The sequence below is a fragment of the Pollicipes pollicipes genome, unplaced genomic scaffold (assembly GCF_011947565.3).
Source record: "Pollicipes pollicipes isolate AB1234 unplaced genomic scaffold, Ppol_2.1 Scaffold_2555;HRSCAF=2994_pilon_pilon_pilon, whole genome shotgun sequence".
NCBI classification, from domain to species: domain Eukaryota; kingdom Metazoa; phylum Arthropoda; class Thecostraca; order Pollicipedomorpha; family Pollicipedidae; genus Pollicipes; species Pollicipes pollicipes.
The window spans coordinates 45,330,689-45,388,444 of NW_023596136.1; the positions used below are offsets into that span (position 1 = coordinate 45,330,689).

The 57,756-nt window shown below is 52.5% G+C and overlaps 2 protein-coding genes and 1 long non-coding RNA gene across 3 annotated transcripts; 1 reads left to right on the forward strand and 2 right to left on the reverse strand.

The window, feature by feature from the left end:
- The first annotated feature begins 17,896 nt into the window (after positions 1-17,896).
- Positions 17,897-33,798, forward strand: LOC119105492 (DNA-directed RNA polymerase III subunit RPC6). Its single transcript, XM_037228961.1, has 8 exons — positions 17,897-18,035; positions 18,629-18,710; positions 21,064-21,181; positions 21,474-21,599; positions 22,055-22,168; positions 24,181-24,432; positions 33,197-33,373; positions 33,711-33,798. Exons 1-8 carry the CDS (start codon positions 17,918-17,920, stop codon positions 33,783-33,785), a joined length of 1,062 nt encoding a protein of 353 aa, XP_037084856.1. The 5' UTR covers positions 17,897-17,917; the 3' UTR covers positions 33,786-33,798.
- On the reverse strand, positions 28,880-30,937 carry LOC119105503 (uncharacterized). The gene is made up of 3 exons (XR_005095051.1): positions 30,609-30,937; positions 29,354-29,517; positions 28,880-28,905 (listed from the first exon to the last, which is right to left on the reverse strand). It is a non-coding gene; the product is annotated as an uncharacterized LOC119105503 (long non-coding RNA).
- A 141-nt stretch (positions 33,799-33,939) lies between the features above and the next one.
- On the reverse strand, positions 33,940-40,823 carry LOC119112802 (uncharacterized). Its single transcript, XM_037237090.1, has 5 exons — positions 40,657-40,823; positions 37,859-37,945; positions 37,230-37,383; positions 36,401-36,565; positions 33,940-35,225 (listed from the first exon to the last, which is right to left on the reverse strand). Exons 4-5 carry the CDS (start codon positions 36,557-36,559, stop codon positions 34,992-34,994), a joined length of 393 nt encoding a protein of 130 aa, XP_037092985.1. The 5' UTR covers positions 36,560-36,565; positions 37,230-37,383; positions 37,859-37,945; positions 40,657-40,823; the 3' UTR covers positions 33,940-34,991.
- Positions 40,824-57,756: the final 16,933 nt, after the last annotated feature.

The window sequence follows — 57,756 nt, forward strand, 5'->3', positions numbered from 1 at the left end:
GGGTCGTTGAGACCAGATAGAGATACGCGGATGAGACGATTTTTCGGACTACCGGCCCCGTCTTGTGCGTTATAACGCACACCATTACTCCACGCGGGATAAGACGGATTGGGAAGCGGGCTGGCGGCGACGGGGGACCCCGAAGTGGACCAGGTGGGCACCCGGCGACGGGGGACCCCGAAGTGGACCAGGTGGGCACCCGGCGACAGGGGACCCCGAAGTGGACCAGGTGGGCACCCGGCGACAGGGGACCCCGAAGTGGACCAGGTGGGCACCCGACGACAGGAGACCCCGAAGTGGACCAGGTGGGCACCCGGCGACGGGGGACCCCGAAGTGGACCAGGTGGGCACCCGGCGACAGGAGACCCCGAAGTGGACCAGGTGGGCACCACGACCGACAGAGGACCCCACGAAGTGGACCAGGGGGCACCGGCGACGAGGGGACCCCGAAGTGGACCAGGTGGGCACCCGACGACAGGAGACCCCGAAGTGGACCAGGTGGGCACCCGACGACAGGAGACCCCGAAGTGGACCAGGTGGGCACCCGACGACAGGGGACCCCGAAGTGGACCAGGTGGGCACCCCGACGACGGGGACCCCGAAGTGGACCAGGGGCACCCGACGACAGGAGACCCCCGAAGGTGGGACCAGGTGGGCACCGGCGACGGGGGACCCCGAAGTGGACCAGGTGGGCACCCGGCGACAGGGGACCCCGAAGTGGACCAGGTGGGCACCCGACGACAGGAGACCCCGAAGTGGACCAGGTGGGCACCCGACGACAGGAGACCCCCGAAGTGGACCAGGTGGGCACCCCGACCGACAGGAGACCCGAGTGGACCAGGTGGGCACCCGGCGAACGGGGACCGAAGTGGACCAGGTGGGCACCCGGCGACAGGGAGACCCCGAAGTGGACCAGGTGGGCACCCGACGACAGGAGACCCCGAAGTGGACCAGGTGGGCACCCGGCGACAGGGGACCCCGAAGTGGACCAGGTGGGCACCCGGCGACAGGAGTCCCAAAAGTGCATGCGCGTCCGCAGAAGGCAGCGTAGCGAGACGAGAAGGGCAACGGGGCTGTTCCTGCCGAACACCTCCCCCGGCGGTGTGCATCATTGCGGGCTGCGCGCATCACGGACACGCCCCGATTCGATGCACCGTCTGTTTATCAGACTCGCGGCTTCCGCGCGCGCGCGCGCGCGCGCGCCGCCGCCGCCGCCGCCGCCGCCGCCGCCGCCGCCGGCCGGCGATGTCAGTGCACGAGCGCCGCGTCTGTAAATACCAACCGGCACACGTAAACACGGCCACCAGCCGCGCCAACACGCCTCCTGCGCCATGGCGTCGCAAGGGTGGCACCGACCCCGAGACGCAGTTACGAAATAGCATCGCTGATGCGAACTGATACACACGATAGCTGATCCTGACTGCTGACTACGCTGAGTGCTGGTACAACACAACATGGGCGAGGCGTCTTCGCCTCCTCCGACGCCGACCACTGCGCCCGGCCTAGGCGTCTCCGCACAGGCGACGCCCGGTGCCGCCGCATCAGCACGCCCGTTCCGTGACCTCCGACCTCAGCGAATCAGCGCGGCGGCCTCGCGTGTCGGGTCGCCCCCTCCCTCCGCCGTTCCGGGGCGCCAGATGACCTGCGTTCGCGCCGCCGACACCGCTTTTTACCGCGCCGTTGAACGCTCATCGCCACGCGCGCGCACGCCCACGGCGACCGGCCAAGACGGCGGAGAACGCAAGCGACCTGATGAGGCCCGCAGTCCGGCCGGCCGTTCCGTGCGTGACCGCCGGCGACCCGTGCGGCGACTCGGTGAGCGCGGCGTCCTTGCGGCGGCCTCGGCGGCGGCGGCGGCGGCGGCGGCGGCGCCCGCCCGCTGCCGGCAGCGCGCGGCGGTACCCCGGGCCGTGAGCAGCTGGAGAGAGCCGGCCGCCGCTCGTCAGCCGACGCCGCGCCGCCGGCGCATCCATCAACGGCCGGCTTTCGCGGCCGGAATGCCGGCAGCGCGCGGCACCACGCACGGCGCGGGACAGCCGGCGGCCGGTGCTCACGCTGAGCGCCCGGCGCCGACAGAGAGAGGCACTCGGGGCGTGTTCAGTCGGTGAAGGACGCTCGGTCGGCCCCGAGGAGGGCTGACGGCCCCGCCGGCTCCAGCCCTGCTGACGGCCGGAAGGCGCCAGAGCTGGCCAGCGGCAAGACAGAGCCCAGCACGCGCGCCGGTAATCCTGAGGAGAATGGAAGCGGGGATGGAGAAGAACGGGGAGTCGGGACGGTCTCTCACTTCCCTATCCGGAAGCGAGTCAGTGTTTCGTGGCATGACTCGCGACATATTGCCACACTCCGGCACCCAAATCGGTACTAGATCGCGAGAACAGTTTTAACATCAAGTGATTTGCTTGGTCTCAACTACTGGTCGCTCCACAAATTTGGCACCCGGCTTCATTCGGCCATCAGGAGCGATGGGACCAGCGCCTCCCGCCAACCCATGCGAGACGTCAGTCCTGTCACCACGGCCTACAGAACCGCTCTCATCCTGTCCGCAGATACACTGACATAGATGTGTAAACGGTATTGAGGCTGAGGGTTAAGGTAACAACCTAACACGTACCCGATCTTCAATTTGCCACCTGATTCCGGCCCTCCGGCTTACGAGTTCTTAAAAATGGGCGGCTTTGTACGCGTTGCCTTTAGATCTATTCATCAAACAGCATACAAGTTCGGGCATGGGCGTAGTTTCCTATTCAGTTCGGGAGGCGGGGGCAGCCCCCAACCTTGAGAAGAAGGGGGCACAATTTCGAAGAAACAAATTGGTTGGCGTACTTTCGGGTGCAGGTTACTTCGTTTTTCATTGTTCAGCCCCCAACTCATTTTGCAAATCTACATCATGCTTCAAGTCCGACCCGTCCGCACTTGAGCTCCAACTGGTGCATCCAGCATCCAGTGTTGGGATGTAGCGATGGGATTAACGAAGCCTGGAGTCATTTGTGCTGCCCCGCACCACCGAACACGAATCTGTTACCCTGTCCAAAACGTTGCGGGGGTAGGGCGGGCTAAGCCGCCGCCCGGTACGCCAGTAGCGGCTCGTGTTCCGTCCGCGCCCCTGCACCGGCCCTGTCCGCCGCTCCTCCCCCGCCCGAACCGCCGCCCTCCGTACGGCTCGTGCTCCGTCCGCGCCCCTGCACCGGTCCTGTCCGCCGCTCCTCCCACGCGCGAGTCCACCCACCCGCGATGGGCCGGCCGATTATGTGGGATGTGGGCCGACCGAACCCCGCCGTCAACACATCGACAGGCGCTTCCGGGCCGGCGGCGGGCAGCGGCGTGGCCCGCCACCCCACACACGCCGCAGAACGGCGCGCCACAATGCACGCCGCGTCGCTACTATTTGCGGGGCGAAATCGCGTCGCGATGCGTTACACAGAGCTAATGACCGGACGCCACGGCACGGGGCAAAACACAAAGGCGGCGGCGGAAAAACAGCCGAGCGCGTGCGGCACAGAATAGGGACGAACGCACAGGCGCAACGCACAGGCGCAGATTGAGAAATACCGGGTAATTACCACGTGAAAGAGCAGCACGGCGAACTTTCACAAACGGCCGGCAGAACGGACAGAAACACACGCCGCTGTGCATCACCCAGCGACGCGCACAGGCATGCCAGAACAAAAACGGCCGGTGCGCTCCGCCTCCCACAGGCATCGTGCAAAAGCACACAAACAGGCCTAATAAGATGTCATCATGCATGGGGGGGGGGGGGCGGGGGGCTGGACGCGGCGCGCCCCTCCGCCGGCCAGCTCGGACCTCCTCGCCACTGGCCACGCGTTGCTCAACGGCCGGGCACGGAGCTCGGTCCGGCCGGGCGCCGGCGCCGGCCGCGCGCGGGTCAACGCCCCCCGTCGGCGCCGCACAAAGATGTGCGTCGGCTGCCGGGGCGGGCGGGTGGAGTGGGGCTGGGCGGGCCGCCGCTCGCCCGCCCGGCGCGCCGCCAAGGTCAGGCTGGGCCGAGCGCGGCGTATTGATTCGGCCGCACGCACCGGCGGCGTCCCCGGCCGGCGGCGTCACCGCACGCATGTGCGTGCATCCGGTCGGCCGGCCGGGGTCGGCGGCGGCGATGGCGGCAGCGGCGGTGGCGGGCGCGCCGGCGGCGCGGGTCGACGACCCGCAGTGGAATGGTGCCAGTGGCGACGGTGGCGCCGCGCGGCGGCCGGCCGGCGAGGCACGGGTCGGCCGGGGCCGCCGCGCGCGTCGCGGTAGCCTGTTTACGGGAGTGGCGGCGCGGCCGGCGGCTGCGAGCGGCGACGCGTGGCGGCGACACCCTGCAGCCGCCGCACACCAGGCCGCCCCTTCCCCGTCCTCCCGTCCTGCCCAGCTGCAGTGGTCGCCGTCAGCCCTCCGGCGCGCGCACAACGGCGGGCGGCGGCAACCGACCCCACTTCACGCACGATCGCCGCGCGGGGGGCGACACGGGTGCGTGCGTGGCGGCCAGGCGGCGGTGACGCGGCGCTTGGTGGTGCGACAATCGATATCCCGAGCTGAGCCGCGGCCGGCCAACGCCAGCGACGCCCCAGCGCGCGGAGAAACAAACGTCAATGTTGCAGGTCGCGTCGGCCCTGCTCGCGTGATGCATATGACGCGAAACACCTGACACACACGGCGGGAAAGAGGCTGGCGTGGTTCGGACCGGCTTGCCGGAGCTCCGGCGTTGGCCGCACTCTGCAGTGCTCGGACCAAAGCCGTTCAGCATTCCTTAGAGGCGATACGGTCGGGCGTTCAAGCGCTGGAACGGCCATGGTGATTCTGCAGATTCTTCCATGGCATGAACTCGACGGCGAAGTTAGCCGACGCAAGCTGATGGCCTTACCCACGTTTCTCACGTGCAGCCACCACACACATGCCGGTTTACTGAAACTAAGCTCCCTTCCCCGACCCGCTTTCTGCACGCTCAGGGCCTTTTAGATGCCAGTCCTCCCAGCGTGGACAGCGTCAAGATTAGCCAGCACGCAGTGCTCACCGGGGCGCATCTTCTATCGCGCCGCATGATATGGTTGTCCACTGTATCCTATACTATGGCTACGGCCTGATCAAGCATCAAATACGCGTCGGCGGGTGCCGCCGTTGGCAGCATTCGCAGTACAGCGGCGCCATATTCGCCGCAGAACCGAGAGAGCGCGCGTCTGAACCCCCGCGCCAGCTGCGTTCCGGCTCCCCCCTCCCCCCGCAATCAGCGTCAAAGATCGCCCGGCTAATGGCCATTGCAGTGAAATGGGTTGTAAAATAATATAAGTGCCCGCAACCATCTGCTCCGGCGCCGGGCACCGCCACGGCACGCCGGCTTCATCGCTGCCTGGAAACGGAAACCTTGGTTCCCGATAACCGAAGAGCAGGGGCTTCTGGGCCAGTGTACACGGCCGGATCAGGTAAGACGGCCAGTCCGGCTATGGGGCCCAGAAAAGTGGATAAATGCGCGTGAGGGCCGCCAAGACGCCGCGACGATGCAGTGAAGCCCGCGACGAAAGCGCTCCGGCCCCTGCGTTCGAGAAAGCGACACACACGCGGCACCCGTCCGGCTCCCGAATCTAGCGCGCGATGACAATGCATCTGTCAAATACTGCGAACAAAATGATGCAGAGACTGTCCCCAATCCACCTACGAGTACAGCCGGCCGGTTCAGCCGGCAGATGAGGGCGTCACGTGTAGTGGTGGCGGCGGCCGCTGGAGGGGCGCGCAGCCGCCGCCGCCTGACCTACCTCACGGTCGGCGCGGCCTGGGCGCCGTCTCGCCATCCTCGGGAGGCGGCGCACGCTCCTGCCGCCGCCGGCGGCGGCTCGGTGGGCGAGGGCAGGGACGGGGACGGGGACGGGGACGGGGACGGGGATGGGGACGGGGACGGGGAGGGGGGGATGGGGCGAGAGGCGCCGGGCGGGTGCGGCCCCGGGCCCGGCGGGGCGGCGGCGGAGCACGCCCGGTCGGTCCGCCACGGCCGTGTGGGCACGCCCCTCCCCTCCGTCCGCGCCCAGCGACAGGGCCCGGGCCAGGTGCGGCACGGCCGCCGCGGCCGTGGCCGGTGCCCGCCACGCGGCACGAGCACGGCCGCAGCGGGGCACCGGCACGGGGCCGTCGCGTCGCCCCGGCATCCAGATCTGCGCGTGCACGCACAACATTAGGACAAGCTGAGACGTGTGAAGGCGGCGTCGCGTACACGCCATTTAGTGTTCACGATACTGTGAAAATGTGTGTGTGTCTTACAGGGCTGACGCTTGCAGCTAACGCCCCTCTCCACCTGCGTACTAGTACCTCACTCCACGAAAGCTAGAACCCAGCGTACCATCCACTGCTGGGCAGATCACCGGCACCCACCAATCCTGTGTTAGTGGCCGGACGTGATTCACCGCCAAAGGTGATCCCGTGCCGGAGGTGAGCCCCTGGCCGACCCCGGTTCCCACGCACACGCAGCTGCGACCCCGGCCTCGCGGCAGGTGCCGGGCCAGAAGCCGCCGCCGCCGCCGCCGCCGCCGCCGCCGCCGGCACGCCGCTGCGGATCGACGCCCGCGCTCCACGCAAAAACCGCGCCGCCAGCCGCGCCATGCAGGCCTTGAAGGGCATGTGCATTGTGTTCCCGGCCGTGATCGGCGCGCAAAAAGCGCGCGATTGAAATTAGCGCGCGTTTTTCCGCGGCCGCGCGAAGGGCGCGCCGGCGGGAGTTGCCGAGTCAGCGCGCGCGGGCCCGCAGGCGCCGCGCCAGGGTCGGGTCACCAGCAAAAAGCGCGAGCGCGCCCGACAGCCGGATCGATCATGGAGCGGAGCCTTTTTCAGCGGGGTTCGATCGCCGGCCGCGCCTCCAGGGCGCCGTCAGGGCCGCGGCCCACAGGTAAAAAGGCGCCTGCCGCCGCTGACGCCTCTGCCGGTGGCGTACGGTGCAACCGCATCCTGTCCCTGCGCCGCTGCAGCTCACCGGTCTGAGGGCATGCAGAGCGTGCAGGCGACGCCCGGGCGTTCCTCTTAAGTCTACCGCGGTCCCCTGGTGTTCCCCTGACCCCTCAGGGTCCTGATCTCGGGGCGTCCCTCTAGTCCTGCCCGAAGCTCTCCCCCTGCAGGTTGTGCTCCAGGACAGACCGGGAGCCCTACCACCCTACCGGACTCGGGCGGGGGTCCCGGGGTGTGCAACCCCATCAGCTACGGACGGGTCACAGCTGGCTGGCACTTGAACTTGGCACTCCACAGCTCAGCACTTGAACAAATCCGTGCGGGGCAAACGCCGCCCCCCTCGGATCTGGCCTGTAGCATAGGGACAGTAATGACCCCGGTGCTTGAGCAATTAGAAGCTTTAGCGGGGCTGGTATCAGCGAACCTGGCGTAATGAGCACTGTAACATTTGAACGCACAGATCGAGCCAGGGTGCGAAAGGAAGTGATTCGTCCACATACGTCGATAGCGCAAGGTCGTTATTTAGGTGTCCGAATTATGGTCCGTGCAGCCCTGGAATATAAACCGTCCAATGGGAGTGATTACGTTCGTAAAACCGGGTTCGATCTATCAAAAGCGTGATCGATGTGCGCCGCAGATCGGTTCTGCCAGCGATATGGCAGCCAGACACCCACTTACTCCTCCTCCTTCGCGACTCGATACCGACGCACGTAACAATCACAACTGAAACCGATGACCAATCGTCCAGCCTTCCAGTTCTGGTCGTCAGGGCGTCGGGAAGCTTCGAATACGCATCATTACACCTCATGGGCTGATTTCGCTTCTAATAGGCATTCCCCGCGACTGGGATCATCATCTGTCACCTATCCCCGCACTAATAAGCGGGTCCAGCGCACACGCCCCACACGAATAGCACACATTCCTCGCCGAAAACGCTAACGATGTCCGACTAAACTGCGGATCCGCGGCATCGATCGACTTGGCAGGTAACCATTACGCAAAGCTATCACAACAGTCAAATTGCCAGAATTTCAGGGTCAGCGAGCCGGTGAGGCCAGGCAGGAAAATCTGAATGAAAAACGTGCTTTTATGTTACGACAAGCGTCGCGTGACAGCTGCAGTCGCTTAGCGGTTACAAAGCGCATGATTCCCGCAACCGAGCGCACGTCGGTGTGTACCGTGCTATCGGTTCGAAACACACGTGCATCTGACATACGATCACATCAAATGGAAGTTGCGGCAGATCTCAAATCGGGCGCATCGAAAATAACTGCAGGGCGCCACGGGAACAGGACCACTTCAATCGCTACATCTGTGTACAAACTGGTGCCACGGGGAAGGCCGTGGCTGAGCGCACACCGAGCGGTTGTTGCCAAGTCACGTTTCCCGAGTTCCATGCATGACGCCCGCAACGTCCAGCAGCCGTGTTTTAGAGACAAAAAAGAACACAAACTGGTTGTGAGCGAGGGCCGGATTAGACACCTTGCAGCTATAAATGTCACCCGGAATGATGATGTAACGGATCAGCCTCGCCCGCCGCTGATTGATGCACGTATTCCTCGAGCCGAAGCCAACCGGGTAGGCAGAATTGCAAACGCAGAATGGCAGCGGCGGACGTATAGTTACTGGTAGCAAACAGGCCCAGGTTAAAATGCAGGATCGCTTTATGTAACGGAAAACGGCATTCTGGCTGATCACAGGAATGTTGCACCGATGGCCCAGATCTAAGGCAGCCGAAGTCCGTGAATTTAAATTTACTTTCATATGCGTTTGGAGGTGAAAACCGGGGCAGTGAGACAGAGGCTGGTTATGCAAATCCGTGACTTGCAGTGGACATGCTATTCCGAATATTCCGGGGCCTTCTATCACGCGTAGCAAAACAGTTGCAAACCTGTCTGTTTTGGTTGAAAGTAATTCAACTACGAAAACGTATAAGTTGTGGACTACCTCCGGCGGAAAAGAACCAGAGTTTTCACCGCAACCCATTCCCGACCTCGTCGTGAAACTTCACCGGTACTCTAAACACAATACCTTCAGAAGTACTTCCCACATGCAAACATCCATCGGCGTTCTGTTGTTGAAATATTCTCTGTATCTCAGTTTTTAGAGCCTTGTCAAAAACTGCGCTGCTAACCAGACATCCGTCCAGTCAGCACCCACGCATCACTCCACCAACCATTAATGGAAATGTTCCACAATTAAAGGTATAGAAGCAAACATCAGATATGATGAAACAAGCTCACTTATAACTTCCAAGTGGAAAAGACTACCCCTGGAGGCCAACACGATTTTATATGTCGTAAATATGTCCCTCAATGCGTCATTGTTTGATTGTGTCATCGTACCTCACTTAACATCGATATCTTATTGACGGCGGTTATATCCGAACGTCGTGCTCACGAACGCCAGACATGAACCACTCGACGATTCTATTTTTTGGCCTCGATCGACACATGACAAACGAATGGCGGGATTTAAATTGACTTTATTATGGCATCTGGATACCTGAGTGACCTTGAAACAGTCCGCACGAAATGGTCTCAACGTCTTCGCAAGCGTGTAACTCAGAAACTAGAGGAGTTTCTGGCTTGAGAGGAGAAGGACTGTGAGCTGCACCGATTGATCTTCAGGAAAGCTATTTCAGTTCAAAACCCAATGCAAATGTGGAGCACTCCCTTCAATGAGCCATCATCAGACGAAAGTCAACTCGTGACTGAACACTTTGGAATGGCTGTTCTGTACAGCGGCGAAATAAAGCACGGCTGAATAAGAGCCGGAAGATGACATGTGACCTTCGCGGAGATAAGCTAGACTGAAATTCAAGGAACTGCAAGGCTGTACAAGCGAGTGTGATAGGAATCGCACATGGAACAGCACGACATACAGCATGCGTCAGAAGGCACTTGCTTTCAAGGCTGTTGCCCAGCAAAACAGCACGGGGCAAGAAGTGAAACGCAGGATAAAAATGCGCACAAACGCACAATGCCTGCTACGGAAATCAAGTACACCTCTTCGCCAGGATCAATGAGCACTTCACGCCAAGCCAACCCCCCAAACCGTGTTATCATGGTGTCGCAGAAGCACTTCATCGCACAACATATTTTTAAGCCCCGCCAGCACGGCCACAGGCGCATTAAATGCCATTCAATGATCTACATCCGTCAGAATCGGCCTCAGACAAGCGTGCGGCCCGGCAGCCACGATCGTTTTGGGGCAGCACGAACATCCGCTTCCGCCGCACACTACACCACTCGCACCGACAACAATGGAGGTACAGACCCAGCCCGCGGCAGGGCCACCCGACCTCAGACCATACCAACACGACCCTGCGGCTAGCGTGACATCATTGTCGATCCCCTGCAGCGCCGGGCGCCCGGCCTTGCGGTAGGCGCCTCCGTGTCCCTCACGCGGGCCGACGGCCGCCTCCTACCCCACTGACGGCGGCGGGAGGACGCCGCCAGTCGCCAGCCGACGCGAGCGAGCGTCAACCCAGCCGCCTGGCATGGACACAGCACGACGGACTCACCCGTGGAGAGCGCGGCTCCCCGACGACCGCTCGCTGTTTACAGCGCTGCGGGGGGTGCGATCTCGGTGCATCGCGCGCGGACGTCACCCGTCCGCCGGCTCGATAAGTGGGCATGGCGCTCGCGAGACGACCAGCCACCACCGGGGCTCAGAGACAAGCGGGATGTTGCCGATTGGGATGTGTTAGAAACAATGGCCAACGATGTTACCGTCTCGTGTCTTTCCATGCCACGCCATACGAATTAAGACGGTTTGTCCCGAGGTGGGCGCGAAGGGCGGGGGGGGGGGGGGGCATCGTTTCTTTCTGCGTCGTTTCCACCATCCCAGCACACATTCCCCGATCCATACGCGCTCCGTTCCAGAGCCCTCGCCGCTCCCGGCTGCCGATCCCGCAACCGACCAGTGCGAGCGCGCGAGCGCCCATCCCCTCGCCGGCGTCGCCAGCGTCACCGGCGCGCCCGGCCTGCCCCGGTGACCGGGCGACCGGGGCCGGCCGGGCCGCCGCAGTATCGATCGGCAGCGTCCTTGAACCCGGCGCCGTTGCAGCCGGGCCGGGCCATCCGCCGGCCGGCCGGCGGCCCGGGCGGCGCCGGCTCCGGCTCCGGCTCCGGCTCCGGCCGCGCCTCGCCACAGCCGCCGCCCGGCCGGGAAGAAGCGGAGGGTGACGGCGGCACAGCGCCGAATGGGACGACGGGCGTTGGGGGGTGCTGGTGGGGCGGGGATATGGCGCAGGGATGTGGTCATGTGGCACTGGTGCACCGTCGGGATGCGGCGCTGCCTTGGGGTGGAGGTCACGGTCCAGGGTGCAGCGCTGGAGTGGTAATCGCGAGGCTGTCAGGTTCAGGCCGCACCGACGGCTGCGCTCCAATTCCCCACTGCATTCAACCCCGATGCCCATGATCATAGAAGTAACCGGGCGTCGGGCGCTGCTGAAGGGGAGCTCGCGACCACACCGACGGCCCGCGTACGACCGCCGAGCGCAGCGGCTCCACACCGCTGACCGCAGCTGACAGATGACCCTGTGGACGGATGGCCCTTGGCACGCGACTCGACCGAAGCCGCTCAGCGGACCGACGGCCGGACAGAACCAGAGCAGGTCCCGTGGCCCCATGAACAGGAAGAACAACACCGCAACAGCCTCGCCCGACCGCTAAACCACGCTTCGGCCTCGAACACAACTACATCCGGTTTGCGAGCACCCCGGAACGGAGGGCGGCTGGGTAGTGTATGGGTCTACTACAGCGCTCCAGTACATATTTTGAAATGTGAGTAACCGTACCACAAATGTCAAAAACATGTCATTCCCTGCTGACGTGGATCACCGTGCACATATACCATGACACCAGAGTCAATTACACATCACCGCTATTGACATCGAGTCAGTGTATTAGCAATCGTGAACTGTCGGTGCACTTTGGACTGCTAGAAGCAAAAGAAAAAAGACGAGCACTATGCTAAAACCTTAATAACGCTTGATACTACCACAAAGTTGTATATTTCTTAGTCCAGGTAATAGCAGAAGCGGCTGTTAATTTATCCCACCGTGCTAGCCTTCAACACCTACTCTCCCCAGTAGCGTGACCACAGGGTAGCGGTGGGAAGAGGGACACGGTGACTTGAAGGCAGGGGGAGGATGGCCCCGGCGACCCCGCGAGGATGGCCCCGGCGACCCCGTGAGGATGGCCTCGGTGACTCGACGGGAGGGGGGGGGGGGGCTCAGCGACTCAACGGGAGGGGTGGTTTCGGCGACTCGATGGGAAGGGTAGCCTCGGCGACTCAACGGGAGGGGTGGTCTCGGCGACTCGATGGGAAGGGGAGCTTCGGCGACTCGACGGGAGGGGTGGTCTCGGCGACTCGACGGGAAGGGTGGCCTCGGCGACTCGGGAACCGGTCGCCTGGACGCGAGCCAAGGTTAGCGGTGTCGATGTCGGCTCGCTGGGCCGATGGAGCCGACGGCAGCCCCGCCCAGCGGTGTGGCACTGACTTTGTGGCGACGCTGAGATCGCTGAGCGTTGTTCCAAAACCACTGCCATTGGATGGATGGTGACACATTTACCATCTGAAAGGCAATGCTTCCAAAACTAGATGTCATATCGTATCGTTTCTTTTCCTGCGGAGAGGAAATTCATTTACCTGCCTGGCGTAACCATGCTCTGAATCCGAGCAATTTTGGAGCGTAGTCGCGAGAGCGAACAGCCTGCCGGTCCTGAGACCACCTTCCCAGGAAACCACGGACCGGGGCCGGCCAACACTACGCTGGCCGGGAGACCACTCCCCGGACAGCTCCGGACCGGGACCGGGGCCGGCCGCCTCTACAGTCAACAGAACAGCTTACTGGCCCGGCCGTCGGGTTGACCTCTCGCACGCCCACGCGTCCCATTGTGGGCCGCCACCTGCGCCGAGGGTCGCTTCCGGCGGCCTCCAGCGGTCCGGGCCACCATGAATAGGCGAGCGCGGGGCGGTGGCGTCCGCGCCGCACACCGAGACGTCAAGTTCACCAAATAACTAATGACGCCTCCGGTGTGCCGATTGTGATCCGACGGGACAATCCGCCCCGGCCGTCTCCAGCTGCCGCTCGGGGTGCCGGGGCGGAGGAAACAGGTGCGCGTCGGCGGCGAATGACACGTCGTCACAGGTGCAGCGAAGGAATCGTCCAGCATAATTTGTCACAGCAAGGTATCTTAAGAGAAGTCGATGCCGTCAGCACAGCGCATTCATGGCTGCAGCGGCTCAGATTTCGCACTGCATCCGAAGAAAACCGGCAAACAGCTGTGCACCTCGGTCACATGGACAGTGCAACGTCAAACCTAGCGGGCCTTCCTGTTTTTAGCGGCGCGTGACGTCAACAACGCACCGGACCATGTGATGCGGCGCGTGCAAGCAAGCCTGCTTGCAGCCTAGTGCTTCCAATCACACGTTTCAGGCCGCCTGTGCAGCAGTAACGCCAACGGAGTGGCAGTCGTCACCTTCATAGGACGCTGCGTGCCACCGCCTTACGCGGCGGCGTGGCGTGACTTGCATTTGACCGGAGGGCCGAGTTCCCTGCGCTTGCCTAACATGACCACCTGACACCCATGGACACGCGTACAGTGATAAACAGGCACCTGCAGCCGTGACGTGTAACGATTGAACATGCCAGCATAAGCGCGAAAAAAATGGCACTTCCTCAGCAAGGAGTGCGCGGCCGGAATTGAAACCAACGGCCGCAATTTTCATTAGCGAAGCTGCGACCTGCGCCGTACATCAGCACATATCGGCCGAAGACAGGCCACATTTACGCCACTTTCTGGTGCTAAATTACTGATCAACGCGAACAGACGGTGAAATTAAGTAGCTGATGGACACCTGATCGGTATCAAGCACCTGACAAGCGGCGCGGACCGCAGCATCGTTCCGTATAACCGATTAACCACAGATGTCAGCCACCCAGCGAAGCGACCATCCACCACGTGCTCCGTCCGCTCCTGCCCCCGTCGGCGCTGGTCAGCTATTCGCGGCGCCCGACCGCGGCGGGGACCTGGCCAGCCGGCCGTCGGGGTAGGCGGCCGCATGAGACACCTCCTGCTGCGAGCAGTCGGCATCGGCCCTGGTCTGGCCGCGGTCAGCTGGCCGGGTCTGGTCGCGGTCAGCTGACCAGGTCTGGCCACGGTCAGCTGACCAGGTCTGGCCACGGTCAGCTGGCCAGGTCTGGCCACGGTCAGCTGGCCAGGTCTGACCCCACTCACGAGGCTGGCACTCCGCCGAACGGCCAGCTGCAGCGCGGCGCGCCACGCGACGCCGTCCAGCCGCGCCGCGCCGCCGGCGCCTTCGACGAACGCGGCGCCACCTGCGAAGTGGCGCGGCCGTTCCGCGAAGGGGCGCGCGGAGGACGCGCGAGCTATGCAGCGGCGTTTCCGGAGCCGGCCACCTCCGCGGCCGGATCGGGGAATTCCCGGCGGGCGCAAAGTCATGGTCATGGCCGGGTGGCAGCAGCAGGAGTGGCGGCGGGACCGAGCGGAGTACACACGCCGGGCGGACTTTCCGCCCGGTGCTTTAGGCGCGTACCCGCTGACGGAGGGCGTGCGTCATCAGATGGCGCCTTCCCCTGAAGACGAAGCGAGCGAAGCGGTGCGTCATCGCAATAAGACGCCATCCTGACGGTGCGTCATCCTCTGTTCGCACGCCCGGGGCACGCGGTAGTAGTGCGTGGCCGTGACGTCACCCCAAGCGGCGTCATGCTCATGAGAATGCCATGGGGGACGGCAGGGCACATGCGCTTGTAAAATGTGAACTTCGGGCGAAAACTACAGAGAGTGGCCTTTACGGTCCCGAAACGATAGCGGGAAGGCAGGGGGATGTGTAGGCGCGCCCTCAATCCCACTTAGTGTGACCGAACGCTCAACGGCCAAATAGAGTAACACCATCCAGCGTGGGCAGGGGCGTAACGGCAAAATGAAGAGCGGTCCACCTTTCCCTACAGGCAGCACGTCTATCGTCACCAGCTAGGCAGCTATTCCCAATATTCGGTGTGAGCTTTGAGCGCCAGTTCTTTGGATCAATAAGTCAATACGTGCTAGGGTTCATTACGATTGCAGTTTTAAGCCTCCGAGCATCCAAAACGTTATGGAAGGGACAAGCGTGTCTGTTTGTTGTTCTATGCGATAGGTATTCACAATCTGATAGTAATTTAGTAGTAACCGTCATTTAATAGTAACCATAATTTGACCAAGTAACCAGAATTTGATGTGTTGGAGGGGAGGCAGGCACGCATTTTCATTCGTGTTTACCCTTCAACGTCAAAGGGGAGCAGCACCGATCCTGCACTTGGTTTACGCTATTGTATACCGTTCCCCACGGCCAAGTGGACAGTCTGCGCCCAGTCCCTCTTCCCCCCCCCCCCCGCATCCCAGAAAACGCGTTCCAGCCTCACGGATGGACTCACGCAAGCCAATGGGGCATTATAGTCATTCCCGTCTACCGCTCAGACGGAAAGGCAGCGTGCCTTTTACATTTGGTATCCTCCAAAACTTTCCGAAAGTTGTAATTTAAGGGTTGCTCTGTTTAAACTGAAATTGGCCAACACTATAATCAATTACAATGGAACAGAGAAATCAAACGCTCTTTGCATTTTTTAAGAGCATGGTTACAACTCCACCTGGAAGGACTTAATTCTTCTTTCTTAATCTGAGGCTTATTATAAGCACCAACATATCCTTTAAAACATGCAGGCAATGCTACCCTACACTGATACGTCTTGATGTCCTGAAGAACAAACCGCAACAATGTTCAGGCATACACATTTTTACAACGGGTCCGAGCTTTAGCCCACATCGTGAGCACTGCTATTTCCTATCTTTTTCTTTAGCCTTTTTCGCTTTAACGCGAAATAAATAACTCGCATTAAGAAAGCTTATACTCTAGTCATGTTCGATACCACATTTGCCGTGACGGCCTGCCCTATCCCCAGCCCAGATGGCCGTATCCACAGACGGCAATCCTCGGTCCTGGATCGCCTTCCTTACGTCGATCACGTCCTACGAGGAATGTGACAAATTATATGCTTCGAGCCGGGACGCCCGTCACACGCTACAACTGCTAACTTTTGAAATCAATTACCTGAAGTACTCTCTCATTTTGCCTTAAACAGATCTCCGAGAGCGACATAAAGTGTCGAAAATCCATGGGTAAATACGTATTTGAGAAAAAACAGACGCTCCCGGTAAACGATTTTCCCTTCCACCTACCTCCCTACCTCAAACCAAGGGACCATACCATCGGTGGCCGCCCAACACTAACTCAGTGCCAAAAGCAGGCCTAGCAAAAACATTTCCTTGGCCGAACGTCAATGGCACACGGCCGACGATGTTCAAACTAACCCCGCTCCCCCCCCCCCCCCCAAAGGAAGGAAGCAGGCCGTCATATTCCCTCGCATCTCACTCCCTTTTGTTTCTGTACCCAGCACTGGGCTGGAAATTTCACGGAAAGACATGACGCACTGAACACTAGTGCCAAGTCGAGGAGCTCCAACTTATAAAACCAACGCCTTGGTTTCTGGCTGGCTGTTGTCCAGGTGACTGTCCATGACGCATTTCTAAATCGGTTAGCGAATGGGGGAGGGGGCATAAATGACATAAAACGCAGGGTCAGTTTAGTCAGCGTGCTCCCATGCAGCACCCTAGTAACGACGCATTTGGTTTATTTAAAGACAATTTGAGCCAAGAGTACAACAGTGCATGTGTCAAAAAATTTAGATGATGGCTTTCAAGCTTCAGCTGTCATAATTTTCTAGGTTGGAATAATTACTTTCATGATTAAGGGATTTGACAAGTCAGATCTTTTCGAATCCGTCCGAATCCCCAATCCTGCTTCTACCAATCTTCTGAGGGCTAAGAGATTGGGGGGGGGGGGGGGGCTTGGCAATCGTCACCTTGATCGAAACAAATTTGAGCGATGAGAAATCACTGGAAACTAAGGGCGGTGGATTAGGCGAGAGGAATGGCAAAGAGGGTAGATGACAACCCCCCCCCCCCTCTCAACATTTTTATGACTAACCATATGGCGTCGTCATATGACACATAACCCAAAAACTGCCCCCTGACCCTCTAACGAAGTTCTACCTCTATAACGAAGTTCTACCGCCCCTGCTAGAAACCAAACCAAACCAGGCAGTGACAAGCTCTGGATGGCCAGCGTGATCCAACGAAGGCGAAAATTCGAAACATTGCACCCGGTTGCTCAATGCACCGTCCCTTATTGACGAACAGCACGAAACTTCGCTTGGGTCGTGCCTGGACAAGGCGACTTTCGAGCAGCGGCGGTCCAAAACAGGCTGCTCCGTTTACACGCGAGTGCACGGGTTTAAAACGCATTATAGTCTGAAAGCCCCTGCCTGAAGCAGTCCTAACCAGGCTCATCCTCCATCCTGCTGAAATACAAGACCCGCGACGTCAAGTGGAACAGCTGATGGCTTTCATCGGCCATCCGGACAGAAGGACGTCAGTACAGCTTGCTTACTTATTACAAGCCCAAAACTTCGACTTACCTGATGACGTTGAGATGCGTTTGGTTGATTTACCCGGGCTCACTCCATTATTACTAATTCTGACACCGACTTTGCAAAACAGCCGGCCGACCGCCTACAACACTCCACGACTAATAGTAACAGCTTCAGTTGTCTGACGCTAGGTGCCACTACTAGTCAACAAACGATAGAAAACTAAGGTGAGATTCGCGAGGCGCCTGCGACTTTAACAAGGACTGGTTGAACCATTTGGTTGAAGGTGTTATGAAAAAGAAAAACATAAATTCCTAAGGCAGATCAATTCTCAAAAAACTAATTTGATTAAAGCCTCTTGTTTGCGCTGAACAGCAATAAGTGTTGATCAGCAGCTGTTGTCTAATTCAAAATGTAGACAAACATACCGCACAAGAGTCGTTCTAGTGCCGGACACTACAGGGAAGCCCGGAATCAGACCAGGGCCTTATACGTATGCGGATACAGATACAGTTAAGGATACAGTCTTTGGAACAGGGTGTCTGTGCTTGGGCGTATGTAGGACATTGGTCTGCGCGTTGCTGTCATCCAGGGTGGTGTAGCCTGCGTGCAGGTAAACCCCATTTACCTCTGGTGGGTAGGTACCAAATTACAATGGTGCTTAGGCATTGGTCATGAATCATTTAGTGATACTTCGTAGTTTCTGCAGTGAAGTGTTTCCTCAGCGTGTCTTTTCACTCATATTGCATTACTTTTAGGTTAAGGTTGAGTGGGCTGTGATTATGCTTAGGTCTATTTTGTACTCCTGACCATATTTAGATGGGCCAGGAGGAGGGATTGCACCTAGGTATGGCCTGTTTGCCTAGCTTAGTTAGAAAAAAATTGCTAGTGACCTGACTTTTATCTAACAGATCTTGAGTAGTCTGAGCCTTGCTTTATATGAGGGATGCTGATCTTCCATGACAAGAGGATTGCTATTCTGCGAGAAGCATCAAAACACAGTCATGCTGCATGAAAGGTTCTGCTGCCTGGAGGAAGTAATTAAGATGAGACCTCACAAGGTTGCATGGAATATTGTGCAGATAGTCATATGTTTAGTTTTCTTCTGACATGTAAAATGGTTATTTTGGTGGTCAAATTTGTTTTCATTAGAACAGTCTATGTTCTTGTTGATGTTATGTCCATGCTCACTGCTTGGCTTTTCAGATTCAGGATTAATCATGGCATCAACAAGCAGTGGCAACAAGGCTCAGGATCCTGAACCAGGCCTGGGACCTATTGAAGAGAGGTAAGTTCCATATTATCAGCATGGTTCTATTTTATTATAAATTTGGATCTTCAAGCTTGTGCTCCTATGAGTGGATATTCTCAAAGCATATTTCATTGGTCAGATCAAATATAGCATGAGATGTTTGTGATGTGCAGGAGCAGGTCAGTGGGGGGGAGGGGGGGGCATAGATGGGGTAAAGGGGGCAATTGCCTATTTGCCTGATGGTAGGGACAAAAATGTTTTCCCAAAAAATGTTGTGAGAGGCCTGTTTCTCTCAAACCAAATGTTTTCCAACTTTCCATAGATTACAAACAAGCAGGTCAAGTGAGCCTTCATGGCTGAGCTAGGCAGTGAATTGGGCCCAGAAGACCTTTCTCTACATCAAGAGGTCCATTTTTTATTAGAGGTCACTTTTGCCAACACAGTAGCCCATGCCTTGGATCATAAGGCCCCTTTTTGGTACAAGAGGCCCACATTGTAACTAGGGGGCCGCATTCTGGGCAGTTAGGAGGCACACTCTTTTTCAGGATGCCCAATTTTTGGAACAGGATGCATTTTTTATGCATCATATGCCATGTTTCCAGATCATGATGCCCTGCTTTGCAAAAATGTGGCTCTTTGGCTGAATTTGGAGGCCTCCTTCATGAATTGGATAACATTCTGTTCCAGATTTTGGGCCCCTCTGTGCATCAGATGGCCCTATTTTCAGTTGCTAGTTTCCTTTGCTGAATGATAAGAAAGCCCTCATTCTTGGGTTTTATGTCAACATTTGTTTACTTTGATAAAATGCATGCAGCAGTTTGATAAAGGGGCACATGCTCTCAGTACCCCTCCCCTTGAAATATGGCAGAGCACAGGAGGAATCCCTGTTAGGAAGTCCCATTTTGTCCAGGATGCCCCCTTGAAAATCCCACCACCACACCCAGCTCAAAATCATGGTGCCATGCTAGGTACAGGGTAAGGAGCAAAACCAGGGGTTGCTTTGTTTTTTTCCATGAATAATCAACATTGTAATCAAGCCCAGTCTCTCAACAACACTGTTGTTGGGAGACTGGGCTTGACCAGGTCATTGTGCCCTTTTCATCAAGGTCTGCCTGAGTGCTGGTTTAACTTAATACAGTTTTCAGAAATAAGTGGGAATTATGTAAGATTTGTAGCACAGGATTCACTAGGCATGTATATGCAAGCTGTAAATGGGTAATATTGCAACATTGCAGCATGACATTCACATGTTGTTACAGTGAAAAGTTCAGCGCTCAGGTTTGGCAGAAATTTAGTGTGACAAGGGCAGTTATCATTGTCATTGTTTATTTGTGTTGCAGGGTGCATTGGCTACCATGAGCATTTTGTGCCCATTATGCTGAAGGGCACAATTGAAATGTCTATTTATAGTATTACTTGTAAAAAGACTACCTGTGAAAAAATGTTTCATCACTTATCAATAAACTTTTCTTGTCTGCTAACATTTCACAAACATCAGATATGATCAACAATGTACTTTGTGTGTGCCCCCTGTCTGTAGGGAACTCTATCTGCCCATATTATGCATGATGCTTATCCAAATTGTACACAATCATATCCTCTAAGAACATAAGTATGATTCCAAGTCTGTACATCTTGTGTCAAGTCCAGGTCACCAATCCACCCTCGTCACACTGCATGAGCCCAGTGGCAAGTCTGAGATCAGCCATTTTCGTGATTCATGAGTCAGTCTGGTTCTGAGTCCTTGGACATTGGATTTGAATCCAAGTCCATATCCAAGTCATTTGCTCTAGAGTGCGAGTTCTTCATTCACTTGCAGGATTGCAGTGGACAAAAGTAGTTTTGTGTTCATTATCAGTGATAGAGGTCAAATAAAACAATTATAACTGAGTAAGCATACAGATTGCCAAGCTTGACCTAACCTTAAGGTACCTGTTGCCCTGCGTGATGACCTGTGCCATGGCTGGAATGCTGGCCGGAAGGTAGGCATACGCTGATAACTCCTCAAGTGCTAGTGGTCGATACTTAGGTTTACACAACCCAGGCTGGACCAGTTGAACCAAACTAAATAAGCTGAACCCAACCTTCGCTAAATGGACGTATCTTTCGTATCATGGCAGTTTTTATGTAAGTCTGGACATCAGTTTTGCTATCCCTTCGCTTATATACTCACCAAATTCGACTCGATCATAATCGCTTAAAATTATGATGTCATTCATACCTCCCATGAAAATTTTAATCGTAACATCAATCAGGCTACGGCACCAATCGACTGGCTCGTGGTGCCAGTTTTACTGTCGTCATGGTAACTATATACGTGAAGGACATTAATGCCAGGTCTGTTTCATCAGGCATGTTGTTTTGCGTTTGACAAGGCGCTTGTCTACAGAATCATGGAGCTGTGTCGTCAATACCCCAAAGGCATCTCCGATAAAATAATACAGAACGACAACCCGCAGCTGGAACAGAAGGAACGAGTTTCTGCCGTCAATAACCTCCTAGCTGCGGTATGTATTTGTTTTACTGTGCGATGACATTTGGTTGACGCATGGAAAGTAACGCTTTGTGCTTATGTGATAGCCCGTGTGTATTAGGTTGCTTTAAAAGGAATAGAAGCTCGTTCAGGGAATTTGCTTGAGCATCAGCGCTTTTCCTGGTAAGGCACTACGAATGGGTAAGCGGTATGGTGTGGTAGGAATACATGATTGCTGTGTAAAGGTGACCTGCAGATGTTCGTCATCATTCAGTGTATGCTGATTATTTTGTTTCCTATAGCTACGAGAAGTGTGATGTTTTCAGGGGCACATCGACCTTTTCAAGCAGGGCACGGAGTTGATATATCGCCTGAAAGGCACTAGCAGGGCGAGAGGCGGAGATGCAGAAGAGAAGATTGTGTACGGAATTATAGAGGAGGCTGGTAACAAGGCAAGATCAGCGCTTTCGCATTCGTTTTGCTCCTCATGTTGGTGTCGTCGGCAGCCCTTTCTGCCGTGGCCAGTGTCATGTTTTGACAATTGTGGGACATGTGTGCGGAGGACTTAATCGTTGCCGGCTCGATCGGGTTAGCTGAGTTATGTCGGTAGCATTATAAACATTCCTCAATGCTGTTCCACTTGTGGTCGGGGACAACGTCAGATAGTCCGAAAGTTGTGGTGTTACTCTGATCAACAATCCGAGTATTGCGAGCAGTCTGCTTACGGCACATAATGTCTCGTTCCTCTGTTAGGCCCCAACATCTACATAAAAGGCCAGTGTCGCGGCTAGGGTCGATTGGATTGCTTTGCTTTTCTTAAGTAAATGCTCCATCAGCCCGTGCCATCTGCGTTGTATACGTGGTCGTGCGCTCTGCCCATCCGTTCGAACAGTCCATGCGGTTTCAGGGAATATGGATCCGAGACATACGCTTCAAGTCGAATCTGGGTATGACGCAACTGAACAAGCTATTGAAAAACATGGAGGGGAAGAAGCTCATCAAGTCGGTGACATCAGTCGCGGTAAGAACGTAATGTATCAACCTTGTATAGTTTTGATGCGTCGTGAGATTTGATAGGATTCAGTTGAGATCTGTTACGAAATATATTTTGATCGTTTTACATGATGTTTATCATCTCTCAACTCCACTTTTATCAGTGTGCAGGGTTCCTTTGTAAATTACCTGAGAGTTTGTTGTCTTGATCGTTAAAGGGAATGCTTCACATTTTAAGATATTGAAGCAAGCATCAGATATGACGAATTGAGCTCACTGAAGTATTGATATACTTTTAAGTGGAGGACTGCTGTAGACCTCATTGTTTCCCTGTTCAGAGCAAATATGTTTCTCAGTGGTCATTGTTTTATTATGTTATCCCACCTCGCATGTAATTTATTGAGAGCCAATTGACGGCTGTTATATCTTGAAATCGTGCTCACTAGGGCCAAATGTGAACGAATCGACAAGTATCTTTGTCTTGACTTTGATTTCCGCATTGCTTATAGAATGACCTAGTTTGAATGACGTTATTGTATCGTAATGGATGGCTGGCTGACCTTGAAATAGTCTCCCCGAATAAGTCGGCACATTTTTGCGGGCGTACAGCCCAGAAACTAGAGGGGCTTAGGTCTTAAGAAGCGAAGGACCGGGTACCTGCACCGAATGATCTCCAAGATGGCCATTTCAGTTCAAAACTCCATGCAAATGTGGAACACTCCCCTTGGGTGTAGTTGTGAGGAACATTGAATACACACAAGAGCAGCTCTATTACCTGCATTCCTAGCTGGATTAAGGCAAGATGAAAAAGACGAGTGTATGTTGATATTTCAACAATAAGTCTTTGTTGAAATAGCACAGGGACCAGCAGTGAATTCAAGTCATGCTGAAAGGCTGGTGTGCAATGTCATCATCGGTAGCACCGTTTCAAGCTGCCAGCGCATGCGACACGTCTTCGGAAAACACGGACACAGACGAGATCTTGCCAACCTGGAGACGTTCCGTGGGTGAACTGGTGAATGTGTTGGATTCAGCTGCTCGGATTCACCGTTTATCCATGCACTCTTTCACTAAAGAGTAGTAGCGGAAACATGAGCATATGTATATATATATATATATATATATATATATATATATATATATTGTGTGTGTGTGTGTGTGTGTGTGTGTGTGTGTGTGTGTGTGTGTGTGTGTGTGTGTGTGTGTGTGTGTGTGTGTGTGTGTGTGCGTGCGTGCGTGCGTGCGTGCGTGCGTGCGTGCGTGCGTGCGCGCGCGTGGCGTGGGCGTGGGCGTGGGCGTGGGCGTGGGCGTGGGCGTGGGCGTGGGCGTGGGTGTGGGTTTGTGTATGCATATTTTTATCACTTTGTATCTATTCAACAATGACTAAGGTCAAGAGAACCGCATTAAACATTTTGTAACGTGCAAGACGTCGTACGATAAGCCACCGTACCTGTTCGTTTCCACAGCCACGATTATCCGTTTAGAAGGATTCGCCCTAGTAAAAAATCGTTTTTCCTTTGGTGGTCAGCGCGCATGCTCTCGATTCGCTTCGCATCATTCGTGTTCAGTTGTTTTGTTGTCTTTACGCTGCCACATGTCGCTTTGCCAGCTTTGATCTGACACTGGCCCAATGGGAATTGAGCACGATCAGCTGGCGACCTCATTACGGCGGCGTTTTGAACCATAGCGTCACGACCGCAGACGAACCGCAACAGTGGCATTAGTGCTGGTGTTCGAAGTGTGTGGGGCTGGAGAACGGCTTTTAAGTGAAACTTTCGGCTCATTCTGAGATAAATTGAGTCAGGAGCGTCTTTTGGCAGACCAGCACTAAATGCTGGCAGGCCATGATGAAGGTTGTGGTCTTCGGGCAGGGCACTTCTCTTACCACGCTGCCAAATAGGTCATTATTGTGTCTATGTGCATTCCTAGGTTCCTGGTACGCGTTTGCGCTGGTCGTCGCGTTGGGAATCGTTGAAATACGTATCAGTCGAGAATCGAACCCGGGGCCATTCTGATCACATTCTACGCCGTCGTCGGCAGGCGTCCCGGAAGAAGGTGTACATGCTGTACGACATCGAGCCGGACCAGTCGGTGACGGGCGGCGCCTGGTACTCGGACCAGGACTTCGAGTCCGAGTTCGTCGAGGTGCTGAACCAGCAGTGCTACAAGTTCCTGCTCCAGCGCGCTGACCAGGCGCTGGCCAGCTCGGACGGCCCGATGGCCGTGCGTAACCTCTCCTGCGCGTCCTCCAAGGAGATCGCCAACTACATTTCCGAGCTGGGCATCAGCAAGGTGCGTGACTTGGGGGGGGGGGGGGTGAGGGATGGGGAGAACGGAGAACTCCTGCTGTTTGCTTGCTTGCCACAGGGTCAGACGGTGGTGGATGGGGTGTTGAGGTAGTGGTGGCGGAATCATGCAGAAGCCCTCCTTCTGGCAAGCATGGGGACGAAGCCAGGCGTCTGGCTGTGAAGCCGAAATCCGGAGCCAGAGCAATGATTCGAAGTGACGCTTCTTATGCTTACAGACCCGGGCCGCTGGTTTGATGCGGAGTGATGGATCACACTACTTTTCTAACGAAGATCCCATTGCCCCAAACGTGGTGCCCGCTTTTCCTGCCTGGATGAGAGGCAGGCGCCATATAACCTCATCAGCTGAATGCGTCGTAAAGCCCCATGACGCAGCTACTCTAGATTTCCAACGGCTGGTTTGAGAACCATCTGGAGGAGCATGCAAAGGAAGTGAGAGTGATAGAAACGTTTTCTAGACCATAAACACCACTATTGACATTTCAGGGCTCCCACCTCGCTCCTTGTTATTTGACATAATCAGTAATGGTCCCACTCTTCATATACCATCTGAAATCAACGGCTTCTGCGTAGCAGTAGCCCGTTACCCTGACTACGCGCAGATTGCCACCACTGGAGCCTTAGCAGGCTGTCAGGTCTCAGGCAATATTTGGAGATGGTTTTGGACACAATGTACACGTGGTTTCTTCAATATGGCATGATGATTGACGCTGGTAAGACGGATCCCTTACTTTGCGGAGAGAGGCGCCAACTCAGCCAGATCATGATCCACCCGTCGTCATGTGTCAATTGATAAGCCTCTCCGATGACCAGGTAGTGCCAAACATTTAGGTGTGATTAAAGATCCTGCATTTCCCTGGGAACTGCACGTGAGCCATGTAGCTAGGCGTTGTTTTGGCATCTTTTGTCGTTTTCCTAAATGCTAAACACTTGTTACCTTCCGATGTTTTGCCATGCATTATTGTCACGTGTGCTCTCACACATCTGTTATTGGGCTCAGGTATATGCGGGCGCGAACAGCACGACTGTTGCAAAATTGCAGAACGTGTTTATCTTCGCAGCTAGGATCATCCCGGTACGACGTAAATTTGACCATGTGCCGGATGGTCCACGACGGTTTGGCTGGCTTACTGCTCAAGGCTCATTGATTGACTTCTTCGGCGTGTGCCTTTAAAATAACGCACTGAGCAACTGGCGGCCGGAGACCTCACCCTCCCAGCTCTCCAGCCGTCAAAACACGGAGCGCGGCACACATCAGTCTTGTCATTTGTATCCGCCTCGCCCCAGGAACAACCATGGGAAGCGAGCATATGCCTACCGAGCTGAACGCATGTCCAGCGAGCGCGTCATCAGTAACAACATTGCGGACTTGCCCCTTTCTACTTGCAAGACCCGTGTCCATGACATTTTCAAAGTACCTGATATTTTAACATTTTGGTTATATCTCCCTGCGCCGTGCTGATGCTTGCTGCATTGTAACTGTCAATGCATCTGTTGATGAAAGTCTAAGAATAGCCCAATAAGGCAGAATGACCTTAAAGTTCAATAAAATACAACACAATAACGCGAAGCGGAAGTGGAAGCCAAAGTCGCTGACTTGAAATTTTGGAGCTGCAAAGCCAAAGTCCACGCCAGTAGTTACATTTCTTTTAAACACAATGTCGAATCCGAACCCAGCTTCTTCGACTTTATTTACGAGAAGCTGAAGCGGAAGTTTGCGGCTTCGAAATTGGCAACGCGATGCCTGAGCCAAACCCACCAGTTTAAAGCCACAAGGCCAAAGCTGAAGCCGAATCTTGTGTTAAGCATTATTCTGCGGAGCCAAACCATTTTGGCATCCTCCAAAACGGCATGGGATCAGTAAATACCACAAGGTTTTTGCTGAATTATTTAGACAGTGTTTTAGCATTACGGATGAGGGATAATAATGTCCTTTTCTTTTATGTTGACCAAAACACACGTTTCGAACAGCCATTTCTCCGGCCGTGGCTGGTGTTGATTGGTCCTGAAAATGGCCAGCTGATAGCGTTGTGTGCGTCGCCGCCGTGACGTGTTGTTTGGTATATTGGGGTGAGGGTACAAGCAAGACTATTTTTGCGAAGTAAAGTCTCAAATGCAGTGGAAAAGTCACAATCATAACCAAAGCGAGTAGTTTGAACCTAAGCCGGAGCAATAATTCAGAATGTTCGAAGCCGAAGCCAGAGCCGATCGGTTCAAATGGTGCGAAACGGATTGGAAAGGCATTGGCTTCGCGGCGAAGCCGAGGCCGAAGGCGGCTCGTCCCTCGCCTGCTTCCTGGACACGTGTGATTGTCCTGAGTGAGACGTACTATCGTGAGGCTCATCTCGTCGCGAGGTCGTGCTCGGCTCACCTGGCAATGATTAGGTGAGGAGTGCATGCTGATTGATGCTCTGTGTCGTCGTTCATGGTACAGAAACAGGAATGATCACGGAGGTGGTGAAAGGGTCCATCGTGTCACAAGCTTGTCGTTAACGCTCCCTTTTGTGCCACCTTTTTGGTCGCTCGCGGAAAATCTTCTTTGCGCTTTCAGGCCACTTGTAACATGTTCAGTGTCCGCAAAAGCTCATCATGTCGGATTTCGATCCCGCTACTGTCAGTTTTGAACTGTTTCGTTCTCTTGTTTTGGGATATGTAGGTTGAAGCTCCATGGCGAGGCTAGCCATTTCAGCTCATGGATACTCTATATTGCTCGCCACTAAAGCGATTAATTAACTGTTAAAGTGGTACGAGAAGAATTGGTGTTGAAACCCGTCCACTGTATTTAGATTCCTGTCTTCCATATATGAGCCTACAGTCATGAATTGGGCACATGCCACGTTTCAGTCCGTGCATGCCGGCAGCCGCTGACAAACCGTGCTATGTGCGCGTCTGCCGTGCCTGTGCTGGCAGCGACAGATCCTCCCGGTTGGAGGCACAGTCACGCCAAAGCTGCTTGTATGCACGCTGAGAAGGAGGGGGGGGGGGGGGGGGGGGCAACCAGCCAGCCCGCGTCGGCCACCACAACATAAACAGCCGCCCTACCCTTCCAACGCAGCTCTCCCCGTATTCTGTCGTGGGGTTCAATTGAAGGGCACCTGTCGGCCTGTCGTGCCGCGATGCCCGGCCTCCTTGCTCTCAGGCCCCGCCGCCACATGCGCTGTGGCCTCCCGCCGGCAGCCTCCCGCCCGCGCCTCCCGCCCACGCCTCCCGCCGGCAGCCTCCCGCCCGCGCTTCCCGCCGGCAGCCTCCCCGCCGGGCGGCGAGGCTCGCGCACCCGCCGTTAGCGCAGCGCGAGCGTGAGCAGAGCCCCGGCCAGGGCCGCCACGAGCACGGTCTGCACGGTGCGCGCTGCCTCCGATTTGATGTTGTCTTTGAACTCGGGCACCACGGTCAGGTCCGGCTCCAGGAAGTTGGCATATCTGGAATGAGGCCGGCGGCGGTCAGGCGATGTGCATGAAGTGGGTCGCGAGCTGTTCAGAACCAAGACACTCGTTGTTCACGCGTTGGCTGATGACGCCGGCTGTTTCGACAGATGTTGCGTTCTACTGTGCCGTTCTCATGCCTGACTGTACACTCGGAACGCGATGTTCTGGGCTCATGCGCCCTGCAACATTGCTATCCAAAGAAGCAATCCAAACTTGTGTGTCTAGGAAGCCGGCAGGCGGATTTTATGCGTCCCATCACCGTTATCACCAGTGGTGGACTTCAGTCGCATGGATGCTGCGCGGGGTTTTGAATTCGTGACTTGTCTTCACTTTTATCCGTATCGGAGATCAGTGAAAATGCCAAGCCTGTCAGCCGGTTCAGCATTTTCACTGATCGTCGTGCACTCAGCACAGCATTCGTAAACGAAGATGTGTCCCGAAACAGCACCGTCGCACCCCAGCTTGACGTCACCACGCGCCGTGCGTCCGCTCACCGGTACTGGTAGTCCTTCCGTGGTCGCAGCCCAGTCTGACCTCACCACGAGCAGTGCGTCCGCTCACCGGTACTGGTAGTCCTTCCGTGGTCGCAGCCCAGTCTGACCTCACCACGAGCAGTGCGTCCGCTCACCGGTACTGGTAGTCCTTCTGCGGCCGCAGGGTGTGATAGTCGATGTCGCCGTCCTTGAGCGGCCCGATGGCCCAGATGATGCGGTACGTCTGGTTGGTGATAGCGACGTCCTGTTCGTCGCCCCGTGGTCAGGTTGCGGTAGAAGGTGGCGTGGATCTCGCCGTCGTCGTGCAGGCCGCAGTGGTCGCAGACGATGCTCGTCTTGCTGTCCTTCCGCGGCTTGTTGGTGATGGAGTCGCCGAACCTGTCGGCGCGGGTTGCGGTGGCCAGTCGGCCCAGTGGAGCGGACGGTGCTCAGCGCTTGTTGGTGATGGAGTCGCCGAACCTGTCGGCGCGGGTTGCGGTGGCCCAGTCGGCCAGTGGGGCGGACGATGCTCAGCGCTTGTTGGTGATGGAGTCGCCGAACCTGTCGGCGCGGGTTGCGGTGGCGCAGTCGGCCCAGTGGAGCGGACGGTGCTCAGCGCTTGTCATCAGGCAATTTTTGCGGCGGTCTGCGTACGCATTGACGTTATGGGTGGCAACGGGCTTTTTGGGCTGATACGCCAACTTTGATAGCCGATAGATGCCAAATATTGCGGTTCTTGAAACGTGAGTGATCGAGGGAAGATATTTCTACATGTCTTCAGATTTTTATTTTTGGGTGCTGACGTGATGAATGATCCATTCACAGCATTGAAAAACAAAAGTTCTGAATAGCACGTAAACATACGATGAAGCAAACACATGCATCTGCCGCCGTCACCCGATGGCGACCGGGACTGCAATGCAAACACCGTTACATCTGCCCTCGACACACCGATCTGCCGCATTGGTCCAGCCCGCCGCTGCGTCTGCGGCCGTTAGTTTCGCCGCACCTGTCGTCGACTGTGTCGCCGTGGGCCGTGTAGATGTCCGAGTTGAACATGTTCTTCGTCTTGCCGGCGGAAAGGCCCGGTTTGGTGAGACCGAAGCCGCAGTATTTCTCGGCGCTCAGCTTCATGCAGTTCAGGGTGAACCAGATCGAGTCGTCGTCATATGTCTGCAGCATCAGCAAGGGTTCCGCTGATCGTATCATTTCCCTCTAATCTAAATTCCGAGAAGAAATGCAATGGACACGTATGGCAGCGTCACTGTTTTGCAGGATGGAATTGTTGGTGGTTCATTGCATCTGAACCACGGGCGCATTTGGTACTTTGCCTTCAGGTGGCATTGCGCCATGCTTTTATTCTGAACACCGACTGGAGCAGAACTTGTGTCAAGCTGTTGGATGTGCGTTCAATGATATCGAAGTGGTTGCGCTCCTGCTAGGCGAGGACTTTTATGACTGGGAGTAGCAAAACCGTGGGGTTCGTTATTAAGCGCTTTGTTTGTGCATGAAAGAAAAATGTTTGTTTCACCCGAGGAAAGATTCACGCAGTGCAGCGCTGCTGGGAATTGTCATCGATTTTCAGCGTCTGGTACCACGCACGTTACCTACTGGCTGACGAACCAGATATAAGGGGGGGGGGGGAGAAAACTTTTGCTTGCGAGAAGAAGTGAACACATGTTATTGAAGTGTGCACGGTTGGAGGCAGAAGCAGTGTTGTAACATGTTGCATCGATGACACATTTATCATTCAAAGTAATTGGCAGTTCCCAACACCGTGGTTTATGCCCTATCGATGACGAAGTGCAGATTGAGATCCTGCTAGAGATGAAGATGCTGACTTTATGTGATCCGTTGCGGCCTTCATGTTGGGCATTAACAGCCTGTTAAAATTGTGTTTTTCTTTCGACAGTTTTGTGCTGCAAAATAATCCCACGAACGGTGTCTTTGCAAACCCTTTTTATTCACTGTGCATATGACGCATAAAAGCCTACCGACAGCGGCGGTACCATCAAAGGGGAAGGGGGCCGTTAGACATATGCCCTATGGCTGCATGTAGGAGAGGTGTCACCGGGGAGGTTATGTGTGATGGTGACGCGTCCCATGCAAAGATGCAAATCTAATGTGACGGCTGTAGCGACGCATTCAAATGATGCACCTAAAATGCCCCATGTTCTGCATTATGAGCAGGCAGCGCCGTCCTGGGATGGAGACGTGTTTCCTTTTAGTCATAAGTGATGCGTCACTTGTCTTTGCCAACTTACCCGCCATCCCAGGTATGCATCCGGGTTTGAATGGAATTGAATTACGTGAGTTTTATCTTCATTTTCATGAATGCCAGCTTCTTTCATATTACCTGCCACTAAGTTTGCGGAGTACAGTGAAAATAAGAGAAAGTACGACATCTGAGGACACCACATCTGCTTTCGACACAGAAAACTTGCTGAACGCGCAGATCTGATGCAGATTAGCGGAATAATGAAGGATTAAGGTGTGTTCACATGCTGCGCCTTTCCGTCACGAAGACAACGCTATAGCTAAGTTAATCTCGTGGGGAACTGCGCACAGCGGCCTTGCTTCGCCGCCTGCCCTTAGTTCCTCACAACCAGTCTCACAACGCCCTCGTGAAAGCTGTGTTGTTGGGGCTGATTTTTTACGGTCCATGCGGTTTGCACGAACTCGCCTCTTCTGATCCGAAGATCTCACATACAGTGGATATGTCGAACGTATGAATAGGCATGTATTGTGCATACTCTGACATCGTTGTTTGCTATCGGCCGTACGTGCCGCACTTTGTGATGAGCATTATTTTTAACGTGCAGCTAGCGTGTCGAACGTCATAGGTGTTTGCTTCTAGGCCGTTGCTTCCAATGATGGTTGAAGGGAATTAGATGATTTTCATGGTCTTATCAAATGGGCAAGGCTATAAGCGGTACCCCCATTTTGGCTGCTAAAACAGCGGCGGCCTGTGCCGGGTAATCAGCGGAGGTGTTCATCATTGGGGAAATCCACCAACTTTGGTGAACATGATTATTGTTTATAGTTAGATGCTCCGTCGGCAACAATTGATGTTTCATGCAATGCGATGCCTTGATTGATGCAGCCGGTCCATTTTGCATGCAAGATTAAGCAACATTTAAAACCGACGTGTCGAAAACGAAACAGCCAGGGATCCTGCCCTCCAACAGAGTGGTTCTTCGGTCTTTCTTTCTCTGAGATTGGTAATGGCCGTGTCGACGCCGAAAGCGAAGCCATCGCTGCTGCTTCGAATTGTCTGCAACTGGAATAGGACCGGCCTTGTTTCGTCGATGTGGTGTCTAAGCATTGTTAGTCGTGCACCTTATGCTTTTACTTGATAAGCAAATTGTCCGCTTTCACCCCTCGGCGAAAATATGTTATGTAGTGGATATGAGGTGGATATGAGGTCCAGACACGTCACGGCTCTTTCACTGGGGCCTCCAAGTAAATGCACCGAATCGGACAACAATCGGACCAATAATTACCCAAACATTTGCGTTCATTTGCTCGAAAGCGGTCGACATATAGGCTCCATTAGTTTTCACGATACCTAATTTCCGGCCGAACAAGACGCTTCTTGGTTGACGCTTGTTGGCTATTTTAACTATTATAACAAATAGCTGGTTTGCTTTCTACATTTGCGATCATATAACGAATAAGCCTTCGGTTGGTACTCTAAAAAATATTTATCATGAAACCAACGGCAGCGAACTTACGAACTGCCATGAACTGCCATCGTAGACGAACAGCATACCTCGCTGCATGCTGCAAAGTGCCTGTTTATACTCTTGTGGGAATGATGCCATCTATTTCCAGCGAAGCCCGCTTGTCGAGTGTCCGAATTCTGTTGTGCCCTGCTCATGCATTACACATGGAGGCCTCAAGCAAAGGACACTGAACACCCCTCGTGGTCGTATAACGGAACCGCTGTGCCCCCCCCCCCCCCTCCCGATGAACCCCAGCCAGGGGCGGTGCTACGGATTTTGAGAAGGGGGGGGGGCAGAATTTTCCAGAGGGCCTCCTGGACAAAATGGGGCCTCCTCACAGGTAGCCTCCTATGCGATGTCGTATTCAGGGAGGAGGGGCACCGAAAGCATTTGCTCCCTTATCAAACTGTGGCATATAACATATCCCGGTAAATAAATACTGCCAGTTTAAAGTTGTAGAATGGGGGCCTTCCGAATATCTAGCAAAGAGCATCTTTAACCGAAAACAGAGCCTCCTGTTCAAGAAAGGGGCCTCCTAATCTAGACTAGGCTGCTTACGTTTCACTAAAGGGTCTTCAAACCGAGCCAAGGGGCCTCGCTACCCCAATCCTTATCCGGAACCGCGGCCATCTGGCACATGAAAGGGGCCTCCCGTTTCAGACATTGGGCCCCCTGAATGAAGAAGTTGCGTCCTAAACCTGAAGTGCCTTACAGTTTGTAACGGGCGCCTCCCGAGCCAGGAAAGTGACCTCTGCAAGGCAACATCGGACATCGTGATCTAGAGCATTGGCTTTCTTATTGATAAAGGTGACCTTGAAGACCGCTTTCAGTACCCAGGGAATGAGGTTTTTGATGTAGCAAAAGGTCTTATGGGCCCGATTTATTACTCTAGCTCAGTTATGAAAGGCCTCTGGTCTGAATTTTGATACGGTTCATGCATCTGCAATGCCTCTAGCTACGAAAAAGGGGCCTCTCCATTTTTGGTCGGGGGAGGGGGGCAAAACATACTCTTGCCCCCTTGCCTGCCGACAGAGAGGGGAGGGTCAGCCCTTCCCTCTGCCTTCCCTCCCCCCCCCCCTCCCCACTGCGGCAATACCCCTGACCCCAGCCACTCCTGCGCCGCGCAGGTGAGCTTATCCGTGCCAGACATCGAGAAGATCCTCGACACGCTCATCTACGATGGGAAGGTGGAGCGGCGGCTGCAGGCAGGCAGCGGCTCGGAGGACCAGCTCAAGCTGTACCGCGCCACGCAGACGCTGCTGCCACCTGTCGGCCTCATCAAAACCCCCTGCGGTATATGTCCGGTGAGAGGCGCCGCTGCAGTGGGAGGCCTCGTGAATGAAGTGTATTTGTGTGGCGGCGGACCATCCCGGCGCGCTCTCTATCCTTGCTCCCAGCGGTGTACCCGCAACACGAAGGATATCAAGCATGGGCGTCGTATAACCATTGCAGTCGGTGCGCACCAAAGCCCAAATCATTATCAAGGATACGAAGCGTTTTTGTGTATGGGTGATGCCCACGACATGCCACGTTCGTAGTGTTACTATCATCTCAGTCTTGGTTAATCAACCTACGGAGCTTTCTCTCAGATGTTTTGCTTTGGTTGCAGACGGCGCGGTTACCCAGTGTTTATCTTTCCAGGTCATCGACCAGTGTTCAGACGTCGGGTCAGTGACACCACAACTCTGCATGTACCTGAAAGAATGGCTGGAATAAAGCCACGTTATGAGAACCTGGTTTGTTCTGCGACTCCATTGCCCTCCAGGCGGTTTTTCGTCGTGCTGGGTACGCCCCCGTTTATCAAACTATGCGTTGTAACTGCTCGACAGCATTGCCAGAAGCGTTTCAGCCAGTTTCAGTCAACAACGGACAATGGACAAGCCAGTCACGCTTTATTAGCATATTGCATGCAGCCACCACGTGCCATTGGAATCTTGATCACACTATCCATCGCCGCATAAATATACATAGCATAACATAATCAGATCGTGAAACGAATATAATGTAACGCTATTTGGATTCAAGCTTGGAACTCCAGAAGCAACACGCATAGCCCCGCAGAAAATGCATAGCCGCGCTAAGACGCTAATGGTAGTTAGATACAATAGTACTGGATTTCAATAAAGTCGTGCCACTATCTGATAATGGGACCAGGCTCGAACCACCTTCGCCATGCGAACCACGACACGGTATCTATCTTCATAGTCATGATGGGGGGGGGGGGGGGATATGCTAAAGAACTATTTCATTCCTCTCTTAAGAGACTTTGGGCTTAAGTACGTTGGTTCCTCGCTAATGAGACTACTTTCAGACAATCCTTAACACCAAATATAAGCCGTGCAGTCATACGGTTTTCAGGTACTTCACATGCGTACTTTTCGACATAATTTCACGTTAAATTTCTAAATGACACCCATTTTCTCTTATTCCTAGTCCGCCAGGCCAAACCCCAAGCTTGTATTCTACTCTGTGCAGAGCATGCAACAGACACGAAGCTGTTCAGTGCCTGTTTACACCACAAGAGCGGCAAACAGCGTAATCATAGCCCGCCACAAACAACTTGGGGACTAGCCTTGATACATTGATGTCGCCATAGTCCAGCAACGGCATCCAGTTCTCCTCCCAGTTCGAACCTCGCCAGCCTTTGGTTTACCCTAGTTTCACTAATCGCAGTACCTTCTACCAAGCCGAGGGACTCCGCCACAGTAGGGCCCTTTGTCGCCCTGCCATGTGCGTATGACGAGAATCAGAAACTGCAAACGCACACAGTGACTGCAACGGCATAAGGCAGTCGACGTGAAAACCTCTCATCACGCGCGAGGCCAGCGACTTGTCAGAAAGCAAATCGGTGACTAGAAGCGCGTCACCCCGCAACAGGTGCTCTTCACAAGGCAGCAACTCGGTGTCAGCAGCGACGGCGGCTCAGGGCCGCGTCTCGGAAGCCACAGGCTGTCCCGAAACCACGCCCGCGTCCGCCGGCGGCTGGTCGGATGCCAGCGCCGCGGCGGCGCCCGATTGGCCCGGCGGCGATGTGGGCGGCTCTGACTGGCCGGCGGGGACCACGTACGCCGCCTGATTGGACACCGAGTTGGTCCGCGCCGAGCCGGGTGTCCAGCCGGCGGACTCGAGGTCGCGCTGGTGCTGCTCCTCTTCCTCCTGGCGGCGGAATGATCACGTCGTTAGAGACCTGTGACAATGATCCGTCGCTGCACGGCTGTCACACGCAACATCACTGATGACAAAACAAAACAAGTCAATCCAAGACATATATTCAGTCATTGGGGCTTTACGCCGCACTCCGGCTGAGGCTATGTGACGTCATCTGTCTCTCGTCCTTGCAGAAATCGAGACCGCAGAGAATCGAACTCTGTATCTCTAGTTTCCCAGACGCGCAGCGTTATCACCGCTAACCGTTACACCATTGGCGCACCATCGCATCGACCTAAATAACATGCAAACACTTACTGGGTCGTGACGTCATCAGATCTGGAACTGCCAGTTTCTTAACGCTTGCCAGAACTGAGCAAAAACGTCAAGCTCTCCGTTTTATTTTAGGAACTTTGGTTTCGTATTCAGTTTCTTTTAAGCTAAGTTCGCATCAGAGTACACCTTTGAAATTTGGTTGCATTTTTTGTCATGAAGGAAAATGCCTGAGGTACTGGGCCGCTGCGGCTGCTCACTTTTTTCTTTAAAAGATCATTGAACAGGAAGGGCACGTCAGTTTAAGCCCTCAGAACCATCAAAATTAGTGCTCGTAGGTATTTCGAAATGTGTTAATACCATTATACATGAGCATTGCAATTGCAAGACCATACGATATCAAGGTGATAAGAGGCCAAGAAACGACCCAAAATAACCTCGCATTACCCATTTGAAGCAAGGGATGGCTTTCTTTAAGCTGCATCAGCTTTGTTCCGTGCGCATGCGCAAGGCTACTTAGACGTGACAGGTACACACTTTGGCATCGCTTGAACCGGCGTCCTGACCGGCCGCAAGGGAAAATGTCCAATGGCCAACTTGTGGATCACGTATAAGGACACTGCCCGCTTCTCGATTTACTACTGTATCTAAATGGGTATCGGATCGGCGAGCGGGCCCCCCCCCCCCTTGCTGCTGCGAAAACGTGACGGAACCGGGAAGATGACACAATTAAGGGCACCGTCAGCAAAAAAAAAAAACAATGCATTATAACACAACTGGCAAGACTGGCCTGCTAGCTTTGTGTAGGAGCACTCCTTTTAACGCAAACCAAAGAACGCGACATGACTTCATCCTATACGACCCCAGATAGCCAAAGAGCCACGCCAACGGCTGGCTAGGGCGTCGCTGACCTTCCTCTTCATCTCGTAGTACTCGTCCAGCTCGTACTGGTACTTGGGCGACGTGATGCCGAGCATGTACGCCAACCGCTCGCCCACGCTGTCCACGCCGCTCAGTGTGCTGTAGCCGGCGAACCGGAACCAGTACCAGGCCCACGGCATCCAGCCCATCGACTTCTGGCGGACGGGCGGGGCGCGGGGTGTGGGCGTCACCGGCAGAAGGGAGGGGCTTTCGCGTGAATGCACGAGATCGAGTGGAAAGGAACTTCTGCCGGATACGACATGAGCCTTAGCTGCGTAATGCGATACTTTGCAGTGCAGTTGGATTACGTACATTAACGGTCAAAACGTTCAGTTAGCAAGGCTGAAGAACATCACGCACCACGAGGAAACTGATAACACGCTCATGGCGCATGTGCGAGGTTAGGCCTTAAAGCCTGCAGATTATGCTAAAAAATCAGTATGAACTAGCATGTTTTGTCAGAACGTAGCACCCCACACCCCTGCACGTCCTTCGAGATTCACTTGCCCCTGCAGAGAACAACATCGCAAAGCTGTCATCTCCGCCGCCTGAGCTGGCGTCAAAACGCTTATATGAGCGGCGCAGATAAACCATTCTGATGCGCCAAATGTGAATAAGCTTTGAAACTGCCGACAAACTTCACCTACCAAAACGACGCAAGGTTCTGCCCCAACCACCGCCAGACATCAGCCGTCGCCTGACTGTGCAGCCCGCTAGCCGTTCACGCATCACAAACACCCAGCATGCCCGCGCGCCGGCGCTCCGTCGCCGCCGCAGCACAGCCTTGAGCCGTCCGCCGGTGCGCGGCGGCGGTCGTACCGTGTCCGCCGCAGCGCAGCTGCGTCAGCGTGTCCGGTGGCTTGTCCGGCTCGTCCTCCTCGTCGGTGCTGTACTCCTCCATCGTGCCGTCGCTGAAGTGAAGTACGCGCCGCGGCACGCGCGCCTTCTTGCCGTCCACGCGGTCGGTGGGCACCTGAGAACGGGAGCCAGGGGACTGGCTGATCGCGTGCTGCAGTCTGGGGCGGAAGGCCGGTCAAAGACGTGCCAGCATTTCTATTCATGCTCGCAAATGCTCAGCCACCATGCCTATAAGTTTTCATATTTCATGGAACAAGAGCACCATGAAAAGCTGTAATAAACATTGAAAGGGTAGATTGTATTGTTGCTAGTTCTGGCATAGACAGTTCAGGTTACGTATAAAAACGACAGTGGTGAAATATTGCTAATCAATAGCACAAGGCTGGCAAGACTAAGCTTTTTGGAAAGAGCATTAGGACTGAGGGCCAGCAGCCTACTGTTGCATGGATGTTCTGACACTCAGACCTCCCCCAAATGCCTGTTAATGCATACCTTGTATGAGACAAAACTATAGTTAAGGTTCAATGTTATTGGCAATCATGTGAAATATGACATGTGAGGTGAGACAAGACACCAGTAAATATGTTTACCTTTTCAGACACAGTAGGCACAGCTGATGGGCTTGAAGGCTCCTCCTGCTGATTACTTGCATCACCAGCTCCCTGAGGCCCAATTGACTGGAAGAGCATGGAGTTAATTGGTATTTATGTGACCATTATCAGACCATTTTACAGCACACAATGACAACAGTTATTGCCGATCTTCAAAATGATGCATCTATAATCCCCCAAAGACAAAGGTAACTTCCAATGTCCCCAGTAAATGGACAATGAACGCCATAATGGTGATAGCTTCCGCATGGTAAAACTCACTGTTGATGCCAAATATAGAACAATTATGTAATAATGCAACCCCAGTTACTTCATGTTACATTGACCACACATATCATTTAATGATTCATTTTCTAGTTGATTTTATTTTCCTTGCACTACCTTCATAGTACACAATAAATGGTAATATTGTGGAAATGTTCGTTTAAGCTGTGCTTTTGCCACATCATTATAGACATCAAGACATTACATCACAAGCTGTCCTTTCCGATGACAAATTATGTTTATTCATTTTTTAACATTATTTAACTTAGTTTTGCGTAGATTCACTTATCCCATTGCAATATATTTGTTTAAACTTCACTGTGTTAAACTGCTATTGCATTGCCCACTCACTTACAACTTAAACTCCATTTTCATCATGTGTGCATCCTGGTGGAGTGCTCATAGTTACTTAGTGTTATGTTATCACCCATCATAGAATCAGCATCACATAATGATAACTTTGCATAATATTTGAATTTATCACCATGCAGTACTTAAATTGAAACTGAGAAACCAATCCCCTTGAAAAAGCCGCAGATTAGGATGGGGTAATGTGCCATTATCCCTCCCTGAACTCCAAGCAGCATTTCATGTTTACCCTGTAGCATTTGATGGAAAGAAACAAGTCCAAATCATGTCCCTTACTTACCTAATATTTTCAGAGGCTCCACAACATGCTACAGAGGTCCACCCAGAAGTCAACAAAACAGCACAAGTTAATATTTTTCAACAGTGCTGATAGGCCTCAAGTTACAGTATTCAAGTGAAGTGGAAAAACTAAAGTGCAATCATAAAGATTAACAGACTTGGTTATGACAATAATCAACATTCTCTGGTGCAGCCAACATCTACTGTCAACTGACAGCCAAAACAAAGTGCTACTTATCTAACCAGGCTTGAATATGGATAAAAAACCCACAGCTCTTAGGAAAGCAAATAGAGATGATGATTTTATAATTTAAACAAACTTATTGGTGGATGCCAAACTACTCAGTGTGACTTTGTACATACCTACCAGTCCATTCACTGAACTATTCTTCCTTCCTAACTTATTTGAATGGATGACAGGAATCAGCAACCTCACTAGCCATTGCTTATCTCAGAGACAATTATCAAAATAGTCACAACCTGATCAGAAAATATATGTTCCACTCACACTTTTTAAAAAAATGATTCAAATTTAGTATGCCCCTTTTATATCACTGCCCAAGGCTCATACTCTTGGGTGATTCTAGCATATGAGCCCATAAACCTGCAATGGAGGGGCAAAGTATCTGGCCCTTTAACATCAGCTGAGTTGCAGAGATGTTTCATCTGAATTATATGTGAAGAATCCAGTCTGGAAAAACATCCACTATGCTAAACCTTTCTTGGGATCAGTGTGCTTAGCCTGAAGCATGCATGAACCAAACATAGGTCAGGTCAAATTGCCCTGAATTTCTAAATTATTGCCTGATTTTATAGGGTGTGGGGATATTCTTTGCTAAAATTACCTGACAAATATGACAATTCTTTAAAAAATTGGCTCAGTTTGGTTGTGAATTGGCAGTGTCATGCAATGAACTTGCAGCTCTGGAATTCATGCTGTGGGTGTGATGAAATTAATACCAGAATGTTACTGCTACTCCAGACATGCTCAATGTAAGGTTTTGATTACAGTCTGGCTCAGAATTGACAAAAATAGTAATAAAGACTGGCAATTATGAAATGCAAACAAACAAGTATTATTCAATGTGAATGGCCTTTTTCATTGCTAGACCTAAGCCAGCCTGCAAAAAATCTATCCTGCTCTCTGAATACTATCATATTGATGAGCTGAACCTGGAGCATGCATGCAACAATCTAAGGCAAAGCCAATTGATGCTGAATTTGAAACAATTGCTACTGAAAATTTTAGAAGATGGTATTTTGAGATGTAATTACTTTATGACATCATCATTCATTGAAACATTGGCTTACTATGCTCTGTAATTATTCACAACCATGTGCCCAACTCAAGACCCAAGTTCACAGTATGCACTAACCTCATTGACAGAATGCTGCTGCTATGCCATACTTGTTTAGACATATTAAACATGTTTTTAGTCTAAAGAACAGGCCAGCTTTCACCTCAAATATGCTTTGAGCATGTTTGAGGACACTTGAACACCTTTTGTCACCATTTAACCAACTACATTGTCACCAACTGCACTGTGATATATGCATGAAAGTATTTGTTAAATACTTCAAAAAATTTGAAATTATGTGTAGCACATACAAGCTGAACAAATTTTCCATGCATGAGAAACCTACATAAAATTTAACAATGAATCTCAAGGATAAGCTCATTTAGAAAATCTGGCTTAGGCAGCAATTTCACCATTCTCTATGCCAACAACAATTACAATAACACAGCTATCACTGAAATAAGAATTAAGCACGAAGCCTTTGCTTGATTAATCGATAGTTGAGGTACACACTCCTTTAAGATTGGATCGAATATTTAAGATCGTAGATACACGGGTACAACGCACCATCTCCAAATCCACATCTTCCGGATCTGTGGCCATTCTTGAAATGTAGCTTCTACCCAGATGATATCAGATTAGTCCAGACGCAATACAGATGCTTTCCCACTCGCGCTTTTGCTGTTATACGCCACAATTAAATCATATGGTAACTCGTGTTTTGCTAGCTATTGTTGCGCTGTGCTGGACTTTGAGGCAAACATGGTGGGTAACTTTGAACTTAGTATTCAAAAACGGCTAACTTTTCTGTTATTTAAGTCAACATCGGACAGAGTAGCCTATAATTCAGGTCTAGATTGAATTCTAGAATTTATGTATTTTTTAGCCAACATGCTAATCATGCCACTTTCATGCTAAGTGTGCATTCCAAAGAAATGCACAACAAAACTTCTGGATGGTAACTATGGTAACTGATCGGAACATCACAACAGACCTTACCATAGCGATACATTTCTGGGTGTTTTGGTGCGAATTGTTCATTATTTACTTGGTAGAAAAGTGGATGGAGTTGGGCGTGCGGGCGAGTGCCGGGGAACAAATCTGTGACCGGTGAGCCAGGCATCAATAGCGAGACGTTTGTATCTGCTGTCACATACGGTGTTGATTCCGATAGGTTGCACGCCGCCTTCCCCGTGACCAGACAAAACCGTGTATCGCATTTTTTTGTCATTCACTCGCAACGCATTCCTTCGCACGCAAAGCTCATGCGTCGTTTGTCACGTCGTCGTTCGGCGTGCCTAAGCTCGCATCGCAAATTATCAGACACGAAATGTTGTGTTCGTAAGCCTGCGTAACCTTTCGAATCACGCTTCTTGTCATATGCTTTGCTTCGTGTCACGTTTTTTTTCGCACCGAAGTTAGATTTTGCACATATTTTTTCGTATTGCACTTGTGTAGTGCGTGAATAATACATTTGCATCAGTTTTAAGGTATACGCGACTGCACGCATTACATTCCTTTGCATTGTTTCTTCGTAAACTCATCTTCGTTTCGCTTTTTCGGCGTGCAGAGTCTTAACCATGAAGCATCTTGTTAAGTCTGTTCTCCCCGTTTTTTCCACTCTTCTGCCTGTGATATTGTTTATTGCTGTTTTTTAATTAGACCGACTTGTACACAAAGGGTCCTTCTACCGCCTTACTGGTGTACATCACTCGCAAGTCTCTATACCATGGGAGTGGCAACAAAGAGAAAGGGCTCAGTGCAATGTCCCCCATCTCTTCGCAATGCTAAATATTAACCCAATGACGATACATGGAGAGCATGTACTTCGAGATTGGCATTGTTTCCTCAGCTTTCTGGGGGGCGACTACATCTACGTTCCATACATAACGCTATGGATATCGCCGAAGGGGAGGGGCGTACCCCCCCCCCCTCCCCTCCTTTTCTCAAACGGGAGAGGGATCGCCCTCACTGGTCAGGACGAAAATCTCAGAAATAACGACAGCCAGCTTGCAATGTGAACTACAATTAAGTCGTTAGTCATTATCATCGACGATTAGAAAATAAATATATCAATGGACTTCGCATTTCTAGGCTTGGAGTGTCTTTGCATCCCTTTGCGTGATTGCTCGGAGCATAGTGGACGGAACACGAGGGCACACGATTTGATGTGGAAGTTTTGGATCACACTAAAGACAGACGCACAAACAATACTCCCTTGTGTTCAGGAAGAGCGTGAACCCAAACAGAAGGCCGATCCAGCACTGATTGCTGTCGGCATTGCCCGAACACCCGGAGGCGTAACTTTGATGATTATCCTTTTCTTGTGGCTGTAGACAATTAACTGGTTGCCTGTATGAAACCAAAGGAGTAAAAAAGAGCCTCTTTGACGTGGCTGACTGAAATACATCGAAGCTCTCATAAAGCTGAAGTCGTAGCAATTTAAATATGGTTAATTGGTCTGCATATTGGAATTTGCTTCTGGCGGTAACTGACCTTTATTAACAGGGTTAGTGTATTGGAGGGCGGGTACCGGGCACTACCAGACATGATTTGGCCTTCCCGCTTCATGACGAGCTTCCAGTGCATGGGAGGGGAGGCGTTCCGAATTGTTTGCAATGTTTTAACTCAATACGTGTGCACTAATTTCGTAAAAATTAATTAAAAATGTTAAAAAGTGAAAAATAATTTCGTAAAAACCTCAAAATTCCGTGGCACCGCTGCGAACGCTATAGGAGCGACGAGCCCAAAGGAATGGGGGCGGACAGAATGTGCCCTGGCAGGAAGTGATTAAATGTCCTGGTCTGGACTGGTCCAGGTTTGGTGGAATTTTGAACTGAGAGAGCCACCGTGAAGACCTTTCCGTGAAACTTCCGCCTTTCTGCTGGTAAATGATAGATGGACAGGCAAGCTGAAAATAAATACCACTGGAGTCGTATAAGGAGTGTCACCTTTCATGGTGAATGTTCAGTTAGCAGCAAAGCTTACGGCCGAACAAAATTATACTTTACAACGAATTCCTTTGTAAACTAGGTACACCAAACGTCATGTGCGACGACAGTGTCAAGCAGGCGTGGTGCAACATTCGGTTCCCATCGACCCACACGGTCAACAACAAATGATAAAACGAGTGTAATAGATCCCTGCACGATGATGATCCCGTTTTGAACCACTGTCATATAGACCGAAATCTTTACAGCTGACCACCGAACCCAGCGTTCAGGGCGCGTCTGATCGTAGTGCGACATGGACCCATTGTTTGAAGCCATCAGCTGCTTCCGGCGAAGGGAGTTCGAACGCTGCGCAGACAAGTGCTCCGAAATTCTCCTGAAGCATCCCTATGACCAGGTAAGTGTGCTTTCTCTTGATGTGGTCTACTCCAGCAGGCCATATTGGCTGGCCTGCTTGGGTTCACAGTGCTGCAGAGCATTCCCGGATGTCACACATTTTGCTCTCGTGATCGTGATTCGTGCATCCGTGATTTTATTAAAAGATTATTTTATTGATTCGATGACCTTGCACTGCGTAGGTCGACAGGTACCTGCCCCCTTTAACGTTCTTTCAATATGTACAGGTACAGAACGGCTTCAGCTAGGATATTGACCCCGAAATAATGTATATATGACATTCACAACTTTTCGTTTCTGATGTAGTTGTGCTTTTGTACGGTTAAGCTACGCATCGTTGTCATTACTAGGCCCCCAAATGATAACCACTATCATCATAGGACGCTGTCGTAGGTTGGCCTCAACCTCCGTTTTTGTGATATACTCACGAGCTGCGTTATATGTTGCTTTTAATTATGTCTGCGATTAGTTTTCGTTTCTAGCCTGCGGGTAACGTCTTCACGTCCACCCCCAAAAGTTGTCCTAGGCCACTGCCGTTCTACGCTTAGTGAGCACAGTAGATCAAAAGTCCCAGTCAGAGGTGAAGCTTATCCCCTAGCTGCGTTCTCCTGTGCATCAGCTAGGACTAGCTGCATCAGAAGAACGGATTAAGCACAGCGTGCACTTCTCGATGTCGGGCTGGCATCCATTCATTTCGCGAAACGTGCGGTTTAGATCCATTAAACGGGGCATTACAAAATGTATTGTACCTTGATATTTCACCTGCTAAGTGCACCGTCAACCGAATTTATAAAACGTGCATGCGAAAAGAGAATTGATGCCCCGGCGGCCAGCATGTGTCATAAAACGATAATTGCATCCCGTGTAAATTTCGAAACCTTAGACGTCAAATTGACCCCAAAATTTAAGTTCGAACGTAATTTCCCGTATGCAAAAGAGACTAATCATGAGCAAACAGTCCATTCGTTTGAACCGTACTGCCGGCGCCGCGTCTGGACGTACTGTGGCTGTCACGATCTGACATCATTCCATAAAACACCCGAAAACGTCAGATTAGCACTTTGGGCGTAAAAACGCGTGACGGTGCGCGCACGTGGGCCCACAAGTTGGTCAGCAGGTTTATTCATTCTCTGCCCCGTCAAAATATATCATTTTAGTGTGGCACCTGCTCGCCAAGATCTGGATCTGTTTACGACCTGTGTTCTTCAGCTTTTTGACATTCCGAGTGCTCTGTGTGCCCGAGGCTAATAGGTGCCGGGGTGGGTGGGGTGAATAAATTGTAATAACATTGCATCTTTGCAGAAGCACAGCATCTGATTGAGCAGCTAGTATTTGTACAACTGGTATTTTAACACTTTTACAGTACTCCAAATGATATTAGATCAGCTCGCACAGATCGTCATAGAGATCGCACCGTTCAACTTCGCAAAAATGGGTGACCTCTTGCTGAATGCATCTGAGAGGTACCATTAGTGGTTGTGAAGGTATAACCGCGCTGAGAGCGTCACAGACAGCACGGGGTCTTGATGCTAGAATTATGCGAGTGACACGTACGTGCGGCGTGGGTCAAGTGAAGCGATTACAAGTGTCAATGTCACCATGCACGTGTGCATATGACGCCAAATTGTGTCAGATGAAGCTTGGTGCGTTCCAGCATCCATACAAATGGTTCTTACTTATTTGTTGTAATCGATGTCTTTCATGAGGGTTTAACAGTCAACGTGGATAAGTAACAAAGCGTCCCGCTTTCATTTGCAAGTCACTCTGCTTGGTAGTCGGCTGACAATGGGATTTATCAAGGGCGTTACAGCAGACGGAGCCGATGAGTTTTGGATGATCCACGTTGTTGCTGACTGTTGTGAGGGTAATGAGAGGAGGCCAAAATGTGTTGAGCAGTTGCCGTTTTTTTTTATTTCGGTTAAGGCTGGAGCGAACTAGACTTTGCGGTGATGATATAAAGGTGACCCATGTCGACTTCCTTTCTTACTGTCTTTGCTGTGCCACGGACAACATTGAGATCGCTGTGATTTGTGGACGCAACGTTAGCATGCAATACACAAGCGGTTTCTGGAGCTGAGGATTTGCAGCGCTTTGTTGTCGGAATCCTAGTGTAGGGGGATGTATACGCGAATTTGAAATCGAACAGATTTGAATTGTTTCATGAAAATTTTGAACTGATACGTCATAATGAAAGGTAAAAACAGTGAGCAACGCTTGGTGCAAAACCAAAATATACGCCTCCCATTGCTTACCTTGAGGGAATGTGAACCCATTTAACTGCATGTTTAAATGATGTCTTTAAGGATTTTAGAACTGATTTTAGGATTCAGGCCCGCGATTTTAGCAGTTGAAGAATCGCAAGATTAAAATATATTCAACTCATGGCGAATACTGCGAAACTGAATTAGTAGCCTGAGATAATTTTGTTTAGCATGCGGAGGGTCTTAAGCATGATTGCTGGCATTGTAATTAGAACAGATGTGACCATCTGCATGTCAATAATTAGGTTTTAGACACATGAAACAATCAAAATGAACAGCGTTCACCCTCAGGCTATCTACACCAAGCCGTAGGTGGCTTGAGGCCGAAAGCTCGCGGCTCATTTTAGCATGCTTCAGGTGTCTAAAGCATAATAATTAACATGAAAATGAGCTCATTTACTTGTATTGTCATGTCCTGAGTGGTCTCACGTTGTTATTTGATCCGATTACCAAGATCTCATATCAGTAGCTACAAAATAAGCTCAGGGATAGCAGATGTGTATGGACGGGTCCCCGGATGCCTGGCCCTCCGCTCACATCGACCCATAGTCTCCTGGCTCTCCGCTCACATCGACCCGTAGTCTCCTGGCCCACCGCTCACATCGGCCCATAGTCTCTCGGCCCACCGCTCACATCGACCCATAGTCTCCTGACCCACCGCTGACATCGACCCGTAGTCTCCTGGCCCTCCGCTCACATCGACCCATAGTCTCCTGGCCCTCCGCTCACATCGACCCGTAGTCTCCTGGCCCACCGCTCGCATCGACCCATAGTCTCCCGGCCCTCCGCTCAAATCGACCCATAGTCTCCTGGCCCTCCGCTCACATTGACGTATAGTCTCCTGGCCCGCCGCTCACATCGACCCATAATCTCCTGGTCCACCGCTCACATCGACCCATAGTCTCCTGGCCCACCGCTCACATCGACCCATAGTCTCCTGGCCCACCGCTCACATCGACCCATAGTCTCCTGACCCACCGCTCACATCGACCCATAGTCTCCTGGCCCTCCGCTCACATCGACCCTAGTCCCCTGGCCCTCCGCTCACATCGACCCGTAGTCTCCTGGCCCACCGCTCGCACCGACCCATAGTCTCCTGGCCCTCCGCTCAATCGACCCATAGTCTCATGGCCCTCCGCTCACATCGACCTATAGTCTCTTGGCCCACCGCTCACATCGACCCATAATCTCCTGGTCCACCGCTCACATCGACCCATGGTCTCCTGGCCCACCGCTCACATCGACCCATAGTCTCCTGGCCCTCTGCTCACATCGACCCATAGTCTCCTGGCCCTCCGCTCAAATCGACCCATAGTCTCCTGGCCCACCGCTCACACCGACCCACAGTCTTCTGGCCCTCCGCTCACATCGACCCATGGTCTCCTGGCCCCCACTTACATCGACCCACAGTCTCGACTGGATGGTTCCGCTCTCGCCTCCGTCAAACGGCATTGGTTACGTAGCATTGCGACACCTGGTCATCGAGCTCAGGACCATTCTTGACCCCGTAAGTGCAGCGTGTTGGCAACTAAGTTCTGTGTCTCATGTTACTCGGATGATGGTTGCATTTCTTTCATCTTGCAATGCGGCTTGTAAGCCACGTCCATGGATTTACATGTCACCACAGATAGTGCATCGCTAGGCCTAAAAAATAATAGCCTTCTGCTGAAGGCTATGGGGGGGGGGGGGGCTCCAATCCACGGCTGCAGGCATATAAGCGCGTCAAAAGCAAGGCGCTCGTGTCGGCCTGAATCGTCTGAGTCCAAAACATGATCACCATCCAAGCGGAATGCCCTCGGCCATCAGACCCGTCTGCATTTAGCAGTTTGTTGCCGCGGTAACCCGTGCCGTTTGTATTCTTCAGAAGATTTAGACTGTGTATGTCAACATTTGCGCCATGGTGAGGTCATCATGCGCATTTAATACTTAGCTGTTTAGTTTTGTGCAATGCCTTTTGTCGAATGCTCAGATTTTATTTGATCTAGTCATATTGCACTGTCAAGATAGATCAGGCTGTTCTTGCGATTGCAACATTTTGTATTTTGGCACCGAAATGCCAGTGTAAGCCTTTCCAGAAGCCATCCGTTGCTCACGACCACGGGATTCGAGAGAAGTTTTCGAAGGATCGAAGAGACGCAACTCTGTATGCTTCACAGTTTCACCCCGCTTAAGATCTCCAGATAATGATTTTACATACCATAGAAGAGAATCTTGGACGACAGCTAATAATGATGGGAGTAGGCGCGTGCTACAGGCACGGCAGGAGCGGCACGCACTGTGTGGACGGCAGGAGCGGCGTGCACGACCGGGGCGACCCTGGCCACGACAGGGGCTGTGTGCACGGTCTCCCTGACGATGGGCACATCGGGACCCTCAGCCTTGGTCACCGACTGGTGCGAGACGGCGACGGGCTTGGCGTGGACAGCCGTAGTCACGGCAACGGCAGGGGCGGCAGCGTAGCCGTGAGAGTAGCCGTGGCCAACAGCCGGGGCGGCGATGTAACCGTGGGCGTAGCCATGGGCGTAGGCGGGGGCGGCAGCGTAGCTGTGAGCGTAGCCGCGGGCGAAGGCCGGGCCGGCGGCATAGCCATGAGCGTAGGCCGGGGCGGCGGCGTAGCCATGGGCAACGGCCGGGGCGGCGGTATAGCCATGAGCATAGGCCGGGGCGGCGGCGTAGCCGTGGGCAACAGCCGGGGCGGCGTGCACGGCCGGCGGCGGCGTATCCCAGAGGGCGCTTCTCGACGACGGCGTTGAAGCCGTGTAGTCGTCGGCCGTGTAGGTGACGACGCGCTCGGTGCCGTCGGGATCGACCAGCCGGTACTGGCCCTGCACCCGGTCACCGTCGCGGCTCTCCACTTGAGACTTGTGGTCGCCAGTGTAGGCGTCCGACACGCCGTAGTTGAAGTCGTACTTGGGGTGTGGGTTGACGTAGTCGACCACCTCCACCGACTTGGCGACGGGCGCGTGGCCGACGACCACGTCGACAGGAGCCGGAGCGGCGTAGGCGATAGGGGCGGCGGCGTATCCAGAGGCGTAACCGTGGCCGTAGGCCAGAGGTGTGCTGGGAGCTCCGCAAGTAGCGGCCACCAACGCACACGCGGTCAGCACCTGCAGAGGGACACGCATGAATGCGGCATTTGGATACGGCATGTCGTTTTGTGAAACGGAGGATATTGGGCGATCCAGAAGCGTACACTTCGAGCTGCAAAATTACGCGTGCCCCATCAAGCGCCTGTCAGTTATGGCACTGTTCCTCAGTCATTTATTTCCGTTGCACTCAGGCCAGGAGCAACAATTGATTATCTTACCCTGACGTAGGCCATGTTGACTGTGTAAGGGACAGAGCTGTACTGCCGTTTGACCGTCGAGAGACGCGTTATATACTGCTCGTTCAACCCTAGCCTTGGGTGTCGCTGCCGGGATTGACCACTGCAATGTGGTCATGGACTTTAATATCTTTTGGGGAGCTGTGAGGAAATCCTGAGGCTTTGGTCAACAGCCGTTTAACCGCACTATGCTTGAGTCAGCACAAAACTGTTGAACGGCGTACTGATAGTCATTGCACCATTTCGGTGACGCTGTGTCTGCCTGTGTCCACCTCATGCTCCGATAATGTGAGAAAACGATCGCGTTAGCTCAAGTTCCGCGGCCATGGCACCTGCAGCGGCAAGACCTTTATCCATTGAAGCGTAGGTTACCCAACCTGGCTCGAGGCTGATACGTGCTAATAGTTACGAAACACACGTAATATCGACCACTGCGACACAAGCAGGAGAGATTTTCGAATCATTTGCATGATTTCACTCACTAGTCTGTAACGAAATTGATTTCGCGCGCAAACGCACGAGGACTGCGGTTTTCCTCTCTCGGTAAGAATGCTCACAGCCATCTCGCGTTTTGGTGGGAGGCGTGTTGGCTCAGCACAATTTTGTCAGCGTCACTGCGAGTAGCAGTGCTGGAAGGTATCCATAGAGTCATGCTTTCAAACTCGAAAATTGTCTTGTGCCGATTTTGGTTAAAAGGTGTTTTTGTATTCAGCGACGCATAGTGACCCACAGTTTTTCAAATAATCAAATGATCGCTGACGCAAATTGTGTAACGGGAATGCTTCCACTGAGGCTCCCTTCAAACTATAGCCACCTATACCTTTATCTAAGCCAATGTAAACGCGATTCGAGATTCATAGGCATTTAATGCTGAGTGATTTGGCGTTTTTCAGTCTACTGGAACATGTTCGGAGATCAATGTCTGCGATTTGTTTTGCATGACTGCCATGGCCACTGTTGTAGGCTAATAAGTTTATGATGAAGGCTATTAGTTACTGTATGTTTACACCTTATACACACATGAACTGTCATGCGGGTTGTCATATATGTCGTATGGGCTGTCTGTCACGCGGGTTGCGCGGAGCGACGATAAAGGTCCAGCCAGGGGCCAAAACAAATACGACGCCCGGCCATGTCCGGACGTTACACACATCGTACTGGTGATCTTTTGAATCGGCATGAGGAGAAAACGGTAGCCGGCCTATGGCATGGCATACCTCCTTGCTTTACCCGTCGCTAGACAATCGGGGACATTTGGGACAGCGAATATGCAGTGGACTGAAGCCTTGCACCGACAGGTTACACACAGCGCAGAAAGGAAACGATAATGCAAGCCGCATTGCTTGCAGGTGGCCGGTTCGTTATGTCTTCTGTAGCATGAAATGTTGTGGCGGTAGTTGGTGTTTAAGATCGGCGATTACTATTGTATACGACCATGGTCGAGGTTGCGTTCACCACCTGTCCTTCCACGCATTTGTGTAAGAAGTCCCATTGGGATACCAACAAATACCCGGTTACTCTCCGGCTACTGAGGGGTCTTTGAATGTGTTAAACATGTGACGTTTGGGCGTTTTACTGTTATTTTTAGTAAACAGCAGGCTTCAGTAACGGCAGGTCGTACAACGGCACAAAAGCTGCATCAATGCACTGAACTGTCCGTCTTTTATGAACGTTTAGCAAGCTAAGAGGCCCGCTTTTGCAACGTTCGCGCGCTGCTATACAAAACACGCTGCTGGATAACTGATTAGCTTTTATCCTTATGATGTCCGCCACATTGTGTTCAGAACTGATTATAGTTGCTTTTCCGTGTGTCGATGAGGACAGCGCCACTCAGTATTGCACGTAGGGTATTATCACAAATTTGGCGGTGGACGACAAACCAGACCATAAATTGATCGTTATCGATAAAAGTGAGAGAAGGCAGCGATTACGAAGTCCACACTGTATGACCCTGTCCAATCCTGGTTATGTCATTGGAAGGTGTTGGCAAGTTTGTAGTGATTTATGCATTCAATGACTGACGAATCTCTTTAATAAAAAAACGCTGTCATGGATACAACGGCCTTTGCTTAACGTCTGTGGAGCTGACAGGCTGTGATCTTGCTGAGCTTGGACTTGCGCGGCTTAAGTTGAAAACGGTCTTTTAAAAATGATGTTTTTGTCCGCTTAGCTGTCGATTACTGGCGTTGCTATGCGTCGACAGCGCTTGCCAAGTGAGGTCTAGAAAGCACATTCATCCATAACATGCAGTGGACATCACGAATTTACCTGTACTTGTCGCCAAGATCTGACATCAGAGTTTAAATCACCCCATGAGGGGCCTCAGATGCACCCTTGGGTTTTCCCGGAATAGTTTCGGAAAGTTTGGAGTACGGCGCCGCAGTTTTGTGCTGCCGACTGCCAAGTTAACGCCATTTTCACACACGTTGTGTAAGTCTGAAGTTTCCAGCGTTAATAGGGCATGCTCTGTTAATTTTCCTCGAGTCCATGATTTGCGCTCGAACACTCGTGACTGCCTACGCACTTCGGCCCACACTCTCACCAGTGCACCTGTCCATCCTCTCTTCTATGAAGTAGTGTTTGTTGGGGATCATTACCACGCTGGACCATCGAGACCTGGGCACAGTGTCATGTGTTGCATAGCTTTTTGCAAATGACAGTTTTTACCTTTACCTTGGTAATCGAATGAAGGAGTGCCAGTAAACCGCGCCGCATGGAGTCGCTTGTGCGCGAATACGCTGATACTATACTGTACCATGACGTCACAAAAGGAACTTGTTTATTGCCGAAAAGTACATGAAACTTCTGATTGGTTTCAAAACAAAAGCCCGTCAAAAGCGTGGCGTGGCGACCGGGTCGCTCGAGCGATAATTGTTGCCCCAGTTCCGTTGGTGCTTCTTCGTCGCAGGTGGTCAGCAGCTAATTTGTCAGCCGTAGAATTTCACTGTCTTTCACCTCTCCAATTTGCGCATAACATCAGTCGTTTCATACCGTTACGCACGCAGGTGGTACCAAATGATCTTGCTCAATTTTTTTTAAATATCGGAGAAATAAAATATTTATTTGTGAAAGTTTGAACTGAAAAGATGAAGTGGAGAAGTGGCAAACTGCATTCAATTAAATGGCCTCGTCATCATGAAAACCGTAAAGTTGTATTCTGCATTCCAGTGTTTTGTATTCTGAAGGCAGATGAGGATGGCAACACCTCCAAAAACGGTGCCACTTACATACGCGACAAAAGGAAGTTTAAGCACATCTCCGCACATTTTATCATGCTGCCCCGCTTATGTTTAGACAAACGTTTTAGATCGCATGTTGGAAAAAAAACATCAAAGCCACCTAATGATACCGGGAATAGCCGTGCACGGCGTGGACGGCAGGAGCGGCGTGCACGGTGCGCACGGCAGGAGAGGCGTGCACGGCCGGAGCCATCTTGGCCACGACAGGGGCCGTGTGCACGGTCTCCCTGACGATGGGCACATTGGGACCCTCAGCCTTGACCACCGACTGGTGCGAGACTGCGACGGGCTTGGCGTGGACAGCCGTAGTCACGGCAACGGCAGGGGCGGCGGCGAATCCGTGAGCAGCGGCCGGGCTAGTAGCGGTTCGGTACCATATATTTCATTCTACTTGGCCAATTTACATGATCTTAGCGCCATAGAAACATCACTGTATCATCTGTTGGCATCCTTTGCTTAGGGGACAAAATCTTGTGTTTAGTACAACCATTTACTTCGATAACCTATAGCCCGATTTGCTGAATCCGGCTTCAGCAGCGCCGGACAGCATAGCGCAGCGCATGGATACCGGACTGGTAATTCGAAGGCTGTGCGCACCAAATCCAGGGGCGGGTCGGATTTCTTTAAATACTTGCATTTTTGGTTTGGAGAACAGTATCATCGTTTAAAAGATTGTATGTCGCTTTACCGGGGTTCTTACTAACATACCTGACCACAATTTACTCATTTACCTCGCTGATGATTGCAGTGTCTGCCTTTTGCGAGAGTTTGGCACCAATAGTCTCATTAATGTAGTGTATACGCGCTATTCACGGCATTGGGAGAAGTCGGTGAATTTAAAATAATTCGCGGCTGAGTAACGCTGGCCAATGTGATTCGAAAAGCGCCCTTATTTTAGGTGGATGTCGGCCTATGCTGAACGCCTGTGTGGTTGCCATTGCACAACCTTGCTCGCCTTTGGCTCAAACAGCTTATATTCTGAACGATGTATGAAACGGATTAGATCATCCTCTTATCGGCCGATTTTCGGTAGCGCTATGCATTGCGCAGCTTTGGGATCGCCTGGTTAACGATTCATGACAGATCCGCCCACGTCATACATTAGCCCACACGTCTTTACGTGTGCGAACTCCTGGAATCGGACGGCAAGCCTTGGAGATGGCACCAAATGAGCCATGCGATGATTTGCGCTCCAGCGCTCGTGACCGCAGGCACGACGTCTGCTTATGCTTCCGGCTGTGCTATTGCTCAGTCTCCTCCGTCGAATGGTGTGGGTCGAGGGTCATTACCGCGTCGGGTGACAGGGATCTGTGCCCAGTTTCCTGCATTGTACAGCCTTCTTGACAGTTAGCTAATTCTACGTTTACTGTGCTATTCACATAGAGAAAGCCATCTTTATTGGTTCTGACATTTTGCAAGCAATTCACGTTAGATCAAACTGCTTGGAAATGTACGCACAAAATTTCAAAGTTGAATTTCTTTTTGCTCAAAAACGCGTGTAACACTGTGCTTGGTTTCAACAACATGTGGAGGAAACGTGTAGCTGTCTGTGTTTGAAACCGTACATCTTTTCTTGCTGTCCCACTAACGCCCCATGGTCTTTGAAGGCTGCTCGTAACCAACAGTTTTTTTGCGTGGATGCCCCCTAGTGTAGGAATGTATTGCATGTATAGTTCGTATATGTATTTAATTGCAATCAGCTTTGTGATGTAGGCACCTGACGCTCAGTGGTCCAGGTTTGAAAATCCACTTTCCACTGTTCAGGTACCTTGCAGCTGGAGCCAGTTGCCACTCGTCAAATCCCCCCGGTCTCCTGTACCCAGATTATATCGCCTCTGTCATTCTTGCATGGTTCATTCTGCACGTAAGTGTTGATGCAGACACGTCCAAAAAGCGCATTTCTCCAAAAAACGGGACTAGAAAGACATTTTATCACAGGTCTGCTCATTTCACCATTCCATTTCCACAGGTCTTTGGACAGGCGCTTGTACTTATAATGAACGGGAAACATGACGACCACCTAGTAGGGACGAGAGTGGGAGCGCAGCGCATGAGCGGCAGGAGCGGCATGCACGTCAAGGGCAGCCTTGGCCACGGCAGGGACCCGCTTGCACGTTCTCCCTGAATATGGGCGGATAGGGACCCTCAGCCTTGGCCACCGACTGTCGTGAAACGGCCGCGGGCTTGGCGTGCACTGCCGTGGTCACGGCAACGACCAGGGGCGGCGGCGTAGCCATGGGCAACCGCGCACACGGGCCGGCGGGCGTAGCCGTGGGCAAACCAGCAGGGGTGGCGTAGACGGTCGTGGCAGCGGCGTATCCCAGGGGGCGCTTCTCGACGACGGCGTTGAAGCCGTTGTAGTCGTTCGGCCGTGTTGTATGGTGACGACGCGCTCGGTGCCGTCGCGGGGTCGGACCAGCCGGTACTGGCCCTGCACCCGGTCACCGTCGCGGCTCTCCACTTGAGACTTGTGGTCGCCGGTGTAGGCGTCCGACACGCCGTAGTTGAAGTCGTACTTGGGGTGCGGGTTGACGTAGTCGACCACCTCCACCGACTTGGCGACGGGCGCGTGGCCGACGACCACGTTGACAGGAGCCGGGGCGGCGTAGGCGATAGGGGCGGCGCGTAACCAGAGGCGTAACCGTGGCCGTAGGCCAGAGGGGCGCTGGGAGCTCCGCAAGTAGCGGCCATCAGCGCACACGCAGTCAGCACCTGCAGAAAAACGCGAGTGTATGTGACATTTGGATAACGCATGTTGTTTCGACGCATCAGTGCATCGTTAATGAATTAGCATGTTTCCTTGAAACCTCTTGCTTTCGGTATCAAGACCATTTAGAAGAAATGCTGATGGTGTCCGTATTTTGTCTTTGACAGGCATTAGCGTAATGCGAACTTATTTCCACGATGTCAAAATTCATGGTGAAATCTCTGGAATAGGCTACATCTAAATACTCCAGAGTATATTTATGGACAGGGCATATTTATCAGTGTATTTAACAGAGTATGTGCATTTATAGGCAACACAGAAGGTTTACTACGAATTGCAGTTGCCCATGCTCCACCTGGCGGCTCGCGTAGCGAACACCATGTTTCATATGCTTATTCAATGACGTTTACTGTGCTGCTGTCGATATTCCCGATGCTCCCAGGCGGTACCTTCTGGTTGTCTTACCTGGACGTAGGCCATGCTGACTGTGTAAGTGACAGAGCGGTTAGTAGCGTTTGACCGTCGGCGTTGCGCGTTATATACCGTTCGCCCGACCTCAGCCTTGAGTAGTCGTGTCGGGATTGGTCACTCCTTGGTGAGAGTGAACTTGAACTCCATGGGAGAGCGATGAGGAACTACTGGGGTTCTGGTCAGCAGCCATTCAATTGCACTATGCATGCGTCGACGCACAGCAAATTAACAATAGCGATTATCGTTGACCTATTCCACTCACGTGGTGTCCATCTGTGGCGCGCTTTCTCCGGAGATGCGAGAGAGCAGATATTAGTACAACGACCTAGGGATGACCGTCAGCTGCAGCGGCAACCTACGCCCAAGGTTTGTCAGGATGCATCGGCCAGACTAAAGGATTGAAGGATGCAATGCGCTGGTATATCTGTTTGCTATTTGTTTAGCAAGCACGCCGGCTTGCTATGGGAGGGGTTCTCCCACGCGTGGTCTCTTCAGAGAGAGCGGCCGTGGTCTCCTCCCGTTTGATCGTAAAGTTAATTCATTGCAAGTGTTAGGTGGCGAGGCGAGATGATTTCACTCCATTTCACCGCTGTCTACGCAAAATAGCGTGGACATGTGAGAGGGACATTCTTTCTCCCGCGTGCAATTTTTTTCGCTTTTTCAGTAGGGGAGGGTGTTGTCTCGCATTCACCGACGCACGATATTTGCAGTTTCTGTAGTAACTCATTGGTTGTTTACTAGAAATTTCCGCCGGGCAATGCGTGCCTTAAGTTACCTAAAAGCGTCGTCACTCATGTGGGAATCAAGTTGTGTATCCTCAAACAGGCTTGGACTCACACATGCTTGGGTAATGCATTGTTTGGTTCTTTGTCAAGTTGGGAATGTCTCGCTTCTGTAGATCACCTTGCCGCGCATGACATTACTGTAGTCGTTGGCACCACACTGTACCACACTGACTGTGGCAAGACATGGCAAAGCACGAGTTAGCGTAATCACGGGCCCAAACATACGACTTGTGACACGGTGATGTGGGGACGCCTCCAGATATGTGTGCTTTCGTCTGACGGCGTTGTAGGTGGTTAGAGGGGGCCGCTAACAAGCACCATTGGGTGTGGTTGCGTCTCCCGGTTAACGGTATTCGGCCAATGGAAGGAGGGGCGTATTGGATGGAAGATAACCTGCAGATAACGACCTTTATTTTTACAGTACACACCATAAGTAGGCCGTGAAGCAGATATGTCACTTTGGGTTCTTTTGTGAGGGCCCTGACATCCTCAACCCATCCCGATGTTGATATTGGCCTGGAATGTTCGTTTGGTCCTTGTATTTTTATCGTAATGTAGCGAAACATGAGGACAAAGTAGAATGTCACGCGTAAGAGAGATTAGTATCTTTGAACATTTCGGATGACCGTGACGACTATGGCAAGGAAAGAAAGGGTTCTTTCATAACTAAAACAAGAGATGGAAATGCGACTTGCCTTAAGTCAAAAAGTAAACTGAACCAAAGCCGCTGAAACACATTTGGGGTAGGTGATCTTGTCCGGCCCCGTGCTAAGCTCACAAACATTTACAAAAATCCACGCCGCTGCTGTAAGTAGTACCTTGATTGATGCTTATGGATAACCGTATGGTCGTATTATCGGTGGCGGAGATTGGGAGCTGCCACTGTTGATGGAAATACGTGACGTTTCCTTTGGCATCTTTTGCTGGTCGCAATTCTCCTAGCCAGATAGTCAGACCCGGTTCTGTGCGCTGGCTCGGGTTCATGCGTTTGTATGATGTAAGCCCACACCCTCTCGGCCGCGTGGCGACCGTGCCGCTGTCTCCTGGCTTTAGATCTACGTATACCAATGCTTGCGTTGTTATTGCAGCGTACATGATTGTACTTAATGCTTGATCTTTTCGTGTTGAAGAACACCGGTGGTCAAATATTCCTATCTAAATGTAACGCAGCAAATTAGCTCCAACCCATTACCTGGGCCCATTCATTGTAAACTTTGTGCTCTTGCTTTTGCGGCATATATTCTGTACGGGCATGAGGATGCAATTGCAGACACTTGCAGGAAGCGACACAACATTCGAAGACAAAACGCAAGGAAATTTTAGCACAGCTCTGTACGCTTTACATTGCCTCTCCGCTATAGATATTTGTATAAACGTTTTACAACTTGCACAAGAGGAGCATGATAGGCCACCTAATAATGATGGGAATGGGCGTGCACGGCATTGGGGGGGGGGGGGGGGGGCAGGAGCGGCGTGTACGGTGTGCACGGCTTGCACGACCGGAGCGACCTTGGCCACGACAGGAACCGTGT

Bases quoted from the DNA above. Each gene is read 5' to 3' on its own strand.
- LOC119105492 (XM_037228961.1), top strand. From the start codon at position 17,918: ATGCGGATACAGATACAGTTAAGGATACAGTCTTTGGAACAGGGTGTC. The intron at 21,182-21,473 runs GTATGTATTTGT...TGATGTTTTCAG, and splicing joins TCAATAACCTCCTAGCTGCG to GGGCACATCGACCTTTTCAA. The intron at 22,169-24,180 runs GTAAGAACGTAA...CGTCGTCGGCAG, and splicing joins AGTCGGTGACATCAGTCGCG to GCGTCCCGGAAGAAGGTGTA.
- LOC119112802 (XM_037237090.1), bottom strand. From the start codon at position 36,559: ATGGGCTGGATGCCGTGGGCCTGGTACTGGTTCCGGTTCGCCGGCTAC. The intron at 35,226-36,400 runs GTCAGCGACGCC...TTCCGCCGCCAG, and splicing joins ACTACGAGATGAAGAGGAAG to GAGGAAGAGGAGCAGCACCA.